Here is a 72,089-nt window from a genome sequence, read left to right as displayed (position 1 = left end):
CAGCGGGTGTGAACTGTGAACAGCAGATACATCATATCCTTGTAATGAACAAAAACTGACTTATATCATAAAAATTGGTAGGCTATTACATTTACATTGAATTGTCAACGGATTTTCTTATTTTGTCTTATTTCTTATTTTGGTGGTTGCCATATCATTCATGTAACCTAAGAATCAATGATACAATATTTGATGTAGTAATACTTTTTCTCCTCTGTAGATTCATTCTTTGTTATACATATTTATTACATGCATTAACAATAAAAGTTTCTTTTTGCTTACGGAATAAAGCATTGCACAAAATAAATGCTAAGGTTAGTGTAATTTTTCTGATGCAACCGTTACCGGTATTCCGAAGAAAACCAAATTGTTTGAATTCACAATACTTTTTTGTTGCTACGAGATAAACAGCACTGAAGGAAGTTTATTGAAATAAACATTAATATCGTTCAAAAATAGTGTGTCCTAATTATGTCCCTCTTTGGGATTTCAATATTCAGGCACTTACAGTGTAGTATTACTTGTATGAAGAATATGGAGAAAACGAACAGTATTCGAGATCAAAAGTCCATAAAACAATACAAAATAGGAGCTGAACAAACACGGACCTCGGAAAACATCAGCGGTTGGATCACATGCCATGGAGGAGTGAGCATCCACTCCCGTCGTGTGTTCAATGTCATGATCGGGAAATAACGGAAAAATCCGTCGTCAATTCAGTGTATAAATAATGGACTAACAACTAGTATGAAAATCGTCAGTCAGCATTTGACTCAATGATAAATTGTATTTGCTGAAAAATCATTGTATCGACCATAAAACTTACGAAATGATGACTTTAAACGATACTGCTGAGAGTCATGTTTCATCAACTTGTTTGTCAATAATTTACTTCGTTTTAGAAATTGCTCATACTTCGAGCATGCTCTTGCGTATCGAATCAACTGAGATATATAAACTCCGAATGATGAAGGTATATTGGTACATAAGTAAGGGAAGTTGACGATAGAAAATTTAAAGTCATCACGTTTATCACAGAGTTTGGATGTTAGATTATCATTAACGTCTTTTTATACAGTTTTAAAATTGATGTGGATGGAAAGGTGTATTACGCAAACATTCCAATACTAATATGCGTTTGAAAAATATGCACACACTAAGCAAAACACAACGCCGCATGACACATTTTTTGTTGTTGTTTGAACATCCTCTCGAGAATTGTTCACTTATAGGGATGCACATTTTAGACCTACACTCAGCAATCAGGGCCATTGGGCAGTAACGGGTCATTGAGTGCCCGCACCTACTTCGACAAGGGACCTTGTTTCTACGGTCTCAGCGGACTAAACACACGTTATCAGTGCGCCATGCAAGCGACTCCAATTCATTTTTAACGGGAAAATTATGTATGAACACACTTTTCAAACCTCTCATAACATTGTTCGAGTGATCTAGCTATATTTTGATATATGTGCATCCTGACATCATTCTGAATGCAGCAGAAATCAGGAAAAAAGGCTTACAGATATGTGTATTTCTTAAGCAAAGTGGAAGGATAACAATATGTTTTCTTCTTAGCGATACATGTATGACCGGTAGACGGCATTATACAGATTCTGGTCTAACTCCCGAGACTGTTTATTTCGAAGATAGATAAAAAAGGATGTGGCAAGAGTCAGCAGCAATACGGTTCTGTTGAGGTTGCTGGTAGCGCTAGCGCTAGTGCTGGTTGAGCTGCTTGCTGGTTGTGATGAAGATGAAGCTGTAAAAAGTAAAGCAATATGTCTAAAATTTGCATGTCAAACATAACAAGTTTCTATTATTGAACGTATTCGAGGAAAAAAAATCAAATAAGATAGGCTTATTTAAAAATTTTTTAACTCTTTTAAACAAGAGAGCCAACAATTTTAAAGCCAAGCTTGTTTCTTTAATAAGCTTCTGAAATTTTTATCCATTGTGAATATTTCCTTTAAATGTTTTATTTGACCTTCATTCAATAAGAATTTTCAAATCTTGATTATAACCAATGCTTTCTTTAGTAAACATTAATTATTACTTTGGTACATGTGTATTTTGATTTACATTTAAACTTTACTCTACTTTTTTTTTTTTGGGGGGGGGGGGGGGGGTTCAAAGCTTAAAATATCTTTAAACCACATATAAATTCATAGCTTTATACCCATTCTGACGTAGAATAGCGTAAAAAAAAACAGTAAAACTGTGCATATCACGATAAAAAAGTGAATTTTACTCTCAATTGAAAATGAATAATGAGAAAGAAGAGACATATAAGGTTATTTAGAATATACCATTTTTTAAAATATAAAATACATATGTCGATGACAGAACTTCATATTATTCTTAAGAATATAAATCTTAAGAAGAATTTTAAGAATATAATTTACACAAAGAAATAGTACAGGGTTTCATTACAACAGTATTTTGCAACGTAATTAGCTGTACTTTAAATTTGGACAATAATGCACCGAGTATTTAGAATTTTTATTTAATTAACACTCTTCTGGTTAACTACATTGTTTGCAAGACAGAATTTCAAATATAAAAATGTCTTTGGTATGACAATTACTTTATCAATTTAGAATCGTCTCTGTCTTATTATAATTTTTACTGTTGAATAAAAGGTTAATTCCCAATGCAACTATAAATAAATCATCAAAATGTAATTTCTTTTTAAAAAATTATAACCACTGGAAAATGAAATCTGCTCGTCATTTTGTAATTTTTACCTTAATTTTGGGGAAAAAAGAAGAGTAAATTTCAGTTAAGATAGAATTCTTTTACAGGCGGTTGCTTCAAAGGTTATTTAGCCCTCTAATAATATTTTTTTCTCGTTCGTGCAATCAGATTGGTTCAACTTTAAAACCGAATTCAGGAGAGGATGGTATGAGGCATAGACAGGGGAAACTTACTCACCTTAAGAATTTCCTCATAATCTTTTTTTCTGGAAAGTAAATTTGAACTTACCTGTCTGGCAATTTGCTCCAGTGTAATTGTTAATACAGGTACAGGAGTTCGTTCCCAGGGTACAGAAACCCCCATTTGCAGCCGAGTTACATTGTGAATCTGCCGTACAAGGACCTCCTCCTACAAGTATGTACTCATTACTATGTAGCAAATTCTGACGACCTTTGTCTCATTCATAAAAAAAAATTACCGAAATGATCACATTTTGGGGGCACTTTTATATACCGGGTATACACGATCTTCTAAAATGTTATCCTTAAGAGAAAAAGGCATTCCGGTAGAGAACATGTATTTCTTTAAGGAATAACTGTCTTGTTTTTCGATTTCATGATGTGATCAATCGATTGGCTTGCGTGATAATTTGCATAAACGCCATTCGATTGATCATTGTCATGAAATTAAAAAAAATTGACAGTTATTCCTAATATTTACATGTGTTGATTCCACCAATCCACGTGCTACAAGCCCTGCTTCTTGCCTTATTTGTCCCGCCCTGCACGTTCTTTTTTTAGCTGCGCCTATCGATGATTCAGTTCATGATGGAGAAATATTTAGTACATTGACTATTTGTAAATTTATCTCGAACAAAGACATTGGAAATGTAAATATTAAGCAATACTCTCAGAATGCTTGTTTGAAATAGTGGATATTTTTATTTTTATATTATTATGCTGTTGTTTATTGCTAGCGCTCTCGAGCGCTAGCAACTACGTTAGTCCAAATTCCTTGAATACGCATGCTCGGCTTCACGGTCGTGCATTCTGGGAAAACTGGGAAAACTACTATAGGTAGACCGTACGATAACAATTTCGTTGTATCATTAAATATCTATGTTTATTTATTGAGTTGTTTACATTTTAAAGATATCTACAAATTTGTAATACATGTTCTTCAAATTTTAGCCCGAGTCATTATCTGATTGTTCTAAACAAAGACAAGGGAGGTTTTTTTTACGTCTAAGCACAACCCAAGATAGACTTTAATTTCTGATTGGTCAATTCAGCCAATCTTACAAATTCCAGAAGCAAGAATTTACACTAAAAATAACGAATAAATCCCTTATTTATAAGTAAAATTCTGATGTGTATGGCTTTTAACCTAACATTTCTTGACAAAGATGACCCAAAGGACCAAGCTACTTCACATCTTCACATTCTGAACTTTCTGCACTTTGAGTTATTTTCTATATTCCTTTTAACTCCCCTGTATTTTCTTTGCTATTATTGCCCAGAAATTTTATTCTTAAACCAGCTCATACAATGCCTCAATCGGCATCTTCTCCATATTATATAGAGTCTCCCCACTCTCCAGTTAGAATGATCTAACTGTGTCTCGGTACAAGCCCTCACCACAGTTGTTAAACCGGGTCCGTAGGACAATAATCATTTTAACGATAGAATGTTCTATCTATCCACTCTCTAGTAAAGGTCATAATGTTCCGTTGCGCCAAATCTCCAATAGGTCAACACCCACCCGCCGCCCACTTCACAAAACAATTATAACATCATCACTCTCCAGCCTCGATAAAAATTAAAGAATTCAGCAAAATTAATCACTTGATCATGGATTCTCTTTTCTGTGTTTAAAAATTGCTACGGCGCTAGCTCACCTATCCTTTTAAAAAGATAAACTTGTTGTATCTTACCTTGTGCCAAAATGTCCTGAACAAATCCTGTAAAATAATAAGAAAGGTTGCATGCATTCATAGATTGTGGAGACATGTATATCATCTCCAAACATATCTGACATCATATGAAAAGTCAGATTGGTCTATAAAAGTCAAGGATTAGATTTTGTTTTATAAGTTATCTTTCAGACCCTTACCTAAAATCAGTAAAGCCAGCAAGAAGAGTTTCTTCATCTAGAAATGTAAAAACAAGTATTGCTTAATGAAGCTTATTTCTCAGAAGATGATAATTGAACTCTTTCAATTTTCTCTACATCTTTCTACAACTTCTTCTAAAATGTAAACACAAATCTTGATTAATGAAGTTTATTTTTAAGAAGATGATAGATGAACTCTATCAATTTTTTTTTTAAATCTTTCCCCAACTTCTTTTTTTTTTAAACCTAACTTCAACTTTCTGTTCATAATCTTGAAGTTCCTATTTAGGGGGTGAGGAGGGGACTGAAGGGGATGCTTCATAGAACACGAACTTGATGCAAATGTATTACAATAGGAAAACATTATAAACGCAATAAACTGATAGCTAAAAGCAAAATGTTTCATACAAATGTACTGAAAGGGGATCCAGAAATGAAATTGAATAAAGCTGCAAAGCTATATAATGTTATAATTATTTGCAGCAAGCAGATATTATTGTACAATATAATCGGGGAAAATATATTTTTAAAAAAAATCATTTCTTCCATTGTAAGAAACTAAAGATTAGTTTATAAATGCCGTTTACAGTGTAGACCAGTCTAAACATCGGTGATATTATAAACTCTGAGCAAATCATTTCGGTTATGATGAAAGAGGAAGGCATAAAACTACTGTGTAAAATCTCGTAATACTATAGACCAGCCTATAAACAACACCAGTCTATATACACCGGTAATACTGAGTAAGAAATTGGATACAAAAAATCCACTTTTGTATGAGGAGGATCCCATCTTAAAACAAATTCGGATTGATAATAAAGGGATTTAATGATTTTGTGTCTTTTAATCACTGAACTTAAAAACATCAGGCTCCGAGGTTATAAAACTTTTACCGTACTCATAATTATTATCATTTGTTTATATCTTAAATTAAGCCATATTTATAAATGTTAAATGTAGAAAATATTCATTACTAAAATATAGAGGGATGAAAGCAGATTTTGAATATAATGACTTAAATACCATTGTCAGACAATAGATGTCTGAATTGCTGAATTGCCAATATGCAAAACAGCATAAACCTAAGATGTGATTAATGTTTTTATTATATCAAAAATGTACTAAATGATAAATTTGCCTTTGTCTCAGAAAAAAGAAATGCAGTGGGAACATAACCTGGATAAAGAGAACTTACTTCTGTGATTTCTGGAATTAGTCAGCTGGCACCAGTCAGCTGGCACCTTCTTAATAATTAAGTTGGACTGCATGAAAACAAATGAAAAAGAATTAAAAAAAATAAATAAAACACTTTAATAAAATGTCTTTCTTTCTTTTTTTTTTAAAAAATATGTATTCATGATTTTTTATTTCTTTATTTATTTTTTGCTATTTAAAAAACATATGAAACGCGTGGTATATTGTGAAACAGATAGCATGAACATTAAAAGCATTCGATCATATATACCTGATGAACTTGAAGCAAAATTCTCACTAAGAACAAGAATCCTACCGTAAAACACACACCAAAGGTCAGGAGTTGCTATGGTGTGCTCTGAGAAGAAATTCTATCGACTTATATAGGCACGTATAACTCTCTGTCCCCGCTTGATGAATCTATGATCCATAATATAAAAACTTCGATTTGGTACCGTACACTTGTATAACTTGGCACCGTATATGATTTACACTATGACCCCTGGGTAGAGGCCTCTGCTGCTGGACTGATAGTCCCCGAGGGTCTCCAATACCCAGTGGCTTTTTACTTCAGTGCTACAAAATGTAGCTTGAAAACTCGGATATATATTTAATTTATATGGTAAAATTTAGAAATTTATTTCAAAGTTAAGAATTATCTCCCTCGTGCACAGCTCTGATGTTTTGAGGTATTTTGGCTCTAATCTTTGTCATAAGCTTCTTAAATTCTAGCTCCTTAAATTTTTTAATTGATTTTTTCGGATTTTCAACGCCTGTCTGTAATTTGTGAGCACAAGTTAGTAACCTAGTCAAAAAAAAAAAGAACGCAGATTCTTGGAAATGGAACAAAAAGGTAATATGGTTGAATAAAATTGTTGAATTTCAAACTTGTATAGAATTTATGGATTCATTTATTGGCTATAAATGACAATTTTCTATTACCGTTTTCTTTTTATTTCCCTGAAAACTATTTTCTCATTAAATACTTTTTTCAAATTATTTTCAAAATCATTTACAGAAATTTTCCTGCAAGTTTTTCATCCCCTTAATATGCATGTTGTTAAAGAAGCTTGAAATAGCCTGATTTAAAACATTTTGTTTTTTGTAATCTGTATTAATATAGCCCAAAACCTAGTTGCATGACTGATATTGTCATTATCTGCAAATTAGAATGGTTTCTATGGGTGTTTCTAAAAAATATTTTGTGCCTTTTCAAATGTTATTTAATACTATTGGCAACGAATTTGTAAATCATGAAACATATGGAAATAACGAACTGTATTCAAGATCAAAAGTCCTTAAAACAATACAAAATAGGAGCAGAGTAAACATGGACCTGCAAAACATCAGAAGTGGGGTCATGGAGGAGTGAGCATCCCCTGCCGAACGGTAGTATATAAATAATGGACTAATAATTAGTATGAAAAACGTCAGCTAGCAGTTAAATAACGTTTCTTTTAAACTTTTTTTTTTATTTCAACACTGTTACACATTTGATAGAGTAGGTGTTGTGTGGGGTTAGAAAACTTTTCTGGTCTTGCTATGAGACCTTAACGATAAATATACGTCCGGTAGAGGGTATTATACAGACCCTGATCTACCTCCTGAGACTGTTTATCACGTATAAAGAATAAAGGACTTTGCAAAAGTCAGCAAAACTATATGGTTCTATTAGCATTGCTGACGTTATAAGTGTTTCTTGAGAAATCTGAAGATTGAGCTGTAAAAGAAAGTCAAAATAAATAAAATATTTCTAAAAAGCTAAAGATAACGAACAGTGATCAAGTTAAAAAAGAATCCACAAACGATACAGTTTTGTAAACAGGGTATCTGCCACCGATTTAATAATTAATGAAACAAAGTTATTTTTTATCAATATATCCAAGTAAACACGAAACATAACATACACACACATGTCTGCAACTAATTGAATGTTTTGCTTACTAAAAGATAATGGTTAACTAACAACTAAACTATACACGAACAGAATGATTCAGCTTCTCCAATTCATCCAACGCCCTTTGTTAATAAAGTTTAATCCACAATCACCTGCATATGGTAGTTAAGAGTAACAAGTACTTCTTATTTCTTATAGTTACCCCACGTTCACACAGAGCTGCGACTTTATGACGATCAACCCGATCAATCCACGATCTGAAAAAAAATTCAGGTCGTGGCGGATCGGAACCGATCGGAGTCTTAATCGAGCAATTTGGCAAATTATTGTCTTCATTTCGATCATACTATAATGCCCCTACGTCAAATGCACTGCTAACACGCTTCTACTACGATGTTACTTAGATCGTTGCGACCAGCGGCCATGTTTACTGCGTTTACGATACGCTGCCGCTACGACATTCAAGATCATACAACGACGCTACGCAGACCAAGATGAATGTACGACGATATCGCTATCATATTACGATTGTATTACGCTTCTAGTACGATTTGACGATGATATATATATATATATATATATATATATATATATATATATATATATATATATATATATATATATATATATATATATATATATATATATATATATATATATATATATATATATATATAACGGAAAAACAGATATTTCACGGCCTTTACCACGTGGATTATGGGGCATTTTCAATTATAACTGTAACAAGATGTGAAAAGTTCGAAGTCTCAACTGCAAATGATCGTCAAGTATAGTGTCACTCTTTACATGTAGTTGAAAGATGAAGATCGATTGGTCAAATTCCAGCGCTATAAAGTCTGCTGCCTGATATGTCGTGGTATGATATCGGCGTAAAGTCATTGTAGGTCTTCGCGGGATCGTCAAGAACGTTGAGAGATCGTAGTGGGAACGTACTGGGAGCGTTGTAGGAGCGTACTTGATAAGTTCCTACGCTTTTACTGCACGTTTACTACGATCACGAAGATTTCTCTACGATGTTTCCACGCTGCTTGTACGATTTCGACGCTTTTACTGTGCTTTTTTTTACGACGTTACCCCGATTCTTGTTGGCCACGATCCCGCTACGCTTGTTTTGAACGTTTTCAAAATAAGCATGGCAAGAGCGTAGAACTCTCCGATTATGAAGACCCTACCGCTTATAAATAGTTTATTATTTGAACCATACATGTGAATTGTACATGTACCACTCATTCTTTCATGCATTCTTGTTTATATGTAAAAATCTTGTATTTTTTGTATTCATATACCCCAGTTGGGGTCTTTGTCTTAAATAAAAACTTGAAGCTTGAAGACTCCACTTCGTTTCTCCTGCGATTTGTCACGATCGACCGCGTTTTCTGCCACGCTTTGATCGTAGTAGAAGCGGCGTCTATGTGTGAACGGGAGGTAAGAAAAGGGATGTTGTAGGACTTTCAATGATCTTGTTTAAAACAACATTTCGTCAATTCTTTTGACAATAGAATGATTTTTCTTGTGTTTCTTTTGAAAAAATAGCATACACCGGTATTTTCAATTACATTTAAGCCATTGTTTACCACGGGTTATTCTGTTTATCTGATTAATAGAGTGTGTGCATTGAGCGAGCAGAAAGAGAAGGGATGTTTACTAATATCATGAAATATGTGGAAATTGCGAACAGTATTCGAACTCAAAAGTCCTTAAATATTACAAAATAGGGACAGAGCAAACACAGACCTCTAAAACATCAGATTTTGGGCTCAGGTGCCATAAAGTAGTGACCCTGCCGACCGGTCACATCCGCCATGTGCTCCTTGTTATGTTCGGAAAAAATGGGAAAAACGTTGATAATTCAGTGTGTAAATTATGACCTAGCAATCCGTATTAAAAAAGGCAGAGAGCAGTTGACTTAATGATAGATTGCATTTGCTGACAAGGTCATATTGTATCAACCATTGACCTGAGGAAATGATGGCTGGTATTTTTGCTTTATCAACTTTGTTTTTTTTTCAATAATTACTTCGTTTTGAAAAAAAAATCATGCGTAAAACATGCATTTCCGTATGGAACCAGCTGAGAGATATAAACTCTGTATGCAGGTGGCAATTGTATATACATATATAAGACAAGCTGATGATCGAAAAGTTAAAGTCATCACGTTATCAGAAAGCTTTGTTGTAAGATAACCATTAACGTATTTTTTTTAGTAAAATATCTATACATGAAGGATGTTTCCGACTCTGTGATATCTTTTATTTCAAGCTCATCGGGATACTAGTATATTGAGTCGACATAGGAATTGAAATAGCCATTGTTACATTGACAGTACGTTGTTGATATAACTAAATGCCGAGTTGAAGGCCACAGCAAGTGTTTTTTTTTTCTTCTTTTCAACGTAAGAATTTAAAACAAATTCTACTTCATATGAATACAAAAATAGATCTGCTAATAACGGGGCGCAATAGGTACCAATGGGAATTCCAACAGATTGTTGGAACTCCTGGTCTCCAAAAACTACATAGATCTTGTCAATCCGAAACTCGAACATCTTTTTAATATCATCTTCAGAGAACCTGTGTGTACAATCAGATTGTTTTCAAAAAAATCTGCAAATAACCAATGGCAAGGTAAATTAATTTTTGAGCTCCATTTTTAACTCGTTTTTGAAAAGCAGCTGCCAATGATGTCAGAAATCAGAAATCCTGGGCTTTAATTTATCGTGTAGTTGTACATGACGTTGAAAATTCGTATGCTTTTATATTGCTGATTTTAGTAAAATTTTGCTATTTCAAATGTCCCAAAGTTCCTTGGAATTTCTTAGAATCCACATCTGATTTACAACACTTCTCGAATATACAGTATTGTTTTCACAGTACTCTTGAAGTTTCTTCTTCACTACTGTTGATATCTTAGTGAGGAGTAAAGAAAGAGATTTTGTAGAGCATTTACTGGAACCTATGTATCTTTGTTTGCAAGGGTTTTGATTAAGATTTGGAATCCAATATAGATATGGTAATTCAAATTCATTTTGGTTGTTGAGAATATTAAAAACATACAACACAGACTTATGATTTTTAAGAGTCTCCTTTATAGAAAGTGGGCAATGAGTATTAGATTACCATGAATAGAATTAAATCCAAATTCCTCTAAAATACATTTATTGAAATAATCCTCACAAAGACAATGTTTTTGGGACCAATACTTACTGATCGTGTAATCTATCTGATTCTTCTCTAAATACTAAATTATTGGATACAGAAGGGAACATGGTATTCATATTGCACCTCAATCGCTAAATGTGAGTTTTTAACATATATCCGATACATTTAACCCATTTTGACAATGTACTAAGGTCTTTTTTTCATGTCTGACCGATCGCCTGACGAAATCTTCAACAGAATCCATAATATTTAAGAAATTACGAACCCAGTTGAAGAATCTGGTTCCTATTTAGGACCTTTTATATTAGTGATCTAAGGTCCTTTAACCTATGTATATGTCACCAGTAATAAGTATCGCGCAGGACTATAGTTATAAGGTGAAGAAGAAAATGAACACGAAGGAGGGTTATGTTTTAGATATTCGATTTCCAAGACCGGATAGGCAGGGATGTTTACTAATATCCGCATTGTGTCCAACTTGTATTCTACACTGGGTTCCTTAAATGAGTCACTCTTCGTTTTCTTAACCTATCTGACAACATGGTCCCGTGTATCCTACAATGAAGCACATTGAAGTGGTAAAATTTTCCGTTTGAATGAAACGTTCTGAGTCATGTTTTGAACGTCAATTATAACATTAAGACACGCCCATTTCTATAGAAACGGAAAAGAAATATTCGTCGTAATGTTTAAGGACACCCCACTCTTCGTGAAAAGCAACATGAGTTACACCGAAATGGAGATTTTTATATTATAAGAGAGAAAGTTTGAGAGTTCCTGCTCCTGTAAAACAAATGTTGCAACGAATTTGTCCATAATTATGAATTTATCATCTTCATTGGAGTTACCATAACACAGGTATCGGTCGAACACGTGCTTACTCGTTGTTCATATGTTTATATGTAGCCCGCCAATTTGATTGGCTATTATATTTATAGAATACCTGTTCCACAGGTATTCGAATGAACAATCTGACTGAGTTTTCCTTTCTAAAGAAATTGGCGTGTCATTGTATGACAATCATCGTTCTAAAGATAGCCCAAAACGTTCCAGTCAAACAGAAAATTTTACCACTTCAATGCGCTTCATTGTAACAGACAGGTACATCTTGTGGGATTACAGAAGCCACCACTTACAGCCGAATTACTTTTACAAGGAGCACATTTTTACAAGAAGCACACGGCGGGTGTGACCGGTCAGCAGTGGATGCTCACTCCTCCATGGCATCTGATCCCACCTCTGATGTTCTGGAGGTGCGTTTGCTCTGCTTATATTTTGTATTGTTTTGTGGACTTTTGGTCTTGAATACTTTCGTTATCCCCATATTTTGATTGGGAGCCCCCCTCCCAACAAATACCACCTGAAACACAAATGACCGAATAATTCGGATTCTCGGGTGTAAAATGTAAAATCCTAAAATGAATTCCAATAACTTGCATTGAAATAGCATATGATATTTTTTTAAAAAAAACTAAAAATGGTTTAAAATGCAAGATGAAATACTTCATTTACAATCAAATATCAACAAAATGAAAATGACGTTTACTAAGTTTCCATTTTTTCTATAATTTTCAGTATTTCAGTATCTTATATACTAGATTATGTATAATAATTGATAATAGATATAATCAATATAAAAGTTTTATTTTACATCACATAATAGTTTCATACTTTTGAAGAAAGGGTTAAGACATACTTCACAGGAGAAAAACTTAAATTAATGAGAACGTCACAAGGTATCCCTTCATCAATTATAATTTAGACATGTGTAAATATGAAGGATAATACCTGGTTAATTGATTACAGACGTGGTGGGGAATCTTATAGTAGACTGTGTTTAGTATTGACCAAGACCCTAAAGAGCGACCACTTAAGGGGGGTAACAGCTGGGAGTCAGACGCGTAAAGAAATGTTAAGTTATCAATCGATGAAATATGATAAAAAGATGTCATAAAAATAGGAGTGCAGAATTTTTATTAATTTTAGGTGTCGTTTAAAGGCTGCACTTAAAACCACCAGCCTTTGATTATTACGGTTTTAAGGTTAGTAATTGTTTTTGTAGGTGATTATTGTTTTATAGCATATGAATACATAGAGAACTTAATTATCTTTTATATGTTGAAGAAAAAAGAGCCAAATTTTGAAAGAAAAGAAAAAAAAAGAACATTGTCTAACGATGATTGATAATCTTTCAAAAACTTTAATTAATTTAATATTCACCATATTAAATAAATCAATTTTAAAATTTATGTAAAGGTCTCATGTTAATCTTAGATATAGATATGTAATTGATTATTTTACCCTTGTCTCAGAAAAGAGAAATGCAGTGGTGACAAAGGCAGGGTAATATGAATCTACTTCTGTGGCTGCTGGTATTAGTCAGCTGGGACCAGTCGCTTGGAAGTAATCCTCTCAACATTTACGATGGACTAGGTATAATAAACAACAATAAAACTCTATCAATTATCAAAAGAAAATATATATATTTTTTAATTTCTCCCTTTGAAGAAGTATCTTTTCTTATGTACATGTATATATTTGACATGTAAAACAGGATTGATTTTACATTTAAAACACTACATCTTCATAAATATATATGCCTACGCATATATATTTTGATAAATGTAATGACCTGAAATAACTTTTTCTATCGTAACTTACTTATTTGTGGCAATATATTCTAATTACCTGCATATGGGGTTTAAGTCTCCTAACGCAAGAACATGGGCTACTTACGAATAATTTCTAAAAGGAATCAGGGCTATTGATGGACAAGTTGAAGAAACAGGAATATCAACAGTTTAAATGACCATTAATTTGTAAGTTTAATTGATGGCCGTTAAAATTACCTTGTCAGCAAAAACAGTCTATCATAAAGTCTAATGAAGTTTTTTGTACTAATTGTCAGATCATTTACAGACTGTGAGTTAATTACAAATTGTATTAACACGCTGAGTTGTCTACTAATTTTTCTGTTTTCCCGATTATGACGAGGAAAACACGGTGTGTGTGACCGATCAAGAGGATATGCTTACTCCTTCCTGGCACATGATCCCACCTCTGGTGTTTTCGAGATATGTCTTTGATTTGCTTTCGATATTTATTTTATGAATCGGCTTTTGAGCTCGATTACGTTTGCTAGATACATGTTTCCTTTTTAAATGCCTGATAACAAGAAAAACTAACACACTCTGGTTGTGTTATATTCGAATTATTATATTATTCACAGACAGATGTACTTTAACATGAATCTCCATGTACTTATGTAGGAAACTGTAAGCCTGTCTGTCCCTGCTTGATGGATGGTATTAACTATGATCATGGAGAGCAGTGGTCAAAGCGTGGACAACCGTGTACAACCTATGAATGTGTCAATGGTTTCTATCGGCCTGTCAAAGAAGGTTCTCCTCTTCATATCTTTTGATTTCTGGTCTTCAGTCATCCAAATTTTGTACTAGATATTCATAATTTCACAAACACTAGTCTGTAAATTATTCGATAGATATTGTAAACATGTGTCATTGAACACATTATGAAAGGGCAACTCGAATAGGATGGGTTGGGAAGGTGCTTTCCAGTTTGTTTTTTTTTATAGGGGTTGCATATAAGACATAATGAAATGTCAATATTGTTCTAAATTGTTTTCTATACTTCCTGAATTCATATCTTATGATACATGTATTTATCAAGAATATAGGCTTTTGCTTGCCTGAATTAGAAGAAAAAATGTGTTCTCTGCACACAGTTAAAATCTTTTTTTCTTGATTAAATGATAATCTGATTGGATTAAATTATATTATGCTATATCTAAAGCACTAAGTATATCTATTTCAAAAACAATATATTTATATACATGTGTCTATGTTTTGTTATGCATTTAGCAAACAATCTTGTTTAATCATTTTAATAATGAAACAAACACAGTAATAATTTTTAACTTCTTTATGAAATCTACAGTTAGATGACTCAATGTAAAAGCATAAAACTTGCACGTTAATTGATTAACGTTGTCTATTCATCAGGTTGTGATTTCAAAGGGACATGCAAGAATTCAGGAACTACGTGGACAGAGCGCTGCTTTACCTATAGATGTAACACCACGGATGAAATTTCTCACTATTCTTTGGTGGAGGGAGGTAAGGTTAAAGTGAATATTTAAGTACATTGATCAATATAACAGCTTCAAAAAGTTATTTTATATACTTATAATCAACTTTATTGGTTAATGCATATAAAGTTTTCACATTTGTGAACAAAACTATTTTCAACATGTAAAATTATTCTGCGCTATATCATGCATTTTTTATGCTTATAATGACCACAGTAATAATTGATTAATTAGTTTAAATTAAATTTTCTCATAATTAAATTTTCAGGGTGTTTAGATTCAAATGGTAACTGCCGAGCCATTGGGGAAAGATTTTCCCAAAATTGTGATACAGTTGAGTGCCAAATAGTGAATGGTTCATGCTTCCATTTAGTTACGATAGCAAAGGGTTAGTATTCTAAAAATGTTGTGAAGTATTTGGATCTTCATGAATTAATGCTCAATCGTACATACTAAGTAAGCATTTGTTAAATTAATAGACATTCTCTGTAACCACTTAAACTTAATTGCCACGCATGGTCACCGATTTTGATGAAACTTCACTCATGCTTAGTACTTGACACCAGAAACAAATATCAAACAAAATTTCGTTGCTAAGTGTCTCGGTTGCTATGGCAACAGCGGGAAAAGTTTGAAAAATCGAGATTTTCAGCCATTTTAAATTTTGACTGTGGCTTAATAAAAACTAGAAAAAGCAAACAAACCATTCTAACAAAAACATGACACTTTGATGTCACTTATACTGTAAAGAAACTGTTTAGAATATATCTCTAAGTAAGTGGTAACCAAGGGTACATTTGGAATACATTTAAAATGCTGAAATATGCTGAAAAACACTCCGTATTCACTAATGGTAGGTGATACATGCTCAAACTCAATCAACGACTTAAGAAAAACAATTAAAATGTTTGACCTTAAGTATATAAGTATAAGCAATATTATTCTATGAATAACTTTTATGGTTGCCATGGTAACACAGTGTAACCATGCAAAACCAGTAACTAAGATTGGGTTAATGCTACTGTCTTGAGGAAAAACATGAAAATTCAAGACTGGCAAATATGCATCCTTAGGACCTTGCAACACTAAAACCATAAGAAAAATTGGGTAAAATTGCTACTTTGCAGTGTTACCATGGAAACAAAGTACCAGTGCTTAAAAGTGAATTATTTTTCAATGCATTAAGAATTAAATTGCCATATAATCAAGAAACAAATTAAAGGACTCAGCTTGAATAGTACTTATCTGTTAGATCTGAAGTTGAATATCATATATTGATAAAATTTGATGAAGAAAACAACACTGTTGCTATGGTTACCACGAAGGGAAAATGTTCGATATTGTGAACTTTATATCAATATTAAACCCTGTGTGTCAACTTCTTGCATCCACTTAGAGATTGGATGATAGTCAAAATTAAAAGTCAGGTTAGCTGTTAAAATATTCATAAAAGTTTTGTAATTTTTTTCAGGTTTTTAAACATATATTTTCTGTTTTTATCCATAGCAACGCTCTATTTAAAGAATCTAATCTGAATTTTTTCAAATGGAAAAACTAGGAGCACACCGATATCTTTAAAAATTGATCATTAGTTATGAGGAAATGTGCTTTTTTTAAAAGATAGGATCAGATTTAAACATACAGAGTGTTACTTTGAAGGCTCTCTGTGGTATAAAAACCTTGGCAACCACTGCCAACCAAAATGAAATATCATATTTTGTTCTTGGTATATGTTTCAAGGCTCTTTTTTCTATTATTTGGTCACATTTCATCCTATAATTGCTTTTTATTTTTACGTGTATGACTTTATTAAATTCAATGAATATTTTTTTTTTACTTTTGAATACTTTGTTACCATAGTAACGTATTTAATAGTTGATTTACCAAACATGTTTATTATGCATGTGAGACATCTGTTTTTTTGGAACAGTCATTGCCAATTGTTTGCTTTGCCGCAAATGTTAATTATGGGGCTCTAAACATGGTTAAAAATGTCATTTTTTAAACTTTCAGACATGTTGCCATGGTAACTATAAAACATAGCAACTAATTTTTGCCTGATTTCAGTTTAGGGTATCAATGACTTTTATCATAGAGAGTTTGTTCTGAGTCACTTACAACTCCTATATAAAATTTTAAATCATTACAGAGAATGGCTCTTAAAATTTGTAATTAGGGAAATTGACCTCTAGTCATGCACTCTAGATTTTGACGTTTTGAAAAATTGCAAAAGATGAGGGTTTTTTAGAGTGAGTGAACGTTTTTTAACAGGATGCACGTTTGAGGGAGAATGTAGGTCACTTAACTCTTTCTGGCATGACGGCTGTTCCGTTTACCAATGCGCCCAGGTCTCGGATAGCGTGACGTATCAGAAATTATCCAATGGTAAGCAGATGGAAGTTTATCTGCAGTTTTCTATGAAATTTCGTTTAATATCCATATATACATGTATTAAAACAGTTCTTGATGTGATGTGTTTTAATATTGTATCGAGAAATAACAAAACAAAAATAAAACAAAATAAATATATATTTATAAAAACACTTTAATTTTAACGAGATGATAAATGTATATCCAGTGTCTACATCTACTTAAAACAAAGGAAACAAAATCAAACTTTAATTTAGTATATTAAGATTGTTCTTATCTTTGAGAACTGTTTTAAGTTTACTCGTTCGTCGTTTTCTTTCATCTGCCTTATACCATTTTTAATACAGCTGATATCTGGTACCAAGAACAGTTTTAAAACAACCATTATGATACTTCCTTTTATTTAAAATATCTTAATATAAAAATACAAACTGAAAAATTAAAGCAAGTAATATTTGATAGAGGTGATGTATTGGCCAAAGGGATCGTACGGGTTGTTGATGCCGGAGGATGGGTGTCCTAGCGACATCCGTGTATCCTGGAGCAATGGTAGTCGACTTCACTACAGTAACGGTAAATCCGCGCCTTCCTTCTCCTTCCATCTCTATGGTAACTACTCCAGGATCTCTTTTGAGCACTACTTCTGCATTCATGATGAGGAAGTCGATCCGTTCCAGCTGCCTCGTTATCAAACCTACTGGGATGCTGGGAAATATTGCATATTCCGGAAGTCGGGCCAGTGTCCAAATGGTATGGACTTTCAACAATGTTTTTATTCTATGTTAGACCTTAGGGTAGTTAAAATATAGCATTATGAAAACATTTTTAGTTTTTTCAAATACTTGTTAATAATTTCCTTTTCTAACCTTTAGGATTTCAAGAGGGTTTTGTTGGAATGGATGATCTTAACGGTTTGGAGTTCATGCAAACCGTGAATGGTTCTGTTCCTGATGGAAATTATGATGAAGATACGGGGTTTTTCTTTTGTTGTCGATTTGATGGAGACATAGAAACACCCATTATCTTACCTAAAAATGAACCGTTCGTCTTATTTATGGCCAACGGAAGCACGGATTGTCAATCAGTTAGAGGTTACAATATTTTTATCTGTACAATCTACTCCCATCATTGTGATATGATAAATAAATTGTGATACGCAAGAAGAAATTATTTCCAAGTATTGACATTCTAGTTTAATATCTTGCAGTAATATAAATTTGATGCACATACGTTTATATTTGATAGGATTTTCTTTGATTGCAATGAATTTATTTTGTCTTGATTTTTGATAAATCTAACTGGAGTAAAGAGTGGAATCATTTAAACTTGTAGGTATGCGACACAGTCTCGAGTATTTTCTGTTTGATGACGAGAATGTTAACACTACACTGTACCAGAATGGCTCCCTACCAGAGGTTAAACGTGGAACAAATAACACCGTCATTTACTTCTGTTACTACAAACCTATAACTTGTGGTACGAATTTTAAACTTTGGATAAAATTCCATCTAGCCTTATGATAGAACATATAATATCAAGATAACTTTACGATATATTAAAATCTATGTATGCACGTTTTCCTATCTATATTTTGTGTAGTACATGCATTGTCATTTCTTGGAATAATAGCTTACGTATTGTTTTATTCAGAGTCTAATGGTTTATGACGTTTTTTGTTTTGTTTTTTATAATAGAGATAATATTTTGAAGGGTTCATTTTTATCATATGAGAAAATATCGATTATCGACGATAAAAACTCGATCTTGTGAAAAATGGGTGACATATCAGTATTTTTGTACATCAGCCTCAATAGTTTTTTAACTTTTGTATGGAACATTTTAGGCTGTGAAGATGAAAATGGAAACATGATAAAACTAGGAGAAAAGGTAAAGAAGAATTGTGTATGGCACCTCTGCAAATCATATCAAAAGAACATGCGATACCTTGAGGTCTTAAAGGGAGGTAATGAAATCTCATCAAATATTATAAAATATTCAAAACTGAATACCGCAGTATACAGTTCGTGCCGTGCTACTGGTGTTTTGTTGAAATTTGTTTCACTTTTATAAATACAGGTTGCGCATGGAACAACAAATGTATACCTGAAAACACTATTTGGACAGAGAATAAAGGCAGCATGTGTATCCAGTACACATGTACAAAACAAAGGAGCGGATCTTATCCGGAGTACTTTGTTAAAAAGCTACACCAAGGTAGGACTCAACATTAAATGAATTATAATGAACATTATTCAAGACCAAAAGTATGGGCAGCGGAAAGCGCTAAAATTACCATAATGAGAAAACAAATAAATAATTTAATTTCAATGACCATAAAAACTTAACAAGTGATATACAATGCATAATCAAAAGACGTTTTCGAACAACAAATATACATTAAAGCAAAACCAACGACCACGTACGTTACAAACATACACTGTATACAAAGTGCTAATCGAAAATCTACTTGATTTGGATCACTTGCTATATTGCTTTGGGTACTCTGATGCATTATGGGTAAAAAAGAAAATTCTGCAGGCAAAATATGGGTAAAAGTAACTTTAAGAAATTAGACAACTTATTAAACCTTTATAGAATCAATGTAAATTTATTTGAGAAATTTTTTAAGTTGAAACAAGTTAGAAATTCGATACCATTCTCATTTACCAAGTTAAAATGGGATTTTCGCTCATTTTGAATTATTTCAATTGTTCTTAATTTTTTCAAACTATATTCTGTTGTAAAAGTTATTGTATCTAAGTTTTCGGCTCAATTCACCCACGAAACATCATCTGATTTCTATAAATTACGTTTTTAGAGAAATTGGGCTATTCTTGTTTTGAGTGAATGCTATACTATGTTTGCAACATATTTTTGCGATGGCTATACTTTTTTCGGATCCTTTTTGTGATTTGCATGAAATTAAGATTTATTGTTTTTTGATAAAATTATCGCAATTTAAACATTTTAAAAAAGGTATTGGCATTTATTATTACAAGAGAAACATTTATAAGTCGAAAGAAGTGAAACAGAAATAAATAAATATAGAATTTGATGAAATGTGCCATCATTGCTGGTGTTTGTGCGATACTTGATTTGCGTTTTGTCACGATTGATACAGAAATGCTATGTTTGATTTGAGTAGAATACTTCTTGAAGAATGAAGGCCTATATAGGGGGAGTATAATCAAAAGACACTGTCTCAAGTTTATGTCATAAAATAACTTATTGATAAATACACGTAATATATTTTTACTTATGTTTTAAAGGTATGTAAAACGGAAAAAAGGGATTCACAAACTAATCGAATTTTTTCCAAAGCTCATGATAGGCGTAAGACTGAATGCGTTAACCACAATATGCTACAGTGTCTTCTTGTTGTTTGTGTGTCAGTTTGCTTAAAAAGAAACGAATTTGTTGAGACAAATAAGGTTTTTCAACGTATCATATAATTTATCTAGGGTCGTTTTTGTTTTTTTTGGCTTACTCCTCTCACCCAACTGTTAGACCTTTGTTTTTATACTAAATTTGATTACGAAATGTTCCATTCACTTGATCAATACATAGGGCTGACAGCGTGTGTGACAGATCAACAAGGGATGCTTACTCCTCCAGGCACCCGTTTCAATCTCTGGATCTCTGGTATTCCGGGGGTGGGGGGGTCCGTATTTATTCCCTGCCCACATGTTTGTATTGTTTGTATATTTTTCGACATAAATCAATGTTCATTATCCTCATTTTTTTTTTCATTTCAGAAATATTCAATTTTTAGATAGAATGGGTTCAGACGCCATTAAAAAAACACAATGCATTTACTTTTCCGTAATTTAAACACAATACTTCGAATAGAAACCTGGTCCGTTCATATTCAAAAATAAATCTTTATAGCTAGAATCATTTAATATAAACGTATAATACCCATTTTCGACTAATTAAGTCTAAGAACAATTTTCAATCAATATGTCTTTCAGAACAATATATGATTCTAATATGTTGAAGATGACATTACCGACAAGATAATTTTAGAAAAATAAAACTTTTCCGTCATAGAGCGGGTGATTGTCCTCGCCTTGTACACTCTTTTTTCTCTCTTTTATAAATCTATGATAAAGAGATTATAATGCAACTTTTGTAATATTTCACCTATTTTCAAACTATCATCAGACATCAGAACTTAAAACTAAAAATCTGAAACAGAATCTATGACGATAAAAGTTTAATTAAAATTTGGCATTATATCCCCATAGACATATCCAGAAAAGCGGATAAAGGTTAGGGGATCAAGACCTGATAATTTTTTCAAATTCACTAAAATTTAAGAATATTAAAGTAACCATATCAAAATAACTTTGCCCCCCCCCCCCTCCCTAAGAAACGCAAACTCTTAACAGTCAGTCTATGATAAAAGAATATAGTTACAGAAGTTCACAGATTTTCAGAAATATGTTATGATTTCTATGAAAAAAGATCCATGCATTTCTTTGAGAAATGTGGTAACCAGTTGTTTTCTTTTTATTACATGATTTTTTTAAATATTTCATGCAATCTCTTCTTAACGCTTATTTGGCTGAATTGAAATTTAGAAAATGAACGAAGCGGCTTTAAGATTTGAAGTTGAATGCGTTTTAATTAATCATTAAATTATCAAATCAAAACTTTGAATGCATATATATACCACTAAATATTTACAAAACCATGTGTATATGTAAAGTCTAAGAGTTGAAATCGATCTTTAAAATTTTACAATATTACATGTAAATTGGTGAGCAACATGGAAATTCTTAATTTGGTATGTTTTTGTTGATGAATGACTGTCATAAGTTGATAGGAAAAATGAGAATATATATGGCAGAATGTAGCTTGTCCACCAATTAAGCCGACCCCACCCCCAACCATAAAATAGGATTTTTGTGTTGGGATCTTTTAGTGTTATGGACAACAATGTAACCCCCTCCCGTTTCCCGTTTCCCGAGGAAATTTTTGCTTGAGCAATCCTTTATTCCGGAATGAAAAATTGGAACTAAATATATAAATAAAAACGTCATTACAGTTGCTTCCATTAGAAATCAAAAAAGATACTGTCACGAAAGTTTCGAAATGTTATAGATAGGGGTATAATTTATTTCATTAAAAGAAAAATAAGTAACGTCAGGTGCCTGTGTGTTTGTACTCTCCTAAGTAACTTACCAAGAGGCCACACTACTTTTTCTATAAGGTTGAAATGTAAGAGGAGTCTTAGGAAGAAAATATTGTACAGTACTGTTGTAAACACAAAGTAACGTCAATAAATTATTTTACTAATTGCACTAGGCCTAAATGCTATATGTATGCTCGAAAAAAGTATAGCTGTCATGACAACAAAGATAGCTTTCTGGATATTTTCTACGCAAACATAATATAGCTCTGGAAAAGTTGGGTAGGTGCATATTTGATGTAATTGCCAGGTTATAAAGAAGACCTTGTGGTCGAATTTGATAGCTTACGTTTGATAAAGATTCATATTAAACATCACAATAAATGTTTTATTGAAATAATGTCAACAGTCTATTTCAGAGGATGATTAGTCGAAAAATGACCATTAGATGCGTGAAAAACGCGTGCTACCGATGTTTATGGAGGGGTAGATGAAACAAAAACATGATTATCTTTAAATATACCTAGAAAAAGTCTCATATTGTTTGAAGTAGTTTCATTATCAGTACGAAAACGTATATAAAAGCACATTTTTTGTCTAAATGTGCAGACAGAAACTTCGAATGACCCAAACAAATATAGCTAGTGATCCAAATCAAGTAGATTTTCGATTAGCACTTTGTATACAGTGACATATATGAATGCAAAACCAACAAGCAACTTTGCAGTACAAACGTACATAAAACACGACAAGCGAAAAAAACTAAACAAACGTGCACGCGGTAAATCTAGTCTTCCCGACTCCCGGCACTCCCAGTTTTTTTGAGGGGGGCGATTTCTATTTTGTCGGTGCTCTTCAAACTTCTCAGGCATATTTCCTTTTTAAATGAATTCAATAATATATAAAAACTTAAACAACTTTGCGTATTTATTACTGAATCAGCAGTATCATCTGCCAAAAGCGGTAAATGTAATCGGTAGTTCTCCTTTATACATCGATACAGAGAGACGTAGAAAGTAAAGTTGCATAGACACAGATTTGGAGTTAATATTTTCTTATATATTGTAATAGCATTTCATACAAAAATATATTAAAAATCTTATTTCATCTAAAAGTTATTAAAACTTCAAACTTTTAGACGGGTTTGATTGACACATCCTTGCACTCTCGCAAATTTTAATTCTATTCTTAATACTTAAGAAAAGTGGCAATCTTGTTTCAATAACTTGAAGATGAAATGAAATTAACTTCAAATCTGTGTCCATGTATCTTTAAAGATATTAAAAATATTGATATTGAGAAGATATAAACAAAAAGGAAATTAAAGTGAAGTAGCCCAAACTCGAAATCCTATTTCGTGGGCGAGGGTGTGTGTGTGTGTGTGTGGGGGGGGGGGGGTGTCGGTTCAACTTCTTTCAGTACCAACTTTTCTTCCTAATACGTATACTACATAACGCCCCCTTTTTTTTTACCCTTTTCTTAATATTGGGAAATGTTGCTACGTGCCTGTCATATAATATGTCACTGTAATGTAGATTCTTGTTATATTTAAAGAACTGGAGAGAACCAATTTATGTAACAACAACAAAATAAAAAATGACGAAACGGCATTCAGGAGAATGAGATTTTATTTTCATTTTATGTAAATTCTTTTCTTTTATTTGAAATTTTAAGGATAAATTATCCCCTCTCCACCCAAAAAAAGAAAAAATTAAAGGGGGATCCGAGGAAGAACCAAGTCCATGGTGTAGAGCGTGGGAACATAAACATGATGAAGCCAAGAGTTCTATACGAAAAAAAAGTGGGGGGAATTTTTGTGCATACAAATTATTTTGCATGCAAATGAGGGTTTTCATTTATTAAAAAAGATATATATACACCAGTTAGTTGTTTTTAATCGCAATTCTACGAAAAAATCGGTATCCTTTTTTTCAGTGGTTTTCGCATTTATAGCTGAGTACTAGATTTACCGCTTTTTGACAGTTGATACTGCGGACGCAAACTTGTTAAAGTTTTTATATATACATGTATTAAATTTAATGATTTTTGAAACCTAGAAATGTGCCTCAGCCCTGAGAAGTGTGAAAAGTTTCTGTGCGCCGACAAAAGGGAAATCCCCAAGAAAAAAAAAGCAACAAAAAACAAAAACCGGGACCGTCGGGAGTCGGGAAGACTAGATTTACCGCTTGCACGTTTGTTAAGTTTTTTTTTGCTTGTCGTGTTTTATGTACGTTTGTACTGCAAAGATGATTGTTGGTTTTGCATTCATATATGTTTGTTACCTACTTGGTCGTTGGTTTTGCTTTAATGTATATTTGTTGTGCGAAAACGTCTGTTGATTATGCATTGTATATCATTTGTTAAGTTTTTATGGTCATTGAAATTAAAATAATTGTTTGTTTTCACATTATGGTAATTTATGCCCTTTCCGCTGCCCATACAAAAGTCCATTCAAATAATAAAAATCAGGACCAAAGCAAACACGAACCTCTAAAAGATTAGGGGCGTGATCAGGTGCCATCAAGAAGTGAACATCCCATTCCGACCGGTTACAGAAGCCGTTTGCTCCTTGTCATGATTGGAAAATAATGGAAAAAACTGTAGACATTTCATTGTGTATATAACCTATCAATTAGTATAAAATCGTTCATCAGCATTTGACTTAATTATATAGTATTTGCTGATCTTGACAAGGTCATTTGACCATAGAACTTGCGAAATGAAGACTTTAATCGAGATAACATTTCACCCAAAGCCGAAATAACAAGAGTTATGTGCAAAAACATTAGATATAATTATAACTCCATAAGATTTTTTTCCTGATTATTTGATTAGGTTGTGTAGATGGCAATAAGTGCAGAGGACTCGGATTCAGCAAGAGACGCGGTTGTTATGAATTACAATGCCGATTACATCCTCAAGTTCAAAGGCCTTATTACAAGCTTGTCCGTGCAGGTAAATTGCCAATTCACACTATCTAAGGTGTGGTGTTGATTTTAGTCCCAGTAAATTATGTTTGATTTACAAGTTGCAGGCTATGCATGCCAACAGATGATGAACACGAGTAAGATGATATGTCGATGATGTATTTTAAAATGTGCGTTCTTTTATGTAGCTTTTTTGGAGCATATATAAAAATATAATTACCATGCAGTTTCCTTTAAAAGGCTTTACCTCTGATATCAACAACAAATTTCTATGATTCCATGAAATCAACAAGACTAATTCTTAGCATATGGCAAGGAGTAATGTGGAAATTTTGTATGATTTTGTTATTATAGCAAAAGACATGTTGCATAATTTCTATATAGATTTATGAGAAAATGTCACAAAATCGCAACTTTTAACAGCAAAGACTATTAAAGTGATTTTTATGTCATTTAATTCAAAATCAATTAAAACTATCTGTGTGTGTGTGTGTATTATGCATCATAAAGTAAGGTTTTGTAGTAATATAAATATCTCTTATCCTAAGCTTTCTTTTCGTTAGAATGCATTCGTGTAAAAACGACAAAATATATTTCCTACAAGATATATTATAAAGATCAAATGAGGCGAATATTCCAAGCTGTTAACTGGCCAATGGGTTCAAAACATACATATTCTTATCTTACAATTACAATGAAAAGAAACTGCATTGATGTATTTTCGTATCAAACAGTATGCAAATCAGCAAGTCACTGATGGGAAGATGCAAATTGGTGATGTAAGTAAAAACTATTTGTTAGAAGGACTTATCAATACGTGCTTAATTATATTGTTTAGGTTGCAGTGACGGTATGGGTGGATGTTTAGCTATCAACACAACGAAGACGCTGAACTGTATAACATACCGCTGTGAGAGACATTCATCAAACTGTGGTCTAGATTTCTACAAAGGAGGTACTATTATACAATTATAAGCAAAGTCACACCCACTGACATATGTATTTTTCAGTTATGTAATTTAACTGACTTTTACTTTAATTATTTATGAAATATGGAGATAACTCACAGTATCCAAGCTCATAAAACCATTAAAACAATACAAATCAGGAGCAGAGTAAACTTAGACCTCTATAAAAATGGTGGGATCAGGTGACATTGAGGAGTGAACATCCTCTGCCGACCGATCACACGCGATGTATAAGATTTCTCTTGAAATTAGAATGACTTTATGTTTTACTTCCCGTGGACAATTTTGATAAAATTTGAAAGGAATAAAAGCGATCATTTAATCCAAAAAATTATTCTTTTAGGGTGTAATGAAGGAGGAGAATGTCATGACGCGAACAGCACGTGGACTAGCAAATATTGTCACGTGATGAAATGCAGTATGGAGGCTGACCAGAAAGGAAGTGCGAAAATAAGGACGAAAATAAAGACATACGGTATTTGTTATTAATTTATTTCTGATTACCAAATAATTGCAGCGTTAAATATAAAACGAAAAGCTGTCTTCGATTAATTTATCTATCATTAAACTTACCTCTTATTACAAGTACAAAAACTTCTACAGCTTGCAAGTTGAATGGGAAATGTTACAAGGAAGGGGAGATAATGAGCGCAAAATGTGTAAAGAGACAATGTAAAGTTGACAGGGGCCGAAACACAGTCATGATGGATGTCATACATGCCGGTAACTCTCTCTCTCTCTCTCTCTCTCTCTCTCTCTCTCTCTCCTACATACATATCAGTTTTTGTGAACCTGACCAGTAACGCCTCTTTTCAGACTGCAGGGTGAACGGATTGTGTGTACCTGTCAACTCTACATACAGAGATGGATGTTCTGTCAAGCGGTGTTATTGGAGAAAAAACGGAGATGTCCATAGCTCAGGAAGTGATATTGTAAAGTTTGGTAATTCTTACCTTGTTCTGTTTTCTTGTGTTTTTTCACTCCATATAATATATTTAAACGTTGAATTGAAACATACCGGTATATTTTTAAATCTTGTTTAATTTTTTCTATTATTATTCAAATGCTGTATTCTCTGTTCCTCTTCTTTTCCCCGCCTCAAATCAAACGTCCTCAATTTATGTAGAATTCCGTTCATAAATCAGTGAAGACCTCTTTGTTACCATTGCACTTCACCTCGTTACCACTGCACTTCACCCATATTATTTGCAAGTATTTAACTTTTAAATATGATTTATGTCTTATGATATACATGAAAGACTTGTGATCATTCTTTGCCATACAAGCAAACTAAGGGACAACTTCATACAGAATAACAAATAAATTTCATTCTGCAACATAATCGACTGGAAAAGAACTCTTACCAAAGATGCTAAACTCGTAAATTTACTTACCTTGTCATTAGTCATTTGCAAAATTATTTCGTTAAATACATTCCGATTGTACACACACGTACTCTGAAGTTGACATCAAAAAGATGCTTGAGTTTCTGATTAACAATATCTTTGTAGTTTTTGGAGACCAGGTCTCCCAACAATCTATTCCCATGGGTACCAATTGAGTCCCGTTATTAGCAGACCTATTTTTGTATTTATATGAAGCAGAATTTGTCCAAAATCTAATACATGTACGTAAAAAAAAAACACTTACCATGGCCTCTAACTCGACATTTAGATATATTGACGACGTGTTGTCAATTAACAATGGTAACTTCCATTCTTATGTCGATACAATATATCCCGGTAAGCTTGAGATAAAGGATAGAGTTTGACACATCTGTTTAATACTTGGACATTTACTTGAAAAAGACGTTAATGGTAATCTAACAACCAAGCTCTAGAATAAAAGTGATGATGTTAACTTTAAAATCGTCAATTTTCCTTACTTGTGCAGCAATATACCTTCATCTCCTGCATACGAAGTTTATATCTCTCACTTGATTCGATACGCAAGAGCATGCTCTACGTATGAACAATTTCTTAAACGAGGTAAATTATTGACAAACAAGTTGATGAAACAAGAATTTCAGGAGTCTCATTTAAAGTCATCATTTCGTAAGTTCTATAGTCGAAACAATGACCTTGTCAACAAATACAATTTATCATTGAGTCAAATGCTGACTGACGTGTTTCATACTTATTGTTAGTCCATTATTTATACACTGAATTGACGACGAATTTTCTCGTTATTTCCCGATCATGACAAGGAGCACACAGCGGGTGTGACCGGTCAGCAGGGGATGCTCACTCCTCCATGGCACCTGATCCCATCTCTGATGTTTTGGAAGTCCGTTTTGCTCTGCTCCTACATGAATTTTATATTGTTTTATGGACTTTTGATCTTGAATACTGTTCGTTATCTCCATATGTTTCATTCTACCTTGCAATATTATTTAACAGACCTCAGAAGACGCTCTATGTTTATACGTTATAGAACAATGTGATGGTTTTGCAGGATGTAAGTGGAGAGACAGCTGTGTGAATGAGAGTGAGATACGACAATATCAGTGTACCCACTATATCTGTCGTGTATCTCAGAAGGGACAATACAGGCGTTCGGAGATGGCTGTTTACAGTCAAGGTATTTAAACTTTCACAATGGATCAAAATCGTGATGAGAAAACAAATATGAAGTTTCTCATTATGCAAAACACTATTCTCTTTCTAATAACCCCCAAAAAAATTATTTCGCTAAACTTTTGTCCTTTCTCCATTTTTTTTTATTGTTTATGAATATTTTTTTCTGATACAATTGCATAATGAAATAAACGTTCTAGATTGCAGGGATCCTCAAGGAAATTGCATTGCAGTTGGGAGCTATGGTGAGGGTCAAAATTGTAACAAATTGAAGTGTGTGTCTAAGAATGGTATGTCGCGGCTGGAAAATGTTGCTACAGGTATGGGAAGCAAATATAGACATAGATTTGCACATACTGAATGAATGTTCTTAGATAAGGGTAAAAGTAATTTCACCCTATATTCCTTTGAAACATACATGTACATGTATATTGTTCATTGTTGTTTTGCAATTTTTGTTTTCATGTGATCATTCAAAGTAGTAAAATAACTTCATTTTGAAATATTGTTAAAAGCATACACTATGTTCCTCCTTAAAATGTACTTTTGATTCAATAAGAATGTTTAGGTTTTTTCACAAGGTCAATAATATCAAAACCTTCCTGATCCATGTGGAGGAGTTTCAATGTTAAAACACTGTGATTAAGATGTCAGTGATTGTAAAAGAGTTATGATGAACGTTAACCGTTTTTTTTTTTCAATCGAAACATTCTATCAAAACAAAGTTTTGAGCTTTTTTCAGTTGAGAATAATTAGGTAAATTCAATTATTTCAGGATGTTTGGATAAAGATAAATGTAGAGAAGACGGAGGAAACTGGACAAGTCCGGAAAATTGCATTACTTACGGTTGTCGCTTAAAAATCCAAAATGGCCGAACATACCCTCAAATTCAAATTATTGGCGTCGGTAAAATTCTTGGCAACTTTTTTCTTAACTTTTCACTTAAAGCATTTGCATGATAAGAACATTTTTATTTCAAAAAGTTTTTTTTTCCTTTTTTTAATCTAATAATCCAACTAAAATGATTTTTGACATGGGGTTTTTGTCCATGCATCTTACCTTTAGGATGTAAAGTAGGCGGAATTTGCTACAGTCCTGGAGAAAAATGGGACTCGGGCTGTCTGGAGAGACAATGTGTTGTTAATAGATCAAACAAGGGCTTCTCCCGATCCGTGACGGCGAAATTAAGAGGTATAACCATAATGTTTACTCAAGGTATGCTTTACACATTTGCATTACATTGTCAATATGAGTCAAGTTGTAATATGGTTAATCTAAAACAAAGCATTTTCAGATCAAAATATTAAGTAATATCAAATCAAATTGCATTTGTTGATATCCATTTCACGTGAGCTTCGTTTATTAATCAATCCGTTAGTTCTTTGTTCGATACTATGAACTTCTCAGCAAATACAATTTTTATTACGATATTAAGTCAAATGCCTACTTTTTTCATACTGATTGTTGAAAAAAAAATCGTAAAAATAAAACTTCGGCTTTTAAAAAGGCTGTACACTTTGCTCCAATGAGAGTTCAAGGGAGCGTTGGAATTCCAGAGCAACATACTAGAAGACTACATTCAGATACTGTCAATTAGGAACACCATATAGAAACAAAGATTTTAAAATTATTTTTTTGTTGAAGAAGCAGTTGTTGATATAAAAAAATCAGCTCTTTATTCTATCGAAGTGAATGGTTGAATGAAGTTGACCGTTTATTTGATACTGATTTGAAAAGAAGTTGAGGAATATTAAAAGTGTTCTGGATTTTTAATTTAAGTTTCCACTTTTGATGAACTCCATTTCTCAAATATTTTGTTGCCAAAATGAAAGACATGTATCTTAAACTTTTCAACATGTCTTTGTATAAATCAACTCAACCAAAAGATATTTTACATTTAAATGTGTTTTGCTATGTCTTTTGTCTCTTTCAGGCTGTAATGTAAATGGCAAGTGTTTGGAGGTTGGGTTCAAAGAGATGAGAAACAAATGTTTAAATTATGGTTGCGTTTTGGACAAAAAATCAGATCGCCCTGTTTACAACCTGCTTAAAGGAGGTGAGACACCATGTTTCTTTTCGTTACAGGAGTAACCATACTTTAGCTAAAAAACACTTCTATATGTTCATTAATCAAATATTTGTTCAAGATACCGTTCTACGTTATGAAACATGCCCTTGGCTTTAATGATAATGAAGCAGTCAATATGATTTATATACATGTAAATCTTCATGTACAAAATTATTCATAATGGTCATAAAGTTTCTGCAAAACCTTTTTTACTTCGTGCAAATTAAAGCCTAAAACTTTCCTAAAAGTGGAAAGAAAAAGATCCACTGTATATGCATCATTCCAGCGTGTAAAGATCTAGATGGTAACTGCCGAGATGTCGGTGAAGAGTGGGACCACTTATATCAGCCTCACAAAATCTGTCTCCGTCTAAAGTGTGAATACACAGGCGGGATTTATAGAACATCTTCACTTAAAATACGTAAGTTTATGTCAGACTATGATAACCATTGAACATTAAGATAAAAATAAGCGTCTTTACTAGTTATCAATGTACATTATTAATGACTAAAAGAAGAAACTAATGGATGCATACTATATTGTGAGGAATTAATTCAAAAACACAAATGATCGGTTTTGATAACAATCTGATAGAAAGGTAATTTAGACATTTCTTGTTCTTTTCCAGTATGTAAAGATAAAAATGACAACTGCAGGCAGCAAGGGGAGCGCGGATTTCCGGCTATGATTCGAGGAAAAGAGTACAAAAACTGTCAATGTAAAGCCTACGGGCGTCAGTCCAGAATGTCATGTTCTCCGTAGGCTTTAAACATAATATGCTAAGATTGCTGAGTCCAATTTTCAAACCCGAGGGCGTTATGCTAAGCTTTATAATACCTATATTATGGCATACATTTGAATAATCTTGTAAAAATAGGTAAATAAAGTACTCATTTCCTTGGCTTTGAAAACAAAATGTCACTTCAAATCATCATTTGTCGTGTTGTAAATTTTGAATTTACCGGTACTGCCACTCGGTAAATTCAAATTTTTAAAATGACAAATTCTTATTTTGCTCTTTCTAAAAATTATTATTCTAAAATATCAATAAAAGTTATATTATTTCCGTTTGACATCTTTCATATGTTGGAGGATCTATACTTGTGATGAATAATAAAGGTTAAGTCTAGCTTAGCGTAACTCGCCCTTTCGAAGTGAGAGCTGGGAGTTCGAATGGCTAATCATTTCTTTTACTAGATCCAATCCCACAGTAGGAAAAAAATGAAAAAAAAATGCCCAAGATGTCAAAATATCTTTTTGAAAAATTCAAAACATTTCTAAATCCATGTGACAAAAATTATCTCTTTTGAAAACTTTAATGTTATATGTACATGAATTTGTATTATTTGAAAATACACTGTAAAATTAAAAGACAAATTTAGAAAATCGATAAAGATATGCCAACAAACAATGTTTTGAGTACCTTTATCCCTGAAAGTTGGGTAAGGTGGTTTCAGATATGAAGTACAATGCACTCCTTCTCAATGGTTAGAATTATTTATCAGATACGCAATATCAGTTTTAAACTCAAGATTTGCAAGAGTAAATAAAAAATGGTGTTGATTGTACTTTTACTGTTTTCATTTTAATCCTTACAACAATCATTTGCAAATGTAGAAGATTTGAAATAACTTTGTTTCGTACGAATACCAAAATTGGTCCGCTAATAACAGGGTACAATAGGTATTCTGGCAATTCCGACAGATTGTTGGAAGACCTGGTCTCTAAAAACAGACACAGATACTGTCAATCGGGAATTGAAGCATCTTTTTTCAAATAACTTCTACAGAGTGTTTGGGTGTGTGATCAAAATGTTCCAATGATCTCAATTTTTGGATTTAAAAAAATAGATTATGTTTATAAAAAAATAGATAATGTTTATTAAAAAAAAACAAGTCGGATAAAAAGGAACATTTTGCACCTTCTACAAATTATTGACAGACCTTGTCACAATCAAATGAAAAATATGGATATAACAAACAGTATTCAAGATCAAAGGTCCATAGAACAAATCAAAATAGGAGCAGAGCAACACGGACCTCCAAAACATCAGAGGTGGGATCAGGTGCCATGAGTGAATATCACTTGCCGACCGGTCACACCTGCCGTGTGCTCCTTGTCATGATCGGGATATAACGGAAAAATCTGTCGTCAATTCAGTGTGTAAATAATGGACTAACAATTGGTAGGAAAAACATCATTCAATATTAGACTCAATGATAAATTGTATTTGCTGACAAGGTCATTGTATCGACAATAGAACTTACAAAATAATGACTTTAAACGAGACAGCTGATATTCTTGTTTTGTCAACTTGTTTGTCAATAATTTACCACGTTTTAGAAATTGTACATACGTAGAGCATGCTCTTGCGTATCAAATCAACTGAGAGATATAAACTTCATATGCAGTTGATGAAGGTATTTTGATGCATAAGTAAGGGAAGTTGACGATTGAAAATTAAAGTCATATCATAGAGCTTGGCTGTTACTGAGATTACCATAACGTTTTTACAAGTAAAATATCCAAATATGAAACAGATGTGTCAGACTCTGTGGTATCTTCTATCTCAACTTCACCGGGATATATCATATCGACATAAGAATGGAAATACATGTAACCATTGTTAATTGACACTATGTCGTCGATATATCTAAATGTCGAGTTGAAGGCCACAGCAAGTGTTTTCTTCTTTTCTCGAATAAGATTTAGTACAAAGTCTGCTTAATTCATAGGAATACATGATAGGTCTGCTAATAACGGAACGCAATTGGTACCCATGGAAATTCCAATAAATTGCTGGCAGACTTGCTCTCCAAAAAACCACATAAATATTGTCAATCAGAAACTCAAAATTTTTCATCAACTGAAGATTGAAGAAGAGTAAAGAGAGGATATTTACGAGTAAATTTTCATGTAAGAATCAGCCTTCATGATTTTAAATAACCTAGTATTAAACTTATCGTGAGGAATAGTTTTAGAACGTTTTTAAAATCCTTTAAATGCTAGAGGTTTCTATGCATTGTTTTTTTTTTATTTTGTGATTTTTTTTACAAATAGTTCTTTGCAGTTTTTGAGAATTTATTTACACCACTCAATGAGTATGTTGAAGCTTACAATCCCAGTAAAGATCAAATCAATATACAGCTGTATAATTCTGTGAATATTCTAATGTATGGGGAAAATGCAGAAGAATTTTTTTTTTAATTAAATCTTAAGGTCAAGATCTACTAAATAACTTTTGACTAATTTTTTGGTGCTAGATCCATTATGACGTCATAATCAATTTTAACTTTCTTTTTCCTGTACTTTACGGCTTTAGCAGAATTATGTAGAAAATATGGTATTTATGTGACATTCAATTTGAAATCATATGAAAAGTAAACCGGATACCTATATTAAATTTGACATTGATTTAAAGAAGAGCATATGAACATACTAATTACCGTTTTCTGAGAGACTGTAGGCAATCTGGATACATTTCCTTTGTCGAATATGAAAAAAACTCCCATATTCATGACTGGTTTTCTTAATTTTTCATTCAAAATGACACTTTAAAATACAGTTTTTCATCTTGTTTACCTACAAATTATGCCCCGAAACACCTTATTTGACCAAGCTAAAGTTGTAAAGCATCAATAAAGGAATTTATTTCTCAAATTTGATAATTCTGTAGGCACCTTTCATTTACTAGATCTTGAACTTAATATCACACGAAAAATATACGAAAAATATCTTGATTGTAGATCCTGCAAACAAAAGTTTTGTATTATGCAACTTTGTCAGGATTTTTTCTAGTTTAAACAATCAAACATATATCCATGTTTATGACTTCTTGTAGACACCAAAACATCAGCTGTTCCGTTGATATCGTCGATTTGGTCGCTGTTGAAGGTAACGGTTATTTGTTTCCTGCCTGGTGTCCTAGGGGTCATCGTCATTTCCGCCACCCATTCGGTTCTCGGTGCTACATCGCTATAATTTCAAATGACATATGTCAAACGCTTAAGACTTTAAGTAAATGATAAGTAAATTTAGTATGAAAATAAAGTTGACAATAATTAGAGCTTACAATAAAAACATCTTTTAAAAAATCGGAAAATAATGATCCTCATCTTTATTTCATCCTGACGGTCGGAAAAAAAATCTACTGAAGGGTAGGTTACCTGATTCTTTGATCAAATTCTCCATCAATTCCAGGTCCATCGACACTAATAGAACAGTTCCTCAGAATTGTATTCAGTGGGTTCCGGAACCTTAACTGACACTGGAACGGCTTGTTAACTTCAACAGATGGTGAGAGTACCTGCAACATCAAAACTTTTACTGCAAATAGAGAACATGTAACAAAAACATCATGAATACTTGAAAATATTTGAATGATAGTATCAACCTCGATGTCCATTGCCGGTTTAAGGAGCCTGAAGTCGTCTTCCCAGGAGACAATTTGACCCGTCTCCTGAACCTCCGCCACAATGGAAACTTTGAGGTCAACGTTTTCTGTAATCTTGTCCATGTAGTCTGAGGCGGAGATTTCCATTGACATTTCTCCATCTGTAAATTCAGTTTATCGGTAAAGAAAAAAGTTCAGTTTTATCTACTGCTAAAAAGCTAAGGAATACACTGGGTTTTTTTCAATTGACTACCACTGGTAGTCAAATTTAAAGCACTAGTTTCATTATTATACGATCCAAGTAAGACATAGCGTATATTTTTTTCTAGTTATATTGTAACTTACTTGAAGAAGGTGAAACAGGTATCTGATATGACTGTTCTTTGATTTTTTGGTGCCGCCGCCCAGTATACAAGACGGCCTCGCAGACCATCTTAGCCGTGACTGTCCTGTTTTGTGTTCCGGTGTTGGTAAACGAAAAACTCACGACAAAGTCCTGTCCAAGGTTAACATAATTTCTGTCCACAAAACCGTGAAATCGGACGTCCTCCTGAAAAAGGATTTTTCAAGCAAATACTAGCATTATAAATGGGTTAGAAATGTAAGTCGAACTCTTCATTTATTAGTAAACATATGAGCTACAATTTTTGGTTCGTGTTGGTGGTCAACAACATCTTTATAATAAGAAACACGTCATTACATGTATGGCATATAGCCCTACATCTTGCAATTGTAATATAATTGACTTAGCGTATCTTCATATCTTCCCTGTTGAGCCTGAATTCAAATGTTTTCCGCTTTTATTTTCTTACCACTTTGTTTTCATTGATGTAGGGTGCACTACTATTACGAGAACGGCTTGCCTTCTTCACCGCAAGTCTCTCCCGAGCTGACGCTGAAGTATGATTTTTGTGAGCACAATGAAAATTCTCTAGCTGGGTTTGCAAACATTTTGGGGAACGATTTATAAAGTTTAACAATCTCAAATTCTTTGCATTAACTCTTTTTATTTACTTTTTACTGTAAATGAACTATCCTAACCCTCTATTGCCAAAAGTAGTGTTCATTTATTAGTAGAAAAAAAATCATCATCTAAAGAGTTTGATGAGAAGATACAACGATTAAAAAGTAGCTCTAACATTATATTATGGCATCAAACTTAGATAAGTGCTGTACCGTCTGGATATTTGTAATCATTTGTGATGTCCTCGCGAATTCTAGATCCACGTCCTCTAAGGGGAAGTCCATCAGGAACTTTGGTACTGATATTCTTACCTATTCTAATTCAGTGAAAAGCATATGAGAATATAAGCATTAAATTAATATGAACTATACAGTATGTTAATCAAATATCATAAGATTATTTGTTATACTTACGCTGCTGGGTCTAATGAAATAATGGACCATTTACCGCCCTCTCCGCGGGCCCAAACCACTTTATCAGCATTCACCTCCGCAAACACAAACGGTGTATCATATAGCAGCTCGCATCTGCCTTCTTTTATAGCTTTAAGGGAGGCTGGACCACACTGGTTGAAACCTTAATTAAGTTTTTGAATCCTTACTTGTGGAGTACAATAAAAAGCCACTGACTACCCATACAGAACACCTAACACTCATCCCTGATCTCTGTTTCCAGGGAAAGAGAAATGAGAAGGTGTCCTGCATACAAAATGAAAGTCTGTAGTACCATATCATAATTGTAATAATACATGTCGGTTTAGAATAAATATAGCTTATATATACTTTAGCAAATATGTTTAGTACAATTCAGTCTTTCTATTATGGTGGCATATTTATGCTACCCACATAATTTTTGTCAACATGAGATATCGCGTCAAGTCAAGACATGTCGGTTTAGAATAAATATAGCTTATATATACTTTAGCAAATATGTTTAGTACAATTCAGTCTTTCTATTATGGTGGCATATTTATGCTACCCACATAATTTTTGTCAACATGAGATATCGCGTCAAGTCAAGATAACTATCTCGTCAAGTCATGATAACTTTCAAGATAAACAATCGTATTTTTGCGATAGCTATTGTATTCATGATGCAAGATAAGTTATCTCGTCATGTCAAGATAGCTATTGCAACAAATGTTATATCTTATCTTGACTGGACAAGATATAAAGTCGATGTTTGTTAGCAAACCAGAGAGTTATCATGACTTGATGAGATAGTTATCTTCATTTGACATGATATGCTATGTTAACAAAAAGTTATGTGGATGGCATAAATATGCCACCATATTCTATATATGGGCAGGTCTGGATAATCGATAATATTTATGTCCAGGCTTTTCGATATCATTGACAGCTGCTTTTTCAATAGAATTGGTACTTGTATATTTACTTAACTTTTTATTGGTCATTTGCAAAATTATTTTGTTAAAAAAATTCTGATTGTACACACAAGTACTCTGAAGTTGAAATCAAAAAGATGCTTGAGTTTCTGATTGACAATATCTGTGTTGTTTTTGGGGATCAGGTCTTCCAACAATCTATTGGAATTCCCATGGGTACCAATTGCGCACCGTTATTAGCCGACCTATTTTTGTATTCATATGAAGCAGAATTTGTGCAAAGTCTTATGCGTGAAAGGAAGAAAACACTTCTGTAGCCTTCACCTCGACGTTTAGATATATAGACGACGTATTGTCAATTAACAATGGTAATTTCCAATCTTATCTCAATACGCTGGTGAGCTTGAGAGAAAAGATACCACATAGTCTGACACATCTGTTTCATACTTGGATATTTTACTTGAAAAAGACGTTAATGGTAATCTAACAACCAAGCTATATGATAAACGTGAAGACTTTATTTTTTCTATCGTCAACTTCCCTTACTTATGCAGCAAAATACCTTCATCACCTTGCATACATAGTTTATCTATCCCAGTTGATTCGATACACAAGAGCATGCTCTACGTATGAACAATTTCTTAAACGAAGTGAATTATTGACAAACAACTTGATGAAACAACAATATCAGCAGTATCGGTTAAAGTCATCATTTCGTAAGTTCTATAGTCGATACAATGACCTTGTCAGCAAATACAATTTATCATTGAATCGAATGCTGACTGACGTTTTTCATACCAATAGTAAGTCCATTTTTTATACATTGAATTGACGACGGATTTTTCCGTTATTTCCCGATCATGACAAGGAGCACACGGCGGATGTGACCGATCGGCAGGGGATGCTCACTCCTCCATGGCACCTGATCCCACATCTGATGTTTTGGAGGTCCGTGTTTGCACTGCTCCTATTTTGTATTGTTTTATGAAGTTTTGTTCTTGAATACTGTTCGTTATCTCCATATGCTTCGTGCATAACCATAACGAGAAATAACCATATATCATTTGTTCTTTTTTCCTCCTCAATTTGTGAAAGAAACAATTTTATGTAAACATTTTCCCTTACCAGAGCTTTCTTCCTGAGGGGTAGCGTCAATTATCTGCCACCCGCCATACCCAGGAGGAAGATCTCGCCTCTCCATCCAAACTTCGTTCCAGCAATGAAAATTCCTGTAATCATTGCCGTAATTACATACATAAGACCTCACTTAATGATCTTACAAAAGTTTAATTATTCGTCTCTTTGAGTTAATTAAAAATCCCCTCAATTTCAAATATTGTATTCTTTAATTTTATTCATTTATTTTGAAATCTCAGACTTTTTGCTGCATCATGTTGCTTTTGTGGTAAATTCCTAGTAGAAATCAATTATAGCTACATGTATGTAGATATGAGGACAAAACACTAAAAAGATATCGAGATTCCTGTTTGGTAAATTACATCAAAGACATATGCCAATTATGTCCACCCTAAAACTCATCAAGTACTCCCTCTTCAGTAATTTGGGTGCACCACCTCTTTCCTGTTGGTATCTTACTAAACACTTTCCCTTTACTAATTTGGGGACACCACATCCATCCAGTTGGTGACTAAGTAAGATAGATTTGTTTTCACTCACCTGCAATCCATCCGACTTACCATATACTTTTCTTCCACCTATTCAGAGGTACAACATCCCTCCAGTTAGAGACTTAGCAGATATAGATATGTTGTACTGACTCGAGCATGATTTAGGGGTACCACCTTATGTTTGTAACTTACCACAAATTGGCCCTATCCTGATTCAGGGAGACCACCTAGCTCCCTCTTGATTGTCACTAACTGAATACTCCCTGATTTACTGATTTTGGGGTACCACATACCTAATTTTGCCTTCTTACCAGATACTGTCCCTTTCCTGATTTGGAGGCACCACTTCCCTCCTGTTGGCGTCTACATAAATATCTATCTTGACATTTCCATCTGTGTCATGAGCGGAGGAAAAGTTCGTTATAGTGCGACAGGGCAATCCCAGAGCTCGGCAAACTATTGTATTAGATGAGATGTGTTAGATATCTGACAGAAATTTTGAAAGCTATTCACTTTACTCTAGGTCATTATACATGTAAGTGTGGATAAAGTGTGGATATGTTTTCTATCACTGTATACAAAAGGAGTTTGCGGCCGCCTGCAAAGAACAATGAATGCTTAGGTACGCTGTATCTTGTATAAACATCCTTTAATACTGCTGTCTTTTGTATATTATCAAATATGACCTTACTGGTCGTCACAACTCCGGCGAAGGTGAAGCATTGCCCCCATTTGACAGGCCTTCTTGACTGGAGGAACTGATGTAAGATGACCACACTTCCGTTCCAAGAGGACGGGTTCTTTCCCCCACCATAGTCGCCACTCCAGTTACCCACCAACACACCATTATCCTGATTGACATTCACCTAAAACCATTCGAAAGTAATTGATTGGCTGTAATCTTCCCTATGGAGTATATCAATGTTAGCAAATGTCTTCACTGATATCATTCTATAACATTGATTTCTTCATACGATATGGTTAATAAATACTAAATAAGGTTTGTACTATCGTAATCTTTTCTAATTTTCTAAGATAATCAAAAGTGCAAAGAATTTGTTCTGAAGTCAACGGGCTTGTGTAAATTATACGGTGTTTGAAGTACCGCATTAACTTACAATTTTGGATATGATTCTAGACACACGGATTGGGTTAGACATGGCGTATCCGAACCGAGAGTCAAATCCTAATTGAACACACATCAAGGAAGCTTCCAGTACATCAGACTCAAACTGAAACAAAAAAATATACCCAGAGAATAATAGTTGTTTAATATCTGTGAAAAAAAATGTGTTTTATTTTTTGAAATGGTATAATTGATTAAATCGCTTTCTTTGGGAATTTCAAATATAATGAACATCAAGTTAATTGATGACCACAGGTTCGGGTGACTGACCTGTCCGTAGAACCATGGCTTTTGGTCGATGTACTTTGAATCGCCATTAAAGATAACCCCACTGTCATTAAGAATGTATTCGTTTAATTTGCTCATGTCCGGAAAATAGGTCTCGTCCTCTGAAATCCAGAAATGTATAACGAAGTTTGATAATAACCAGACATGTCCCTCGGACATTTAGTGTATCTCGATGTAGGTAAATAAATTAGATTATGCATACCTTTACACCAAGGATTAAAGAGAATGAAAATGCTCTTTTTCATAGTATACTTCAGGGCACGTGGTTTAACATCGTCGGGTACAATATTTTCCACCGTTAGACGCCACTCTGCAACAATGCAGTCTGCTGGTGGCGTCACCATGACAATCGCGCTATTTTCCTTGTGTCTTCCTTTCAGAACAGCGGTCCATTCGCTGGGACCAGCTGGTCTCCGTTCAGACTGCAGCAAGCACTGAACATGCGTCCCTTTTCCGGGCTTTGGATTTGGCCCTTATAAAAGAAATAAAACAATAATAAAATAATGTTCTGTATAAATGAATGCCCTAATGTGATATTATATATTTTACACCCTGTACTACACATATCTGTCAGATATGGACTTGCACGATTCTAATTGCTATTTCATCTTACCTATTTTTCAAAGTTGTTTTTTTTTCTTGAGATCAAGACTATGTTGGGATATGTATACAAACCAGCTTTGAAGACGAGTCGGATGGTATTTTTCTTGAGACTAAACTTTTTGTCGAAGTGCAGAACCAGGTTGAATGTCTGTCCCCTCCTCACTACCAGACCCCCAGCCTGGACAAGATCGTATTTCTCCGTGTGGTGTGCTCGGCCATTCTCGTCGCTCATTACGTCAATGGAGGAGACCTTAGCACGACCAGCTGCGACGTCATCGCCTCCAGATTCATCGACGTTAACGTTAGTTCTATCGACTGTAATGAAAGAAAGGAATCCCATATGTTACAAATGATATTATCCACTTTGTATCATCTTATAAGATATTGCATTCTATATTCAGTTCTCAAAAGATGAAGGATGTTTTACGCTTTACTTTTTCACTCTTTGATTAAGATATTGTCTTCTATATATTAAGGCCTCTAAATTAAGGCGTCCTCATTTCATTTTACGTTTTCTAATTAACTGTTCTCTTTGCACCTGTTATCGTATTTACATTTAGGTATATAATAAAGTTGTTTCTCTATAAATTTTAATCACTAATCAGGATAGATTTCTCTTTAGTATATTAAGTCTATCAGTAAGTTGTCCACTTTTCATTTGTGTCTCTTCTCAGATAGAGTCCTCTTTAAATTTAGGTCTGTAGGTATGACATACCCTTTAATTATTCTCTTTACGTGTCTCTCTAAAATAAAATTTGGTATTCAAGTTGTTTTCCTCTTTGCATTTATACCTATAAGAAGAACGCTGTCTTCTTTACTTTTTGGTCTCTTATCGAGATACTATCCGTTTTACCTTTGTATTTCATGTCAAATTATTATTCTCTTTACACATTAGAATTGTCCTCTTTACATTTGTTACTGTTACGAAAATCTTTACATTTGATACTCTTACAAAAATAATGTCCTCCTCATGAAAAAGACCAACAGCATTTTTCTTAATCAAAAAATGTTCTGTTTCAAACATTTCTTGTTGCATATCTTTGGTTATATAAGACTGAAGATTCGAAAAAATTAGAAACAGTGAGTAGCTCACCTAATATTTAAAAGAAAAAAGAACATCGTTGAGAAATTCATAATAAAATCAAGACATCAAAAAGCGTCAAAAATTGACGTCTTGTAAAATATTGAATTAAAATTTAAACGTTTACCAGGCAAGCTCGGTTCCGATGGAAAGGGCGTGTTCCGGTCAGTGTGTGGTCGTATTGTTGAAGTCCAGTCTGGGCGGTAAGGTTCCGTTGTTCTGAGAACCGGTACCGAGGGAGATCTCTCAATGTTTACCGGTATGTTGTACGTACGGTTACGGAATGAGGGCACACGGTTAAATGCTCTCCCGCTGCGAAAACCATCACCGTTCAACATGCGATAGTCGTTCATAAGCGAAGAGAAGCTGCTGGGTTTGAAGTTCCAAGAAGTAGGATTGTAAGTCATCTGAAGAAAAATACAGTACCACGTACATTCCAATTAGATATTGTCTCTAGATATGCATGTTTTGTTCTTATGAAATATATGGAGATAACGAACATTATTCAAGATCAAAAATCCATTCAAACAATACAAATCAGGATCAGAGTAAACCCGGACCTCCAAATCTCCAGAGGTAGGATAAGGTACCATGGAGGAATGAGCGTCTCCTGCCGACCAGTCACACTTGTCGTGTGCTCCCTGGCATGATTAGGAAATAACGAAAAAAAAATGCGCGGACAATTCAATTTGTAAATAATGGCCTAACAGCATGGAAACTGTCAGTTGGCATTTGACAATATGACAGACTGTATTTGCTGACTAGGCCATACATATTTTGTATTCATACAAAATATGAGCAGAGCAAACACAGACCTTCAAAACATCAGAGATGGGATCAGGTGCCATGGAGGAGAGAGCATCCCCTGCCGACCGGTCACACTCGGTTCTCCTTAACATGATTGGGAAACAACGGAAAAATCCGGCGTCAATTCAGTGTATATGTATATATAATGAACTAACAATTAGTATGAAAAATGTCAGTCAGCATTTGATTCAGTGATAAATTGTATTTGCTGATAAAGGTCATAGTATCGACCATAGAACTTACGAAATGATGACTTCAAACGAGACTACTGCTATTCTTGTTTCATCAACTTGTTTGTCAATAATTTACCTCAATTTAGAAATTGTTAATACGTAGAGCATGCTCTTGCGTATCGAATCGACTGACATATTTTTAACTCCGTATGCAGGTGATGAAGGTATTTGCTGATAAGTAAGGGAAGTTATCACGTTTATCATAGAGCTTGGTTGTTAGATTAATATTAACTTTTTTTTCAAGTAAAATATCCAAATATGAAACAGATGTGTCAGACTCTGTGGTATTTTTTATCTCAAGCTCACCAGCATATTTCGTATCGACATAAGAATGGAAATTACAATTGTTAACACGCAATACGTCGTTGATATATATAAATGTCGAGTTGAAGAAGTGTTTTCTTCTTTTGTATAAGATTTTGGACAAATTCTGCTTCATATGAATACAAAAATAGGTACCTGCAAATAATGGGGCGTAATTGGTACCCATGAGATTTCCAATAGATTGTTGAAAGACCTGGTCTCCAAAACCACAGACATGTAGATATTGTCAATCAGAAACTCAACCATTTTTTCAACTTCGGGTATTTGTGTGTACAATCAGAGTGTTTTTCAACAAAATATTTTGCAAATGACCAATGACAAGGTAAATAAATTTACGAGTTCCATTTTATTGCATAAGCAGTTGTCAATGATATCAAAAAGTCTGGACGTTATCGGATGAACTGAAAGATGTAAACCCCCTATGCAGGTAATAAGATAATATTAATTGCTGCATAAGTAAGGAAAGTTTATAATTGAGAAGTTAAATTCAACACATTTATCATATAAGGCTTTATTCTAAGGGGTGAATTTTTATGCAAATATTTGTAAGTTCAAGTACCCAATATTTTAACTATGTTCAAAGAATATAGAAATGGATGACTGAAGTAATATAGCGAAAACTACCGTTTTAAAGATTACAAATTTTCACAGTTTTAAGTTTTTCTCTCTTAAGGACAGATGATACAAACTTTTGTCAAAAAATATGAAAATAACAACTTGAGTCATGTTTTAATTACCGAAGTAGTAAAATGAACAAGTTTCACCGCGCAGTTTTTAATTTTTTACTCAGATTTTCTCGAAAATGAGATTTGAAGTTAAAAATATTTGTATAGATTAGTAAGGATGGTTTCAGAGAGGCAGAATTTTGAACATCATAGAAGGTTTACAATTTCTTTATATTTTAGAAATTTATCATTTGCATCATTTTCAATGAATATAGGCCAAAAAATATATACCAATCCAGGCATCCATTTCTTTGTTTATACCATCTGTTCTTAAGTTTCAAGTATATATAATATCAAATTCCTTTCTTACTATTACTATTAATGAATAGTAACAAGGAATTATTTTAAATAAATTAAAGATTTTTTAAAATACATGTAGATCATAATATTTTACCAAACTAGTAATTATTCTTTACCAGCATGGTAAAGAATAATTACTAGTAATGGTAAAATATTATGATCTATATTTTTTATGTAATGTTTTTTAAATAGTATATATAATTAATTGATACTTACATTTGAGCTACGTAAGTATTTCCAAGACTTTTCTTTTCCTAACTTGAAACTGTCCTAAAAGGACACTTTCCCGGGGAATTAATGTGACGATAATTAAGGGACCATATAAAAAGTCAATGTTAATTACTACACATCTCATCTCCAGAATCAACGGTGACATATTTATTTTATTGCATGAATTTTGTTGTTTTTAAACTAGCTCAACATTTTGATCATTTTCTCCCAAAAAAAATAGAAACAAAAGAAAGGGAAAAAAAGGCTCCATTAGAAAATTGGAAAAGTAGAAATCAAACTTTTTTTTCCAAAAATATCCTTTTTGAATCAATTTCTTGTTGAACAATTGAAAGAAGTGTTCGTTTCATATTTGAAAATTAAACATAATAGAATCTGTATTTTCTTATCATGTCTTTGTGTTTCGTCTTGTCAACGTTTTATTCTAGTTTTCTACACAGTCCCTGAGTTAACTCGCAGTGGGCGTGGCAGGTGCCCGGGGGTCTACGTTTTTATCTCTCGGTATGTATCTCTCGCTTTGATGCAGGCACTTCACAGTGAAGGCTGACACCAGATCTACAGCTGATGCATCGTCCGCCAATAGTTGATATATACTCCAGACAGCACAGGTGCGATATGCATTATCTACCTCATTGTGACCTTATCTATGTCCATTTACAAATTAACAGAAGTATTTTGCTTTTGTGATTTGCTTTTTCATTTTATGTATGCATTTAAAATAAATTTTGTAATTGGTGAACATACTACGCATTTTGTTTACAACTAATTAATCTTGATATTTTTTTCATCATTTTTTTTAAAATACCGGTAATTTTGTTTTTTAATGATATTATTATATTTTTTATTTAGATTCACGATGGATTTTCATATTCTACACTGCATGTTTCACTCTCTTTGCATAGTTTAATATGTATGATTGCAAACTTAAAAAATATTTAACATATTGTATACAAAAAAAAATATGCTAAGTATTTACGATAAAATAAACGAGATGCATCCTTTGCCAAAATACATGCAACTTGTCACCGTTATCTGTACAAGCCGATGTTTTCTTCCATACAAGCCAGGAGGCATTATTTACTAGATAATCCTACAGACATGTTTTAATTTAAAGCTGAAAAATTCAAAGAATTCGTATTATTACAGATTGTTATAAATTTTGTGAATTCTATATAAGAAGTTTTTACGAAAGCCTATTAGGATCAATCTAGAGAGAAAAAAATTAAAAGGCGTTATAACGCCTTTCGAAAAGGCGTAATAACGTGAAAAAAGACGTAATAACGCCTTTCTAAAAGGCGTTATTACGCCTTTCCATTTCAAAAGGCATTATTACGCCTTTTAAAAAAGGCGTTATAGCGTCTTTTATTTTCAATACATGACTAAACATATTTAGCCCAAGCGAGTGGTGGTGGTGGGGGGGATTCAGAAATCTTACCTTTGGGACATGAATTTCACAATTTGATATAGGACTAATTTCTCAAAAAATAATTTAAACAGATAGTAAATAGTTTGCCTGCTTTTTTCCAAGAAGAGAGAAAAATATCTTCAAATGACATGAATTTTGATATAGAGCAAGCAAAGCTCCAAGAAACATCTGCCTACTAGTATATCGTATCTTCACAAGTAGAGTGTTGCCTTTTCTTAATACGAATGCAAACAGTTGTCAGTGAGATGTGCAGGAATATAGAGAATTGCTTAAATAAAGATTGTTTTAATTAAATCTTTCATATATTGATTAACATAAAATAACGCATTTCCATTTTCCTTTTCAAGTAGGCCAGTAATACGAGTGCAAATGGGGTAAACCGCCCCTTCACACAAACGCACTTTTGGAAAAGTCCAGTGCTACAGTTTAGATATTATAATTAACTGTTGGTTGCTTGGTTCCTGAACCTTTTGTTGCAGTGTGTAAAACTGTGGCAAATTATTGCATTTAAACAAAGTTTTACCGAGAAGTCACCCCACGAGTTTGGCCAGTAGAGTGGGAATGATGGTGGTGGTGGTTGGGGGGGGGGAGGCGTTAGAGGCACGGGCCTGTTAAATGCAAAATAATAGTTATTAAAAAGCGTAATAACCCTTTTGGAAAGGCATAACGCCTTTTAGAAAGGTATAATAACGCCTTTTTGAAAGGCGTTATAACGCCTTTTAAAAAGGTGTAATAACGCCTTTTAAAAGGCGTAATAACGCCTTTTTGAATGGAAAGACGTAATAAAGCCTTTTGGAAAGGCATAATAACGCCTTTTTGAATGGAAAGGCGTAATAACGCCTTTTAGAAAGACGTTATAACGCCTTTTGGAAAGACGTAATTACGCCTTTTGGAAAGACGTAATAACGCCTTTTTGAATGGAAAGGCGTAATAACGCCTTTTAGAAAGGCGTTATAACGCCTTTTTTCGCGTTATAACGCCTTTTAAAAAAAAATTTTCTCTTTAGAGTGATCCTAATAGGCTTTTGTAAGTTTTACTTTCGGACTGCGAATGTCTACGATGGATAAGTAAGATTATCAGCTCTAAAGTTCCTTTGAAAGTTTATTATCACATAAAAAGGTTTTCTTTATGAATGAAGAACTCGTTAAATATAAAACCAGTTGCAACTTGATTGCAGATTCCTCTTTAAAAAGTCTCGATATTTTACGGTATTTCTTAGATTTCCACATGTTAAAAGTTGAAATAGGTTCATATACATTGTTTTCTCTATGAAATATGGAGAGAAAAAACCATGCTAACGAACAGTAATCAAGCTTACAAGTCCATGGACGCAATACAAATTCGGGGCAGAGCAAACACGTGCCTCTAAAAACACCGGAGGTGTGATCAGGTGACATAGAGGAGCTAGTGTATAAGCATCCCCATCGTCGGAAACCCACGGTCGGTCTCGCTTCTCTTACCTCGAGAAGCGAGACCGACCGTGGGTTTCCGACGATGAAGCATCCCATGTCGACCGGACACCGCTGTGTGCTACTTGTCATAATCTGGCAAACGGAAAATCCATACAAATCAATGTGTAAATAATTGTCTAACAAAAGGTATAAAAAAAATTCAGTCGGCATTTGACTTAATTAATTAATGTTAGATTGTATTTGCTGCATCGTCAGCTACCCCAAGATCGGTCTCGCGCTTCTCTTACCGACCGTGGTTTTCCAACGATGATTTGCTGGCGCGTCGTTGTCTCCACAACTGAACTTTCAAAATGATGCCAGACTTCAAACGAGATTGATATCCCTGTTTTATCAACTTTTTGTCAATAGCTTGCCATAAAGTGTTCGTCGGAAGAGCATGGGTCTTGCGTCTCGAATCAACTGAGAGACACGCACCCCATGTGCAGGTGATAAGGGTTTATTGCTACATAAGTAAAGAAAAGTAGTCAACAACAAAATGGGAAGTTATCACCTTCATCATAAAGGTTTGTTGTTAGGTTACCATTAACGTCTTTTTTCTAATGGTATATCCTAATATGAAACACATGTATCAGTCAAACTCTGTTGTATCTGTTATTTCAAGTTCATTGGAATATACAGAGTCGAACTAAGAATTGAGATAATTATTGTTAATTGAAAATATATAACGTCGATATAAACATCTAAATTTTAAGTGTATTTATCTTCTTAGTACAGTTTTGATTTTTTAAAAATAAATTCTGCTTTAGGAAAACACAAAATAGCCAGGTCTGCTAATAACAGAGTGCAATTGGTATCCATGAGAATACTGACAGATTGGAAGCCCTGTTCTCCAAAAACCACATACTAGATATTGTCATTCAAAACTCAAGCACCTCATCAGCTTCGAACTACTTGTGTGTACAATCAGTGTTTTTTAAAAAATAATTTTGTAAATAACCAACCAATGGCAAGGTAAGTAAATTTACGAGTTCCAATTTCATAGAAAATGTAGCTTGCTATGATCTCAAAATGCCTGTCCTGGACTTCCATTTCATGTATAACCAAACTTTTGACATTACTTCCATGGGCGTCGGAAGCAAATTGAAAGTGGGGAGGCAGGGGGGGGGGGCTAAACCAACAAAAAAAAATGTAAATCCCTATTTTCAATGCCTACATAATGTCTATTTTTGCAAAAAAGTGGGGGGAGGGCAAAGCCCCCCCCCCCCATCCCCGGTTCCGACGCCTACGACTTTAATTTCGCAGCATCTACAAATGATACAAATCTGTGAATATGGTATAGGATACGGGCCTCTGAAAATTCCAGAGGTGGATTTGCCAACTAAAAAATTTCGCCCCGTTTTATTTTTGCCCATTTCGCTCTTACCTCATGAGGGCGATTTTAAAATGGGGCGAATTAAAAAAATTCAGTATAATTTCTTAAACAAAACTACGACTGGGCGAATTTTACAGTGTGAAAGGGCAAAAATAACCCTGTTTTCAGTATTGATCCGTTTGACATGACATTACGTAGTCAAATTCAAAAGTCTTACAAATTCACAATTGGTATGAAACACATCAAACAAAATAGATCCAATGATATGCTATATTTGTATTTTTTTTTCAAATCAATACATGTATAGCGACCATAGAATTCCTTAATGCTGATTTTAAACAAAGATGGTGAAATCTCTGTAACATTGACTTATTTACCAGTAGTCTGTCTACTCTGAGTATGCCCTCGTATAAATTTGGATCATATACAGGTGAAAGCGGGTTAGTTCTTTAATAAAGTTGATGATGGAAAATATGAAATCATCCCGTTTTATACATTTTGCTTGTTTGTGGGCCCTTATCATCCACTGTCAGTAAAATTTCCAAATATAAACTATTTATGGCAGACTCTGTGGTCTTTTATTTCAAGTTCATTGGAATATATGGAGTCAACTTATGAATGGAAATAACATATTAATGTAAATGTTCTAAAAAATAAAACTGAATTAAGTACATGTATATTTAATTGAGTAAATCATAGTTGTGAATATTAATTCATTAATATGTGTTTCTCATGCTGTTGCAATTAGAACCAGTTTCATGATCAAAATTCTACAACAGTGGTACAACCTGGCTCATATTCAACACCTTTTGGTCAAATTCAAAACCTTTATTCAAAAAAGACAAATCCAGGGGGTCAATTTTCAACCCAGGTCAAAATTCTAAATTACAGGCTCAACACTCATAACAATCATGCCAGCAGTTTGGAAGCTTGATGCCCAAAAGTGAAGAAATCTTTACAAAACTGTACTATTTTTGTAAGAACTTTCAGCCCAATCCAACAGGAAAGGGTGGGAAGGGGGATGAATTTCACATGTTTGTGGAATTTGTAGCCTTATGCTCAGGTGAGCGTCTCAAACTGCCAGACATTAGAGACCTAACTAGTAACTAAATAAGTCTCAATAATGACTTTAATAATAATAGTAGTTTATTTTACAGCATTTATATCCTATTAACATCTATTCAATTATGTCTTGCATCCTCTCAAAACACTGTTTTAACTATTACATGTACATCAACATAAAGACATGAAGAAGGAATATTAAAAAACACAAAAGGCATCATGCATTACTGTCAACAGACAATTAATGCCACATTTACATAACTACAATGGAGAAAACAAAACGCACTGTCAGAATCAAATTTGCAGATAAAGTAGGTAAAATGATTCATCACCATTTTCATCCTCTTAAGCAAAGACTGAAAAAATATACAGATGGTTTTCATACAGAAAAAGTTCATTTCACTCACTCAGCCATACTAAGTCATCATGTACCAACTTCTATCACAGTTTATTTCTAATCAGTAGCCTATAGGGATACTGAATTCTATAAGAGGATATCCTACACATGAGCAGGTCACACAACACAGTCATATCCATATTGACAAGATACTTTGTGCTTTGATGGGGTATCCTAGAACACCATCTTCTTTCAAGTTTGCACAGTGTCATACAAGTTCTTATACATGTATATTAATAAACCAGATATAAAAGATAAAGAGATCCCTAAAGCTATCCTTCTTGTCCAAAATCAGCAGTGAACTCCTCTAACTTTTTAAGGTCCGCTTCATTCACTGTAGGTTTAGATGTGGCTAATGACATTAACATGTCATTCTGAAATGAATAAGCAAGGTTTAGAATTAACAAAAAATATTATTGACTTAAAAAAATTCCTTCTTGTACATGTTGTAGAATTTTAAATGTGAAAAAATGTTTGAATAAACTAACTCTGAATGTCAAGGAAGACAACTCACAAATATCAATTTCCTTTAAAATTCATGAGGTCCTAAGTCTCATAGAAATAATGATAAAGTTGTACAAACCATGGATACAATGGGTTCTAGCAATTTATTTCCATCAACGTCTGTCCAGTTCATCTCCATAGCTCCAGGGGCCCCTGGAGAACAGGGAGTCAGTAGGTCATCCACTATCACATTGGGATCCTCCCTCGAGGGACCTCGCACCTAAATCAAAAATATTATTCATCAATTAAAGTCTGTTCTGTTTCTTAGAAATACATTCACAGTTAAGGTATGATCTAGATCTGGGTTATTGGGATGCTGCATATATCCATATTTGAAACTGTGTGCTCTTGAAGCATCGAAAAACGAAATTACTAGGGATGTCAACGAATAGTCGACTATTCGACTATCAGTCGAATGGGCCGACAATCGAATAATGAAACGACATTTGAATATCAAATAAATGCAAGTAAAGGAGGTGATAATGAAATTCTCATCTCAAAACTGAAAAAGCGCCCTTCCTCTCATAGTGTACGTCCTCAGACGAGAGCTCAAACACAGTCACAGTATATAAACATTTTTCCAAATTGTACATATGGAAAAAAGGTGTGTTCCCATTTTGCCTTAATTGTGAAATACTAAGGCGAAATGGGAATTTTAGTATTTGTAAATATTAATACTAGGTTGATATAAAAATTTAAATGATAAAAATTTTTTGATTGAATATAACATTTAATGGAAATTTATAAATACTGTGAATGAAATAATACGTGTAATACCAAAAAGTACTTTATGCTAAATATATTAAATCTTCATCACCTTAATTCATCTGAGAGCTTACTAAGGCGAAATGAGAATGCTAAATTTTACAGTTAAGGCGAGATGGGAACAAACCAAAAAAAAAAAAAAACAGTAATTACATACTGTGACAATTATTTCTCAATCACTGACTTTTCGTTTTTGTAGTAAATTATGCAGCTTATACTGGACTTTGAAAATTAATTAATTGAATTGTACCAATTATATTCATAACCTCTAGGAATTTTAAATCCTAGGAACAAACAATATCTGCATGGCTGTGAAGTTTTTTGAACTTCGATAATTATCAAAACAATAATCTTACATAAAAGGCATTATGATAGTTTGGGTAATCATTAATTGAACAAACAGTATTTAACAAAATCACTGGATGTGTGGATAGTGTGTGTTAACAATTCCCATTTTCCAATTTTTTTCAATTTTCTAATTTATTCTACTTGATAAGCTTTCAAAAACACCGTGCTATAAAAATGCTTCGAATAGTCGACTATTGTTCGAATAATGCAATCGAATGTTCGACTAAGGAAAATTTTTATTTTGACATCCTTAGAAATTACTGAACATAACATTGCAAACATAATTAGTAAGAACCCTTTCTATTATGATCCTGGAGGAATGTTTGTTTTACATTAAGATGGCTAATATTGCTAGACTTACTTTTCTGAAATGTGTAGCTGTTTGGACTTTTCTGACAGGCTGCATTAGAGCGTCTCTGACCACAATGGATATGTCAGCTCCAGAATACCCCTCTGTCCTCCGCCCTAGTTCTCGGAATTCCTCCTCACTAAGGCTGTGAGGGGTGTTCCCCAGGTGAAGCTTAAACATCTCTGTTCTGGCAGGGGCTTCAGGCAGGGGAATATAAATTCTTTTCTCAAACCTAATCAAATAGAATTTTTTATACATATTTTTAGATGAAAAAATATGACAAAATGAGAACATTTTTAGACTATAATATTAATCTTAAATTTTATATAATTGTGACATTGTTTTACTAAATGAAGCTATCTATTTACCTTCATTTAGACATGAAAACAATATCACATTTAAAATATTTGCATGAAATATTGGTTCGATATTTAACCAGAAGTCTTTGTCGAGACTGTAGCTCTACTGGTTTGTACTTATAACAAAGGATGAGAAAAGAAGCCATTGCCATTAGACCAAAACTGTAGAAGGAGTAGTGTTTTAAAGGAATTTCACAGACATTTCTATTTTTAGTAACAATGGCAACACTGTTCATCGAAATCAAAAACCGATGCACTATTCTATGTATCTTAGTGTAGTCTACTTGTGTGCAAAGTTATATTGAAATCAGACCAAAACTGTAGGAGTAGCGTTTTAAAGGAATTTCACAGAAAATTCTATTTTTAGTAACCACGGCAACACTGTTCATCGAAATCAAAAACCGATGCACTATTCTATGTATCTTAGTGCAGTCTACTTGTGTGCAAAGTTATATTGAAATCAGACCAAAACTGTAGGAGTAGCGTTTTAAAGGAATTTCACAGAAAATTCTATTTTTAGTAACCATTAGTGATGGGGAATCGGAAAAAAATCAGAATCGATTATCGGTAATAATCGGCTGGGCATAATCGATTAATAATCGATTATAATCGAAATTTTGAACTTTAATGAAATTAATATAGAAAAGTTAAAACTTATTTAGATTTCTGTAAGATTTTACAAAAAAATCATTAACTTACATAAAATATTCAAAAATATTAATTGAAATTTCTTTTTCTAAAAGTGGAAAATAATATGATATTTTGTTTACTTTAAACACTATAGGACTATTGAAACAGAATGGGAATTAATTTTTTTACAATGTTTTCAACAATCATCACTACTTTATGCTCTTTACACTTGGATTTGGTAATAAAATTGAAAGTATGAGACTTTTATTTTTTGTTAGCGATGTCGGCGACATTTATTTTATAATCGATTAGTAGCATCGAAGAGCTTCTAACGACCGACAATCGATTGTCGGCGACAATCGTTCCATCACTAGTAACCATGGCAACACCGTTCAACGAAATCAAACAAGAGGCCCATGGGCCACATCGCTCACCTGAGAAGCTTTGGCCATTCCGTTCTTTACCAGATTTCCCCCTTGTAATACATATTGTGACCCCATCCTACCCCAATGATCATAATTTAAACAATTTGAATTCTACACTATCCCAGTATGCTTCCACATAAGTTTCAGTTTTTCTGGCCCAGTGGTTCTTGAGAAGAAGATTTTCAAAGATTTTTTCTATATGTTTCTATGTAAAACATTGATTCCTTATTGTGGCCCCGCCCAACCCCCGGGGGTCATGATTTGAACAATTTAGAATCTACACTACCCCAGGATGCTTCCACATAAGTTTCAGCTTTTCTGACCCAGTAGTTCTTGAGAAGGAGATTTTCAAAGATTTATTCTGTATATTTCTATGTAAAACTTGGATTCCCTATTGTGGCCCCGCCCAACCCCTGGGGGTCATGATTTGAACAATTTAGAATCTACACTACCCCAGGATGCTTCCACATAAGTTTCAGCATTTCTGGCTCAGTGGTTCTTGAGAAAAAGATTTTCAAAGATTTTTCCTATATATTTCTATGTAAAACATTGATTCCCCATTGTGGCCCCGCCCTACCCCCGGGGGTCATGATTTGCATAATTTAGAATCTACACTACCCAAGGATGCTTCAACATAAGTTTCAGCTTAACTGGCCCAGTGGTTCTTGAGAAGAAGATTTTTAAAGATTTTTCCTATTTATTTCTATGTAAAACTTTGATTCCCGAATGTGGCCCCGCTCAACCCCCGGGGGTCATGATTTGCACATTTTATAACCTAAACTATCCTAGGATGCTTCCACATCAGTTTCAGCTTTTCTGGCCCAGTGGTTCTTAAGAAGAAGATTTTCAAAGATTTTTCCTACATATTTCTAGGTAAAACTTTGATTCCCCATTGTGGCCCCACCCTACCCCCGGGGGTCATGATATGAACAATTTAGAATCTACACTACCCCAGGATGCTTCAAAATAAGTTTCAGCTTTTCTGGCCCAGTGGCTCTTGAGAAGAAGATTTTCAAAGATTTTTCCTTTATATTTCTTTGTAAAACTTTGATTCCCAATTGTGGCCCCGCCCAAGCCCTGGGGGTCATGATTTGAACAATTTAGAATCTACACTACCCCAGGATGCTTCCACGTAAGTTTCAGCTTTTCTGACCCAGTGGTTCTTGAAAAGAAGATTTTCAAAGATTTTCCTTTATATTTCTATGTAAAACTTGGATTCCCCATTGTGGCCCCGCCCAACCCCCGGGGGTCATGATTTGTACAATTTAGAATCTACACTACCCCAGCATGCTTCCACATAAGTTTCAGCTTTTCTGGCCCAGTGATTCTTGAGAAGAAGATTTTCAAAGATTTTTCCTATATATTTCTATGTAAAACTTTGATTCCCCATTGTGGCCCCGCCCTACCCCTGGGGGTCATGATTTGAACAATTTAGAATCTACACTACCCCAGGAAGCTTCCACATAAGTTTCAGCTTTACTGGCCCAGTGGTTCTTGAGAAGAAGATTTTTTAATGACCCAACCCTATTTTTGTCTTTTCTTGATTATCTCCCCTTGCGAGGGGATATGTCCCTTAATTTTAACAATTTAAAATCCCCTTTACCCAAGGATGCTTTGTACCAAGTTTGGTCAAAATTGGCCCAGTGGTTCTTGAGAAGAAGTCGAAAATGTGAAAAGTTTACAGACGGACGGACAGACAGACAGACAGACAGACAGACAGACAGACAGACAGACGGACAGACGGACGGACGACGGACAAAATGTGATCAGAAAAGCTCACTTGAGCCTTCGGCTCAGGTGAGCTAAAAACGATGCACTATTTTATGTATCTTAGTGTAGTCTACTTGTGTGCCAAGTAATATTGAAATCAGATCAAAACTGTAGGAGGAGTAGCATTTTAAAGGAATTTCACAGAAAATTCTATTTTTAGTGACCATGGCAACACTGTTCATCAAAATCAAAAACCAATGCACTATTTTATGTATCTTAGTGTAGTCTACTTGTGTGCCAAGTTATATTGAAATCAGATCAAAACTATAGGAGGAGTAGCATTTTGTAGGAATTTCACAGAAAATTCTATTTTTAGTAACCACGGCAACACTGTTCATCGAAATCAAAAACCGATGCACTATTCTATGTATCTTAGTGCAGTCTACTTGTGTGCAAAGTTATATTGAAATCAGACCAAAACTGTAGGAGTAGCGTTTTAAAGGAATTTCACAGAAAATTCTATTTTTAGTAACCATGGCAACACCGTTCAACGAAATCAAAAAACGATGCACTATTTTATGTATCTTAGTGTAGTCTACTTGTGTGCCAAGTAATATTGAAATCAGATCAAAACTGTAGGAGGAGTAGCATTTTAAAGGAATTTCACAGAAAATTCTATTTTTAGTGACCATGGCAACACTGTTCATCAAAATCAAAAACCAATGCACTATTTTATGTATCTTAGTGTAGTCTACTTGTGTGCCAAGTTATATTGAAATCAGATCAAAACTATAGGAGGAGTAGCATTTTAAAAATTTCACAGAAAATTCTATTTTTAGTAAACATAGCAACACCATTCATCAAAATCAAAAACCGATGCACTATTTTATGTATCTTAGTGTAGTCTACTTGTGTGCCAAGTTATACTGAAATCAGACCAAAACTGTAGGAGGAGTAGCATCTTGAAAAATTGTTTACAGACAGACGGACGGACGACGGACACCTTACTATCGCATAAGCTCTTCTGGTCTCTGACCAGTAGAGCTAAAAAAAAAAATAAAGTGATACAGATGCCTTGTTTTGAAATCCACTCAATTACCAGTAAACTTAGGGGAAAAAATCCAAAAAATCATGCATACGATTATTTGTTAATTGCTAATGTAAATACACACTAGTCAAAGTCATTATTTTTTTTTTTTATTTTAAACTACTGATATGATAATTAAATTCAGAAAGAAATAATGTGCACCCAAAATGTACACAGGATAGTAATGACAACGTAAATAAAACAACTTTCATTATCCTATATATGTGGTTCACTGTAAAATGATATTAATGTCTACCATGAAGAAAACAGACATCAATTTCTGAATAAAAACATCAAAAGAGCAAACAATATTCACCTTCTCCTTATAGCCGAGTCCAGCACCCAGGGTATGTTTGTAGCTCCTAATACTAGAACACCGTCATTGTCTACACCCACTCCCTGCATCTGGACCAGAAACTCCGTTTTGATTCTCCTTGCCGACTCAGATTCATTCTCACTACGCGATCCACAGAGGGCATCCACTTCATCAATAAATATAATGCTGGGCTTATTCTCACGAGCTAAGGCAAATAATGTCTTTACCAATCTGAAATAAAAAATATCAGAATTACTTCACAGAATCACATATTCTGCCAATATTTTTTGAATTATGCATTTTAAAATAAAGGTAGTTAGAGATAACAAGATTCAGTTAAATTAATGCAATCTAAAAGAAAGGAAAAATCTCTCTCTAAATAATTGCTCTGGTAAAGTACAACCATACAAACAACATCCATGAAAGTTTGATCAGGATAATGTAAGGCCAAAAAAAATAATAGCCTTGTTTCCTGCTACCAGCCTGAAAAAAATAGGGTAGGTAGGTAGGAAAATTATTTAATTTTTTATTTAATTCTATTTTTTCCAGTGGCATTTTTTGATATGACCAAATAAAACAGGTCATACAGGTCAACATTATATTTTAAAATTAGATATTATCACATCTTTATACAGTTTCATGAAATACCACCTGATTATATTTTTTCTTTACTTTCTGAACATGAAATTCCTGAAATTCTTAATTTTTTTCTCCAAAACTTAAAAAAAAAACTTTAGGGTCGGGTGCAAAAAAAATAGGGTAGGTCAGATAGTAGGAAACAAGACTATTTTTGGTTTTGGCCTAATTACCTGATATTAGATAAACCTTTTCCAAAGTCTTTAACCTGGTTATTTTACACACATGTAAGCTACATTTTATGTCCATAAGAAACGACTTACTTTTCACTTTCTCCCAGCCATTTTGACACTAAATCAGCTGATGAAACCGAAAAGAAGGTCGAGTTATTGGCTTCTGTTGCCACAGCTTTTGCAAGATAGGACTTTCCTGTACCAGGAGGCTGTAATATATAGCAATAAATGTGGGGTTTTTTTTCAAAAAACAATTCCACTGCACTTATATGAGACTGAATAAGTTCAATTCATTACTGAACTTTTTTTTTCCTAAAATGTATAATTTGTTTTTAAACATACATGTAAATTCAATATTTTTATTTAGAATACTAACTCCAAACAATAAAATTCCCCTCCAAGGTTTTCTTTTACCTATAAGAGAATGAAAATAAATCTGTTTATTAGGAATGACAAGGTCTTGAACAAAGAAATGCTTTGAAATTGTAAAAACCAGAGTAACTGGTGATTTTAAAACTGAGGACAAAAGTGTTTCCATTGAAAGCAATCTCCAATAGTAATGTTCATTTATATCCTGAGACAGTCTTAAAAGGTTTCCTACAAGTAGTAACTCTTACTTATGAAATTTATTTACATGGTACTCTTACCAGTAAAAAGATGAGGAAATTTTACAGGTAGAATTACAGCCTCTTTAAGTGCTTCTTTAGCCATGTGTAAACCAGCAACATCATCCCATTTTACATTAGGTCTTTCCATCACAATGGCACCTGTAATATTTCAAAAATTTAACTGCATTTTTTTTTATTTTGTGGAAAACTGGAAGATACACCCTAAATGAAAAAATTAGAACCTACAGATATTGATTAACTTTTTTTTTAAAACAAACTGGAACCCAAGAATATTTATCAGATTTATAGATGTAGAAACTGCTTTTCATTTTTTTTTCAAATCAACTATATACATGTAGTAAAGAAAGAGTGGGCAAGCTTTTTATTTTTTCAATGTATAATTTCTTAAGTGTAGACCAAACCTGACAGCTGATTTGAAAACTTCTTTTTATCTGGATCTTCTTCATCACTGTCAGAGTCATTGTTCTTTGATGATTTTCTTTTAAAATTAAGAAAAATATGATTTATTCTCTCTTGCAATCTCATTACAATGAACACTTCATACATTGTATTCAATGTATGAATTTATGTTTTTGCACAATGTACATACCCTTTGTTGTTAGACCCTCCTCCATCTGCCACTGGCTTTTTGGACTTTTTGTTCAAGAATTGTTTTAGTTTCTCTGCTCTGTCTAGATATTGTGCACATTTGGCTCGGATACTGTCTTTCGCTTTTTCACTTTGTGCCTCATCTAAAATTCAATTACACATAATAAGTATATTGAAAGCTAAACATCAGCCAGGGAAAAGATTTTGCCTACATTATATGTGAAATTTTATAATGGTTCATGTACTCACATTTCATAGCATGTAAAAAGTACTCTACTGAGTGTTCATAGAGCCGTAGAGCTTCCTCATAATTCTTATTCTTGTCTTCTTCTGTGGCTTTTGTAACAAGCTCAATGGCTTTCTGTAAATGGATGGAAAACATCAGTTATATATTAACTTTTAACACCTTAACTTTTATCCTTTTAAACTCATAGTATATCTTGTGCTTACAAGTAAAGCAGTGCCAGGAACATATGCTCCATGCCCATTCACATATCGCCGAAAAACAGAATTCATGTTGAAAATCGTCAGGAGTGCATATGATAGCACTACCTTCTCCCCTGTCTAATTTTGACAGAGTGTGCTTTCTGTCTCAATTCATAGAAATACTCTAAACCGAGTCACAGCAACACCTTTATACAGACAATATGTTGTTAGGAATAATTATGATCCTTTCTTTTATCAATATCACATGCAAATCATGGGACTTGCAGAAACATCTAAAAATAGACATTGCTCATGGTATTCCAAATTTCGATGCTAAACAGTTTTAAACATATATATATATTCTGGAGCTATTCAATAGTATTACTTTTATAAGCAGACATGGTGTACAGCTTTGTGCATTTTATTTTTGTTTTTTTGAAAGATTGTGATACAAAACATGGGATAAAATATGCATGGACTGCGTAAACCCAAAGTAAACACATTTTAACTCTCAATATTTTCTGCCCTACTTTAATGTGGCTGTTTTTGATGTCATCATGAACATGTTCAGTAAAGGAGCCTGCAAAACTTGTATAAATGGTGTGAAAACTATAGCATAATAACACCACAAATAGATGTTAGAATGGAAAGCTTCAATTCAAAAATTGTACTGGTGCAATAAAATTTCACAGTGATTAAAGTTTAAAATTTTGTTCTCTGCTATATGGCATGCAATGTGCACTTTATTATAAAGCCACAGAAGGATGTCAAATATTATACATTAACACACGATTTCCAAATAACAGGTGATCATTAGCAAGGAACCGAGTTTACAATGACCTTCCAAGGTGTAGCAAATACTGTACCTGTAACGTATTGCCTGAAGACATGGATATTTTACGTTTTTAAGCAATATTTGTATCTGATGGTATAAATTACATTAATTTTGGGGGTTTAGCACCCTTTATTTATCAATTCCTCTTCTGATTCATTTCAAGATGGTGGCTCTTCAGTTCCGTGTCACATGACCTTTATTTTGATGATAAGTATAATGACCGGAAAGGCTTGAATCCTCTCAATACGTTACCCAATATAAAATCTTAGATATTTTTATTTGTAAACTTTATTGCAATTAATCATTTCATTTCTTTTTTGTTTAATGATTTTGAGACAATTAATTGGAGATGTATTATCGATTTAGCGATTTAGATTTTATTTGGCTTTCAAAAGTCTAAAGACAATCAAATATGTATTATAAATTAGTGTATCACAATATTCAATAAATTAATGGATTTATTAAATTCTTAGAAAATCCTTCAATTTTCAAAGAAAGCATTTCAGTGTTATCTGTTCGATATATTCAGGCAGAAATTTGTACAAACACGAAAATCGCTTTTAAAGGGGGGGGGGTTCAGAGTTAAATTCAAACTTTTCTCATTTGAATACAGTACTGACAACATTACCCGATTTGGCTTATTAATGTAGAGAGTGGGAGGGGACAACCAGCCTTCTAATAAACATTTTCAACAATAAAAAGTAATGTTTAGAGAAAAAAAACGTTGGACAACACAACCCCCCCTGCGATACTTCGTTCAGATATCATGAAATTGAGCTCCTAATTATTGAAAGGATATTTTTGAACTTAGAATACCATCCACATTCCTACAAAAGATATATTACTTTAAGTAAAGATTTGCGGGTAGATTACGTTAACCTGACAATGGCAAGACTATTTCTATTTTCATCATACCCCAGAAGAAACTAATGCACCTGTGTATGAGAAGGGGGGGGGTACTCTATGGACATTTTTTTATTCCATCCATCTCAGCAGAACATCAACTTTATGTCTCTGTTATCAGTTTTATTTTTAGACTTTAACTTGATAGTTTACGTCTTCTGTTGTATGGGATGGGTGCTCTGAACAAGATTCTGAAAAGCTGGAAAAAGTACAACTAGCTGCGGCTAGAATTGTCACCGGACTTCCTATTTTTGCATCTACTGAAACACTTTACTTAGAAACTGGTTGGGAAACTTTAAAATTTAGGCGTTATTACGTTATGTTGCAAAAATGTCTACTATGTTCAAAATACAGAAAGAGACTGTCCCTGAATATTTAAATAATATTGTACCAAACAAGCATGAAAATGTATCAAAATTCAATACCCGCAATAAAGAACAGTTCATTATTCCAAGATGTAGATTAGAACTATTCAAAAAGTCATTTGTGCCAGACGCCGTGAAACAATGGAATTTATTGAAATTAGATACAAGAGAAGCCATCTCAATTAATTCCTTCCGTAAAAACTTAAGAGCTTGTACAAAAATCATCAATCCGCCAACATATTTTTCTTTTGGTAAACGCTACACAAACATACTTCATACTAAACTAAGACACAACTGTTTACTTAATTATGATCTATATAAACGCAATATTATCAACAGTCCTCTTTGTTCTTGTGGAAAGTTTGAAGATGTTTATCATTATTTTTTTGCTTGTACAAAGTATGCAAATGCTAGAAACAATCTTTTTAACCACCTGTTCATGATAGGGGTGATAGAGATTTGCCTGTATCAACTAATATTAAAATTTTTGCTGCTGTCCATTGATTTATTACTGAAACATGTAGATTTTAAATTGATTTGTAATTAACTTGCATCACTTGAAAATATTATAAATATCATATTTTAATGTATTATTTGCATGACATATTGTTATATTTATGGAGAGGAACTTGTAAGTTGCAAGAACTTGTTTCCAATCCATTCGACTCGTTCAATAAAATATGTTCAAACAGTTTACGTCATCGACTTTATGCCACAGCTATGTTTCAATGACCTCTTTCGAAGTTTAGATACATGTATAGACATATTTTATATGTATTATATCTTAATTATGTGTTATATTTTGCTTTCTTTTATTTGAATTATGGCCCATAATCGCATAATTTTCATGAATTAAGTATACTGGTATGAAATAATGGATGAAGTTTGAAAGGTAAATCCACACCAAGAAATATATTTAATTCATTTTTTTAAACGCTATATACGTATGTACACTTTCATTCTTTAAAGAATATATGTTGAAAAAGAAGGTTTCATTGGGGAGGGGGGGGGGGCTATTTGCACAATCTGATTTTAAAGCACATTAAATATTGAGAATCCCACAACTTTTCATGAAAAGCTGTTTTTTTAATCCAACAACTTTTTCTAAAAAAAAAAATACACTAAAAGCACAATTCAACAACAAAAATCCACATGATCAGTTTATTTTATTATTAACATAGTGATACGTATTGTCACGTGATGAGATGGGTTCCAAATATGGATGAAGGACGTCGTATGTTTCCTGTTTGTCCGTGTTATCCAGTTCCGAGTAATATGGCCTGAAACTAGAAAATATTCAACACTACACTATAGTTCTTTTTCTGCGACAATTTAATATCAAATCTCTGGTTAGATGAACTTTTTTGTTTGTTCTCTTTTAATTAGAAGCTAATGCAAATAATTTTTTTTTACTTTTCTCGCTTTGGTGAGGACTCAAAATCTGAAACAAAAAATAAATAAAAACTAGATGAGATCTCGTTGCGAGCAACGAGTAGGTCTTCCGTTGAATTTCTCGATAAGATGAGATGTGATTTTGACTGAGATATTAGTTAAAAGAAAATGACATTAAGTTTTTCTTCTTTAGATCTAAAGTGTCGGATTTAATCACGATAATCTGAACATCTTTTGTTCAATATTGCTTATAAAAATGCTCCCCCTTTTTTGAGACGTAAAGCATAAAAAAATAGCATTTTGGCCCCTTGCAACCCGTTATTAAGTAAGATAAGACCAAAATTTTATAATATATTGTTGCAAATCATTAAGATGAATACTTTAGCTTTAATAATGTATAACAAAATATTGATCATTAGAGAGTGATTTTGAAGATTTTTTGTTCAGCACTTATTCAGAGATTTCTATTCGTTGTGGAGATATGCTTAATGGAAATATTTAAAGGCCATCCCTACAGGTCCTTAATAGGGCCGTTTTACAAAAATTCAAAGTATGCATATTGTTTAGAACATTATTCTGAACATCTTTTGTTCAATATTCCTTATTAAAATATTCCCCCTTTTTGAGATATAAAGCGTCAAAGATTTGACATTCTGGCCCCTTGTGACCCCTAATTACGTAACATATGATCAAAGTTTTATCATATATTGCTGCAAATAGTTAAGATAAATACTTTTGCTTCAGTAATGTATAACAAAATATTGATCATTAGAGAGTTATAGATAAAAGACTTTTGGCCCCTCTTAGCCCCTAATTTGAGGGGTCAGCCCCATTTTCTTGGTATCAAATGAAAGGTCTTGTGATTATGAAGATTTTTTATTCAGCACTTATTCAGAGATTTCTATTCGTTGTGGAGATATGCTTAATGGAAATATTTAGGGGCCAACCCTACAAGTCCTTAATGGGGCCGTTTTTCAAAAATTCAAAATATGCATATTGTTTAAAACATTATTCTAAACATCTTTTGTTCAATATTGCTTATTAAAATATTCCCCCTTTTTGAGATATAAAGCGTCAAAGATTTGACATTCTGGCCCCTTGTGACCCCTAATTACGTAACATATGATCAAAGTTTTATCATATATTGTTGCAAATCGTTACGATAAATACTTTTGCTTCAGTAATGTATAACAAAATATTGATCATTAGAGAGTTATAGATAAAAGACTTTTGGCCCCTCTTAGCCCCTTATTTGAGGGGTCAGCCCCATTTTCTTGGTATCAAATGAAAGGTCTTGTGATTATGAAGATTTTTTATTCAGCACTTATTCAGAGATTTCTATTCGTTGTGGAGATATGCTTAATGGAAATATTTAGGGGCCATCCCTACAAGTCCTTAATGGGGCCGTTTTTCAAAAATTCAAAATATGCATATTGTTTAAAACATTATTCTAAACATCTTTTGTTCAATATTGCTTATTAAAATATTCCCCCTTTTTGAGATATAAAGCGTCAAAGAGTTGACATTCTGGCCCCTTGTGACCCCTAATTACGTAACATATGATCAAAATTTTATCATATATTGTTGCAAATAGTTAAGATAAATATTTTTGCTTCAGTAATGTATAACAAAATATTGATCATTAGAGAGTTATAGATAAAAGACTTTTGGCCCCTCTTAGCCCTTAATTTGAGGGGTCAGCCCCATTTTTTTGACATCAAATGAAAGGTCTTGAGATTTTGAACATTTTTTCTTCAATATGCTTTAACAAATTATGATCCGGTATTAAGATATGAAACAAAATGTGTCAAATTTTATGAGATATTTCTGAGACATTTTTTCGGGCCCTACCGAGCTCCGGCGCCTTTTGCGCTAGAAAGATTTGGAGACCCAATTACAACTCACCAAACCTTCTTTTATTTTCACTGAAAATCTTAAGTTGATATCTTAAGTCGTTTCGGAGGAGTTTCCTGGACAAGCCGACCCTCTGAAAATCAGAAAATCGACCATATCTCACGACCGGAAGTGAGATAATCAAAAAGCAAAAAAACCTATCAAGATTAATTGAATATCTTTCAGATCTGAAAGTTTGGTATAAATCGGACGAGCCATCTCTGAGAAATCGCTTGCACAAAATCGGTTGGAAGAAAAATAATAATAATAATAACTAGACTCTTGTTGCCATGGCAACAAAAAAGTCTTCCGTTCCTGTATGATACCGTTTGCATTGTTTTTTGTATGTAGAGAAACGTGTACATTATTTAATAAATTTAAAATTGTAAGAAACTAAGTATGTCATTTCGGTACTTGCAGTCCTTTGATTTTTACTGCAAAAATGAATGCATCTATTGTTCTTCTGCATGCAATTTTTTTTTTGGTTAAGAAGCATATTTTAACTGTCTTTAAATTAAAAAAAATAAATGCGGAGTATCTAGAAGACAACGTCTCAGAACTTGGGGTACTTTGATTTTCACTACATAAATGAAAGTATTCACCATCCTTGTTGAATACACATGACAAATTATAATACGTGTTTATATGAATTGAATTAATTTTTGCATTCAAAGAAAGATTTACATGTATATATAAGTCAAAGTAAAATAATATAGTTAATATCCTTTCAGTACTTGTGGTACTATGATTTTTATTGACTGACAAAAAAAAGCTTCCATAGGCAACTTATTGTATGCATTGATGTTTATGTGTAGGAAAACATGCCTGTTTATACTGCATACATGTGCATGTACACTTTAGTGAGAAAAAGGTTGGTATCTAAATCAGTCCTCTCAGTACTTTAGGTACTTTGATTTTCATTGCAATTATGTTATCTTACTCCTAATATTAATGAGTCTGTATGTTTTGATTTTTGTATGCAGAAAAACATGTAAACGTAACCTTCATGTAATTAAAAGTAAGAAATGCCCCTTTAGTACTTTCAGTACTTTGATTTTATAAATGCAAAACGAAAGTAGCCGAAATCTACAAAACATGTGATCTGATTTTAAAACAAATTATATATTTGGCTATTGTGGACATATCTCTATTATACCTAGAAATATCTTGAAAAAATTATTTCAAACAAAAAAGTCGAAAATTGACCGAAACACAAATTCACTTCCGGTTCGGACAGGAAGTAACGGAAACACACGAAAACTACGTCAAAACAAAGAGAATGTGATGATCTAAGAGTCCCGTAAATTTCACATTTTTACCACAACCTGTTCTTGAGAAAAATTCTGGACAATAGTCAATTTAAAATTTGGAAATTCGGCCATAACTTCGGACCGGAAGTGAATATTTCAAAAAACGGAATTTTATATAAACTTCACATATCAGCCTACTATCTTGTAAAAAATTGTGAAAATCTATCCAACCATCTCTGAGTAATCGCGCTCACAAAATTTGGGAGGAATAATAATAATAATAATAATAACTAGAGCAAAGCTCGTTGCAAAGCAACGAGTAGGTCTTCCGTCCTGTTTTGACCGGAAGTGACGTCAACAAATGAAAGCAAATGAGCTAAGTGGTCTCCATTGACTTTATAATTTTGATTTTGTATTTAAACCTTCAAAAACAAGCTATTTTTGGCTACTTCCGGTCACTTCCGGTTTGACCGGAAGTGATGTCAACGGACAGAAAATGAAGTTTTATGCTTCCAGATACATATGTTACCCAAAAATATGTCAAGAACGGCAAAAATATGCATATTCTGACGACTTCCGGTATGACCGGAAGTGACAATGCCGGACGCATTTTGACGACTTCAACAGATTCAGCTTGACATTTTGAACAACTTTGCTTTTTAGACGTATAACAAATTCTCAATACTTTTTGAGATATAAATGAAAAATTTTCGGCCCCTCTAGGCCCTTTATTTTAGGGGCCAGCCCTTTTTACGAGATATCATTTGAAAGATCGTGTAATTCTACACTTCTTTTGTTCTATATGTCTTAACAAAATATTTGTATGTGAAAAGATATCGAAGAAAAGGTGTTAGAAATTTTTAAATTCTCGACATGCCGATTTTTGGACCATAGCGAGCGTCGGCGTGCAGCACTTCCGGTAAAAATGAAATGCGTATGTCACATCTACAGACATTGCTCTATCATTGCTCAAAAAACTCAAGTTTCTATCTTAAGCCGTTTTTGGGAAAACTCGCGGACAAACTGACCCCCCTAAAATCACCAAATCGCAAAAATCTCAAAACCGGAAGTGACGTCATCAAAACAAAAAATTATATATCAGCTTTGTTTGATGCTTTATCAGTCCTGAAAGTTTCATGAAAATCGAGCGAGCCGTTTCTGAGAAATCGTGTACACAAAATCGGTAAGAAAAAAAACAATAAAAATAATAAAAATAGTGGAAAAGAAACCTAAGAATAACAAGAAGGTCTTCCGCTGAAGACGGAAGACCTTAATAAAAAGAAACAATACAAACACTATAAGTCTTCCGTTGTGAACGGAAGACTTAATAATAGGGAAAAAGAAACCGAACGAAAACAATAAGGTCTTCCGTTGGAAACGGAAGACCTTAATTAAAGGACAATTTTTTCCTAAATAGCAAATTCGATCTGCGTGGTTCGTTGAAATATTCAGAATAATAGTTACAATACATTACCTTGTCTTTGTGCTTCCTCTAACTGACTCTGTCTTCTTTCAGTATGAACTAAATGCCTATGAATTACCGGGTAAATTATTAAATCAAAAATTCTCTATATACTAGTATACGATAGCCAAAAAGAAAAGGCAAAAGTGTTCAACATAAGTTTTCTCAAATTTACTTACCTATTTAGAACACCTAAAAAAATGAAAATAATCGTTAGTATTATTATGTTCTTCTAATAAGAACATTTTTTAAAAGAATTAAATAATGGCATCATAATCCATGATTATCATTTTAAAATATTTACATTCAGTGTAATTTTCTTTATGAAATCCATTAGAAATTCACGACGTTAAAATTTCTATAATTCACGCGAAACCTTGTCACCGCGCGTTAGAATACACAGTAGGAACTATATGCACTTTCAATACTCTAGGGACACAAAAATGTATAATGTTTTATTTCAATTAAATGAAAAACTATAACACTGAAAAATTAACGTAAAAATACAACAAATGTGCGTTTAAGTTAATTTGTCACTTTTTTCCTCGCAATGTTTGTTTGCGTTATTTAACTTTGCAACGTCACAAACGGCTCTTACGTCTATAAAGCACACCAGTTTTAAAGGGCGCTAAATTCACATTAAAGATTACCGAAATAAACAAGTATGAAGAGGAAAAATTAGAAGAATGTAAATATTACAAGCATTGAATTCATATTTTGGGATGTCTTTGGTCCTATAACACACCTGGCAATTTAGAGAAATTCGTAATGAGGTAGTCAAATTAGTACGAAAAGCTCGAAATGATTATAAAGTGAAACTGGCCTCTCAACTTATCGATAAGACTATTCCTCCAGGTAAATGGTGGCGAATTGCTAAATCTGTCTCAAGATTTAAAAAACAAAATACTTCCCCTCCTCCTCTGAAATCTAGAGATGGTAGGATATTTGTTCATCCAATTGATAAAGCAGAAGAATTTAATAACTATTTTGTAAATATTTCACACATAAACACTGAGCCTGATCTCCCTGAACATGGACCAGGTCCTCCAATTAATTGCTTTGATGATTTTGAAATTACTGAGCAGGACGTTCTTGATCAATTATCAATCTTAGATACCTCTAAACCACCTGGACCAGACGGGTTATCTCCAAGAATCCTAAAAGAAACACGGTTCTCTATTTATAAACCAATAACAAAACTTTTCAACATGTCACTCACTAAGAAATGTCTACCTTATTTATGGAAACAAGCACATGTTTCCCCAATCTTTAAAAATAAAGGAAGCCCCGACAATGCTAATAATTATAGGCCCATATCTCTTACAAGTTCTGTCTGTAAAGTTATGGAGAAAATACTTTTCAAATATATGTACAATTATATAAAAGACTACGAATTGATATCAAAAAATCAATCTGGGTTCCAACCAGGGGACTCTACAATAAATCAACTAGTGGAAATATATGATAAAATTATGTCAAATCTTGACAAAGGCCGAGACTTAAGATTTATATTCTGTGATATTTCAAAGGCCTTTGACAGGGTCTGGCACAAAGGACTTATTTTTAAACTTAAAAACTTAGGCTTTAAAGATAATATTTTGGGATGGATTAAAGATTACCTTACTGACAGACAACAAAAAGTAAATGTAGAAGGTTTTTCCTCAACCTTTAAAACTGTTGATGCGGGAGTACCCCAAGGGTCCGTGCTAGGCCCATTTTTATTCTTATTATACATTAATGACATTACTGAAGGCATACATAATGAAATTAGACTATTCGCGGATGATACATCATTGTTTGCAATAGTGGACACTGATATTAATACTCCTACATCATCTCTTACAACCGATCTTGATAAAATAAAGAAATGGTCAAACTCTTGGGCAGTAGACTTCAATGCTGATAAAACAAAAAATGTTAATTTTACAAGAAAGCAACGACTTTTCCCAGACATTCATTTTGGTGAAAACGGAAAAATTATTGAACAATCTAATAGTCATACACATCTAGGACTCCTATTCCAATCTGATGCTAGCTGGAATAATCATGTTTCTGCTATTTACGAAAAGGCTTGTAAGAGATTAAATATTTTAAGACTTTTAAAGTACATATTAGATAGAAATTCTTTAATTAAAATATATCTAGCGTTTATTAGACCGGTCCTTGAATACGCCGATGTAGTATGGGATAATTGCTCACAAGAAAATGCAGAATTGTTAGAAAAGGTCCAAGTAGAAGCCGCAAGAATTATTACTGGTCTTAGAGTAAATTCCTCAAGATCTAATCTATATGACGAACTCGGCTGGGAGCCATTATGTCAGAGAAGAACAAACCATAAACTAATATTATTTTATAAAATGTTCCATGGTATTGCTCCTAATTATCTTAACGAATTAATACAGCCCTTCCAACCAGTGCAACACTCTTATAGTTTGAGATCAGATGGTAATAATCTTACTTTACCATTATGTAGAACTGTATCATACTATGAAAGTTTTATTCCTTCAACTATAAAACTGTGGAATAATCTTAGTTCTGAAGTGAAAATGTCTCCTTCTTTATCGATTTTCAAGTCAAAATTAAACCAACCTTTTAGCAGTTGTAAATACTTCAACTATGGAAGCAGAAACGAGAATATACTTCACTGTCAACTACGTAACAAAGCTAGTAATCTTAATGCACACCTAAAAAATCATTATATAATAGACGATGCATCTTGTCCGAAGTGTAATTACCATACAGAAGATAATGAACACTTTTTTATGGATTGTCCAGCATATAATATTCAAAGAAATAAAGTAAGAAAAAACTTAAATGAGCTTGATGTACCTTTTGATCTAAAAATTCTTTTACAAGGGAGTTCGGAGTATTCGTTCCAAACGAACCTCAATATTATAAAAAATGTACATGAATATATCAAGTTAACAAAACGTTTTTAATCATAATTTCTTTTTTGATATGTACTCTTGTCACTTTATACATGTTTATATTTATTATACTTATTTTGATCTGGATCTGTGCGAGTCAGGGTGTGGCTGCGTGTGTGAGTGAGGGTGTGTGTGTGAGTATGTTAGAATGCGTATGTGAGCACTCATATCATAATATGAATTGTAATTATTTACTCTGTTCATTGTATTGTTACCATGACCTGTTATATAGAGAGGGTATTTATAGGCTTAAGCCTGTTGCCCAATCTATTCAGTTTACTGAATAAATATTGTTTAAATCATAACACACCTGGCCGTACCGACAAATTATCATACCGCGCGGTATTCAATTTGTCGGCACGGCCAGGTGTTTTATAGGACCGAAGACATGCCAAAATATGAATTCAATGCTTAAATACAGATTCAATTCTCTCTCTCTCTCTCTCTCTCTCTCTCTCTCTCTCTCTCTCTCTCTCTCTGAGGGAGGGGTATCGCTGAAAGATTTTTACACGGCTGTTAATATTAACGATACGCTGCAGTAATAATCCAGTAGTACTCACTATGGTATTTTCTCCAGATCGCAAAATTCACACCAGCGCCCATGATAACTATCACTATAGCAACTGTGATGCCTATTACGACCACATTTGCGTTTGTTTCATCGTGAAATTTACCTGTAATATAAAAAAAAAATAATTTTGGGTTAGGTACAATGTTGAATATCATGTTTTTCATTTTCTTAAGGTAAAATCACTTACTAGTAAATAAGATCTGAAGTTTAATCTTTTCCAAATTTGACAGAACTTTCATTTATTCCAAATTTTATTCCTCAACAATTCCCTCCAAAAATTAACCTGGTAAGTTTTAAAGTATCATCAGAACATCAGAATATACATCAGAATATACAAGAGACCAGATACCATATTAATTATTTGTACTTCTTTACGTCTATACAACTGTCCCTTCCCTTTGATGTGTAAAGACTAAAGAGATATATCGCAGATTCGAAAATATACTTACAAACAGTAGCGTCTTCTGCACTGCATTTCACTCGAAAAGAAAAAAAAATAACTAAACAGCATGAAGTGGAAAATAATTTATTGCATTGTCTATAAGCCTCTGGACAGTCATTGCAATAAAACGACATACCCAGTACCATATGATGTATATAA

The 72,089-nt window shown here is 33.4% G+C and overlaps 4 protein-coding genes across 5 annotated transcripts in view; 1 reads left to right on the top strand and 3 right to left on the bottom strand.

Annotated features, from left to right (window-relative positions):
• The first annotated feature begins 13,022 nt into the window (after positions 1–13,022).
• Positions 13,023–32,517, top strand: LOC134234308 (uncharacterized). The gene is made up of 23 exons (XM_062716355.1): positions 13,023–13,121; positions 13,392–13,512; positions 14,349–14,480; positions 15,102–15,215; positions 15,456–15,575; positions 17,459–17,572; positions 18,020–18,307; positions 18,430–18,648; positions 18,890–19,033; positions 19,401–19,520; positions 19,634–19,771; positions 25,527–25,646; positions 26,457–26,573; positions 26,930–27,061; positions 27,190–27,309; positions 27,403–27,528; positions 29,041–29,166; positions 29,363–29,482; positions 29,938–30,069; positions 30,229–30,354; positions 31,097–31,219; positions 31,518–31,652; positions 31,860–32,517. Exons 2-23 carry the CDS (start codon positions 13,428–13,430, stop codon positions 31,991–31,993), a joined length of 2,985 nt encoding a protein of 994 aa, XP_062572339.1. The 5' UTR covers positions 13,023–13,121; positions 13,392–13,427; the 3' UTR covers positions 31,994–32,517.
• Positions 32,518–34,856: 2,339 nt separating this feature from the next.
• LOC134234306 (annulin-like) lies at positions 34,857–43,060 on the bottom strand. The gene is made up of 15 exons (XM_062716351.1): positions 42,787–43,060; positions 41,651–41,893; positions 41,178–41,447; positions 40,958–41,076; positions 40,680–40,793; positions 40,253–40,427; positions 39,873–40,017; positions 39,059–39,162; positions 37,002–37,164; positions 36,801–36,904; positions 36,437–36,519; positions 35,970–36,174; positions 35,625–35,785; positions 35,398–35,537; positions 34,857–35,206 (listed from the first exon to the last, which is right to left on the bottom strand). The coding sequence occupies exons 1-15, from the start codon at positions 43,010–43,012 to the stop codon at positions 35,026–35,028; spliced, it is 2,433 nt and encodes an 810-aa protein (XP_062572335.1). The 5' UTR covers positions 43,013–43,060; the 3' UTR covers positions 34,857–35,025.
• Positions 43,061–50,601: 7,541 nt separating this feature from the next.
• Positions 50,602–60,931, bottom strand: LOC134234307 (vacuolar protein sorting-associated protein 4B-like). 2 transcript variants are annotated; one of them, XM_062716354.1, is made up of 11 exons: positions 60,757–60,931; positions 59,714–59,825; positions 59,466–59,607; positions 59,278–59,354; positions 58,895–59,014; positions 58,624–58,661; positions 58,338–58,456; positions 57,439–57,669; positions 52,924–53,143; positions 51,529–51,669; positions 50,602–51,319 (listed from the first exon to the last, which is right to left on the bottom strand). In XM_062716354.1, the coding sequence occupies exons 1-11, from the start codon at positions 60,778–60,780 to the stop codon at positions 51,218–51,220; spliced, it is 1,326 nt and encodes a 441-aa protein (XP_062572338.1). In that variant the 5' UTR covers positions 60,781–60,931; the 3' UTR covers positions 50,602–51,217. The 2 variants fall into 2 exon arrangements, with proteins under 2 accessions (XP_062572338.1, XP_062572337.1); XM_062716353.1 differs by lacking the exon at positions 60,757–60,931 and adding an exon at positions 59,915–60,071.
• A 2,217-nt stretch (positions 60,932–63,148) lies between these two features.
• Positions 63,149–72,089, bottom strand: part of LOC134234327 (uncharacterized) — a 12,916-nt gene continuing 3,975 nt past the window's right edge. Inside the window, exons 3-8 of the mRNA XM_062716376.1 lie at positions 71,938–71,967; positions 71,478–71,591; positions 68,170–68,182; positions 68,003–68,058; positions 63,407–63,434; positions 63,149–63,279 (exon numbers count right to left, since the gene is read on the bottom strand). Of these exons, the coding sequence (XP_062572360.1) occupies positions 63,150–63,279; positions 63,407–63,434; positions 68,003–68,058; positions 68,170–68,182; positions 71,478–71,591; positions 71,938–71,967 (371 nt within the window). The 3' untranslated portion in view covers position 63,149. The remainder of the gene's footprint in view (positions 63,280–63,406; positions 63,435–68,002; positions 68,059–68,169; positions 68,183–71,477; positions 71,592–71,937; positions 71,968–72,089) is intronic.

The sequence above is a fragment of the Saccostrea cucullata genome, unplaced genomic scaffold, assembly GCF_032062105.1.
Source record: "Saccostrea cucullata isolate Sc308-1 unplaced genomic scaffold, CSIRO_AGI_Scuc_v1 ctg783, whole genome shotgun sequence".
Classification (NCBI taxonomy): domain Eukaryota; kingdom Metazoa; phylum Mollusca; class Bivalvia; order Ostreida; family Ostreidae; genus Saccostrea; species Saccostrea cuccullata.
The sequence above is the reverse complement of the archived record's forward strand: the minus strand, read 5'-3'. Positions and strand labels throughout refer to the sequence as shown.

What these genes read in the sequence shown, in the direction of transcription:
- LOC134234308 (XM_062716355.1), top strand. Translation starts at nt 13,428, where the DNA reads ATGAATCTACTTCTGTGGCTGCTGGTATTAGTCAGCTGGGACCAGTCG. An exon ending in CTACAAACCTATAACTTGTG is followed by an intron (nt 19,034 to 19,400) that starts GTACGAATTTTA and finishes GGAACATTTTAG; the next exon opens with GCTGTGAAGATGAAAATGGA. An exon ending in TGTTAAAAAGCTACACCAAG is followed by an intron (nt 19,772 to 25,526) that starts GTAGGACTCAAC and finishes TTATTTGATTAG; the next exon opens with GTTGTGTAGATGGCAATAAG.
- LOC134234306 (XM_062716351.1), bottom strand. Translation starts at nt 43,012, where the DNA reads ATGAACGACTATCGCATGTTGAACGGTGATGGTTTTCGCAGCGGGAGA. An exon ending in CAGGAAAGGGACAGTATCTG is followed by an intron (nt 39,163 to 39,872) that starts GTAAGAAGGCAA and finishes CAATGATTACAG; the next exon opens with GAATTTTCATTGCTGGAACG. An exon ending in CCCTCAGGAAGAAAGCTCTG is followed by an intron (nt 37,165 to 39,058) that starts GTAAGGGAAAAT and finishes AACTTAATTAAG; the next exon opens with GTTTCAACCAGTGTGGTCCA.
- LOC134234307 (XM_062716353.1), bottom strand. Translation starts at nt 59,980, where the DNA reads ATGAATTCTGTTTTTCGGCGATATGTGAATGGGCATGGAGCATATGTT. An exon ending in CAGCTACACATTTCAGAAAA is followed by an intron (nt 51,670 to 52,923) that starts GTAAGTCTAGCA and finishes TTTTTGATTTAG; the next exon opens with GTGCGAGGTCCCTCGAGGGA. An exon ending in TAGAACCCATTGTATCCATG is followed by an intron (nt 51,320 to 51,528) that starts GTTTGTACAACT and finishes TATTCATTTCAG; the next exon opens with AATGACATGTTAATGTCATT.